The sequence below is a fragment of the Magnolia sinica genome, chromosome 2, assembly GCF_029962835.1.
Source record: "Magnolia sinica isolate HGM2019 chromosome 2, MsV1, whole genome shotgun sequence".
Classification (NCBI taxonomy): domain Eukaryota; kingdom Viridiplantae; phylum Streptophyta; class Magnoliopsida; order Magnoliales; family Magnoliaceae; genus Magnolia; species Magnolia sinica.
Genome location: NC_080574.1, coordinates 136,190,115 through 136,244,211, shown reverse-complemented (window position 1 = coordinate 136,244,211; position 54,097 = coordinate 136,190,115). Strand labels below are relative to the sequence as shown.

Genomic DNA, 54,097 nt, shown 5'->3' with positions numbered 1-54,097 from the left:
ACCAGCCCCGTGGCTGGTGGTCGGTGACCTGTGGCCCCTACCATAATGTATGTGATTCATCCATTCAGTTCATCCATTTTTTCATATCATTTAAGGGCTTATTACAGAAAATGATAGGAATATAAATTTCAGGTGGACCACACCACAATAAGGTATGGATGAATGCAGGGGTGATTTGATGGTTATCAGATGATTGGATGATGAATTTTAGGCATAGCATCAACCCTTAAGTTTTCTTAATGTTGGCATGGTTGTCTTCATCACATAAATATTGATGTTTTCGGGCTTGATGACCAAATTTGATTAGTGGGCCATGAACATCACTTATCGAATGAATTGGCCCTGAGATGAATGTTCAAAAGCCAGCAATTTCGAATTTAACTGAAGTCTTTCATTTTCAATGTAGGCCAAATACACAGAAGAAAACCTAGCAAGGGTTTCACCATTTCAACAAGGTTCAAAAGGATCAGACAAAGAAGAGAGCTTACGCCAAGCACACATATTTACTTCACATTTAACTTTCTCATTTATGTCAGCATTGTGTAGACCAGGTCTACCATAAATATCTATTGCTTAGCGGATTCCGCTATAATATATTAAGAGTAAATTAAATATTTGTAGCCTTAACTTATAAATTCATGATTAACTAAGTTTCGATTTAGCTGGTCATATATCAATTCGATCATATTCTGTTGACCACTTGCTTAGATCGTCTATTTCGATATACAAATTAGGTATTTATTTATTTTTTGTCTATTTTTTAGTTAATTAATATATTATTAATTATAACATGTCATACATTCAGATGTTAATAAAAATTAGGATTGTTTAGCTTTCTTTTATTTGCTTGCATGTTATTATTTGTTGGGAAAATATTAAGCTGAAAGTATTTGTAAAAGAAAGTGTCCTTAAGTTTATAAACTCATGTATATTGTCAAAAGGCAAAACTAATCAATTTGAAAGAATTAACCACTACCCTTTTATGAATCACCTGAACGCTCGGTGTAACCGGTGGTTAAGAGGACAATTGGATCCTATGTCCAATATCTAATCTATCCATCATAACATGGGAAAACGCTAGCAGTTCAATCAAAGTTTGAATCGAGTAGACTCTAGCACGCTCATGTATCATTCTCATACACAAATACCATGTAGAGGCCATCATTCACACATGTGGGCTTGTTTAATTGAATTGGTAGCAACAAATACAACAGTTGTTTTTATGGTGGATTAATAACAGCAATGATTTATTCCTTCTTCTTTGTTTAGGTAATACTTGTTCTTTTCTCATATTTTGAATCATAAATCTATTGGGTTTTTTCGGCCTATGGATTTCTCATCATTTTGGATTTTTATTTTTATTTTTCTCATTTACTGCTAGATAAAAAACGACCGTCTTTTCAACCGTTTTCAATGGTTTCCATATATACATTACAAAATGAGGGAATTTTCCATATGCTTTGAGAGTGGAGTGGTTCTATACATCACGCAAGAGGTCATTGTTGGCCATGTGTTCCTTCACTAACCATGCTTGAATGTCTTGCTTGCCTAATTAGAAATGCCAATGCACTTGTTGTTGGGAAGCGCGGAAGGTGAGTCATCAAGATCTGACGGTCTACACGAAGTTTGGAACCCTCACAAAGCAGAAGAACGGTGCTTCAACGGCCCGCCTATCTACTACTGGAGCAGATGGAACTATTCACACCTCTGATCCTACGGTATAAGTGGCCCTGGATCGCGATCTATGAATTAGATCGTCCCAAGGACAAGTCAGAATGGACAGACTCTCATGCACACTATTTCTCTCTCCGTATACTCTCGGTATTTCGTATATGATCCATTAACGAGAGAAGCTCAGCCTTTTTTATAGGAAATGAAAAGAGTTTGGATGAGACCATATCATCCGGTCTTATCCCTATCTCCTATCATAAATCAAATTCAAAATTAAATTTGAAATATAACAAAAAAGGAGAAAGGCCGGAAGATGCCTAAACTTATGGGACCCACCCACTAGTGATTGCTCACCAGTGGGCCCCACCGGCCTACGTCCAACATCTCCCACTCAATCACATTGTGGGATAGGCACAAAAGATTTGTCCATCTAACTTGCCTAATAACAATAAAAAACCAAACATCGCGATCAAAAGAATCAGAGGCGTGGGACCAGCTGGATCACCATAATCTTCTCACAGGTGCTTAAGTACTAAGTGACCACCTGACTAGTACTCAATAACCCAAGCTTTGCAATGCCTGTCCTAGTCCGCATGACCACACCGGATAGAGTTAACTCCCGATCTAGAGTACTCGGCCAACATACGCACTTATCCAACTTATCGAGTTATTATGAAAACTTGATTTTTCACAAACTAAAAACAATTCAAAGCAATACTTATATATATATGTGTGTGTGTGTGTGTGTGTGCTTTTTAAGAAAAATATTGTTTGCAAAAGTCTAATAAAAACAACTCGATACTGCTGGCGGATAAGTCTTCAAGTGCGTATTTATAGTTCTAGAAACTTGGTGTAGCTGTTACGGGATCTTCCCCGCGCATATGTGTAATTTGGAATTAATCAAGCTGCTTTCCTAGCGTAACTGAGTCTGACCAATCAAGGACCTTTCGTCATAGTACACTAAAGTAGCAATACTCAATCTCATCCTCATATACACAAGAAGAGGGTAGCTAAGGATACAAAGAGTCACCTACGGAACTGGCTACTCGCACGTTACAATGATTAAATCGAATCAAAGCAATCTGTAGGTAATAGGTCCCAGCACGCGGCTACAATCCACGTCGTAAAATAGACAATACTAGGTGAATGTCGGGTCTACAATACGCAGGTCATTCCACATGAGGTACGACTCATCTCATAACCTCATAACCTGGCTTTAATTTCCGGTCATAACATTGATCGCATGTAATAGAATGGTGCGATTATGTTATTCGACAGTATCAGTCTCATCTACAATCTTTATAAGATTGTAGGCAGATACGACTCACTCATATCCCCATCATCTATTATTCACAATAAAGGGAAGTTCATACCTCAATATATAAACATAGCCCCAAATGTACCTCTCTTGTTCATTCAAGGTTGGTCAACCCGTGCGAGTGGGTGACCGGCCTGCCGACTAAAATAGAAATCCCACGTGATTTCAAGGTAAATGCTGATGATCTTCATATCTAGTTTATATTAGTGTTCAATACTAGATAAAAGGAATATATTATTCATGAAAGATCGAATGTCTTACAAAACAAGTACATCATTCAAACTTTCCTCAATCCCATTTGTTTGACGTGAACCTGAAATAGATCTCTAGTTATAGGTTTCGTCATGGGATCAGTCATCATCTCCTTAGTAGGAATGTAGCTGAGGGCGACCTTTTTATCTCTCACTTGATCACGGACATAATGATACTTGATTTCAATGTGCTTAGATTTCTGGTGGTGTTTAGGGTCCTTTGCCAAGTCAATGGCAGAAGTATTGTCTATCTTCAGCGATATAGGCTGACGAACACTCGGTACAACACCCAGACTTAATAGAAATCTACAAACCCATACACACACCTGAACTGCAGTACAACATGCAATGTACTCGAACTCCATATATGAAAAAGCTATGGATGTCTGTTTCTTACTCGACTATGAGATAGCTCCTCCTCCGAGTAAGAATACATACCTTGAAGTAGACTTTCCCTCGTCGGCGTCATTACCCCAAGCACATCTGAATATCCTTTGAGCTCGAGGCTTGTGCCTTCATAACACAACATTAGATCTTTTGTTCCTCTGAGATAGCGGAATATACATTTGACGACTTGCCAATGAGACTGTCCCGGGTTACTCTGATAACGGCTGACTATGCCAATTGCATAGCTAATATCCGGTCTGGTGCAAAGCATAGCATACATTAAGCTCCCTACTGCACTTGCATAAGGTACTGAGGACATAGCCAATTTCTCGGCTTCAGTCTGGGGACACGATTTCCTGTCTAGCTTGGTAGCTTTATCCATAGGGGTTTCAACAGCTTTTGAATTTTTCATCCTGAACCGTTATAAGATCTTTTGTATATAGGTTGCTTGAGACAAGCCTAAAAATTTCTTAGGGCGATCCCTGATAATTTTTACCCCAAGAATAAAGTTGGCTTCACCGAAGTCTTTCATCTCAAAGTTCGAGAATAGTCAATCTTTAGTTGATATCAACAATTGCCTGTCATTACCAGCTAACAGGATATCGTCTACATATACAGATAGTATCAGAAAAGATCTTCCAGACCGTTTCATGTATACACAATGATCTTCTTCACTCATGGTGAATCCAAAAGTGGTGATGGCCAAGTGGAATCTCATGTACCACTGTCTTGAAGATTGCTTCAGCCCATACATAGATTTTAACAACTTGCAGACTTTCTTTGGATGCTTTTTGTCCACATAACCCATGGGTTGTTGTATGTATATCTCTTCATCCAAGTCACCATTTAAGAATGCGATTTTTACATCCACCTGATATAACTCTAAGTTTAAACTCGCGACAATGGACAAGATCATGCGGATTGAGGAGAACTTTGCAACAGGTGAAAAGGTCTTCTCATAATCAATGCTTTCTTATTGTGTAAAACTTTAGTAACTAATAGTGCTTTATACTTGTCCACTATACCATCTACCTTTATTTTGATCTTAAGTACCCATTTATTACATATCGCTTTGCAATTGGAAGGTAGATCAACAAGTTCCCAGACTTTATTCTTCTCCATGGAAGCGATCTCTTCGTCCATAGCATTTACCTAATCGGCCGAGTTAGAAGATAATAATGCATCCTGATATGAATCAAGTTCATCATCATCAACTGCAAAGCAAGAGAATGTTTGCCCCTCAATATCGAAGTATCTTCGAAGAATCAATCCTCTTTCGCTTCGACGTAACTCAGGAGCCTGCTGAGATGTCCTCCCACTGTCCTGGTGAACTATAGGAGCATCTTCATTTTGAGGAGCAGAACTCCCACTCTCCTGAGATACATCGGGTATTTCAAAAAATTCTATTGGAACCTTTTGCTTCATTCGGATTGGGTATCTATCTTCAACGAAGGTCACGTCTCGGAATTCTATCTCAATCCATCGTCCATGGTCCTCATAAACTAGAACGTATCCCTTTGAATACATAGGGTACCTAATGAACACGCATTCAATAGTTTTACTATCAAGTTTACCTCTATGTTGAGTAGGTAGCAAAACATATCCCAAAGATCCCCAAGGGCGTAGGTTGGCCAAATAAGGAGTCCTCTCAGACCACATCTCATATGGAGTCTTAGGAATGGATTTGGATGAGATTCTGTTAAGGACGTAGACAGCTGTTAACAGTGCGTCTCCCCATAATATGGTAGAGAGATTGGCTTGTGCCATCATCGATCTAACCATGTCCAATAGTGTCCTATTCCTTCTCTCTGCAATATTGTTTTGTTGTGAAGTGTAAGTCTTTGTGTACTGCCGAACAATTCCAACGTTTTCATAATATGATTTAAACATTTCAGATGTATACTCGTCACCTCTATCAGATCGAAGAATTTTAATCTTTTTCTCAAGCTGATTTTTCACCTCAGCTTTATATTTAAGAAAACAATCAAAAGCCTCAGATTTGTGTGAGATGAGATACACATATCCATAGCGCGAGTAATCGTCAATGAAAGTGACAAAGTATTGATATCTGTTTCTGGCATGTACATTGAAGGGTCCACAGATATCTGAATGGATTATCTTTAGTGTGCCCTTGGACCTAGCTGCTTTGGAAAATGGTTTCTTCGATGTCTTTCCGGATACACAATGTTCACAAAATGATAAATCAACTTTGGATAAGGAGTCTAACAGACTAGAATGTACTAGTCTTGTCATACGATCCTTTCCGATGTGACCTAACCTCGCGTGCCATTTTTGAGATTCAGATACTACATTTTTATTCGACATAGCAGATAAAGTAAGAGGGGCATTATCGCAATCTACGTCTATAATAAATAAATCTGAAATTAAATTTTTTCATGCAAAGATGAGGTTATCCAGTCTCAAAGAAACTCTAGTCCCGGAAAATCGAATATCAAAACCATCAAATAATAACCTAGAAACAGAAATTAAATTCCGACGCATCCCCGGTGCAAAAAGAGTATCACGAAGGATTATTGTTTGCCCTATGCGCGTACAGAGATGGAGAACGCCAATCCCTAGTACGTCTTCAACAACGTTATTGCCCCATGTACAACTTGTAACTTCCTTTGGCTACAGGCTGGAATTCCTCGAGTCCTCGACGACTCTGTGTCACGTGTTTTGTTGCGCCTGAATCCAAAATCCACTTGTTAGATATAGTATCAACGGAAATGATTTCAGAACAAATGCCTACATACAAAGTATCTTGTGACTAAGAAATTACCATCTTTTTGTGGGCACACTGCTGGGCATAATGGCCAGAATTTTCACAGATAAAGCAGATTATATTGGTCTTTTTCTGCTTCTTCTTTCCATTCCCCTTCTTGAGATTTGGAGCAGGTGTTGTGGTCTTCTGTTCTTGATTATTCTTCTTCGCCTTCCTGTGAGCTTTGGACCGTTTATTGTTAGCTTTTCGCTTATGGGTCTCTGCTCCAAAGGCCTTGGCCGAACCTGGCTGAATTGTATTTATTTCAACCTCACGTACCAACTGGCCACAAAAGTCTCTGAACGTAGTGATAGAATCAGTATGGTTCAGAATTCTTTTGATTTGAGCCCAAGATTCAGGCAAAGAACGGTGTATGGCTATAATCTTCTGATTTTCAGTCAATTTACACCCAACATTCCCAAGGGCACCTATCATTTGCTCCATCTTACGAATATGATCTTTGATGGAGCAGCCGACATGCATCCTGTACTCCTGGAATTCTAATTTCATTGCCCTGACTCTTACATCTGACTTCTACGCATAGGCATCTGTTAGTGCTTCCCAGATTCCCTTGGCGGTTTCATGCACTTCATACGTAGGTATGAGTTCTTTGTGCATAGTGCTAAGAAGGACATTACAGGCTGAACGATTTTATTTTCGCCACTTATTATAGCGAGTCATCGCAACCCTATGTTCTCGTAAATTTCCGTTTTCAGCCAAGATGGGTTCCTCTTGAACTACATCAAGTGTTTGAGATATGTCGTCCTCGTCCAGAAGGCATCGCACCGCGCGGGACCAGTCTTTGTAGTTGTTGCCGTTGAAATGTTGTCCTTTTAGCTGTTCAGCGATTAGCACTTTGGTGGCCATCTCTACATTGCATGAGTATCACTACTTAGCTAAGATTTAAGGTATTGACACTAATCATCAGTATTTATACGTGTTATATAAATTTTCAAGGTATAAAAGCAGTTAACACATCTTAATGAGATCTGAAAGTCCACATACCCGAATAGGCGGTGTAAAACAATCAAGTTCTCTAATTAAGATGGGTTTAATACTTTTATAAGAATAAATTTGTATAACGTGCAATCTTCCATTACATGGTTACATACATCATTTGGTGGAGGAGAATAAATTCCCACTCAGGTTATGCACAACCTTTATATTTTAGGGAGCATCTAAGCACTAAGTTTTATAATTTCCAATGAAAATGTAGGGGGCTAAGATCTAAACATATCAAACCTAATTATATCACACATATTATCATCAGAAAAAAAATAAATAAAGTGCTTAAATATGAAGAGAGTTCAATCTTCACTAGTGATCATGTACATTAGAAATGGATCTGATCATCACCGTTAATGATCATTATTGATGATGGATCCTTTCATCAACATTGATCATCATGGTTGATGATCATTTCGATCACTGATGATCTCTTAATCAATAGTAAAGAAAAAGTTATAAAGGAAACATCATTTATATGCCACATTACACAAGAGGGGCATCATACGAATTCATGGGACCATCATATCGTAAGCATACATGCATTCATTACACACAACACTACACTTGTGCATCATTATGTATTTGTAATATGTGCATTATTAGTACTAGATGAGCAGCCCTTATTCCATGTACATGTGCCACATTACTACAGGCAACATGAAAATCAGATTGCGTACTTAGTAAACTCCTTTGAGCCAATCTCAAAAATATGTGGTTTATCCATGCCGTGCATCCATGTGGCCCACTTGATAATTATATTTGTCATAAATTAAAGCTCACCAGATGGATGGACGGTTTGGATACAACACATACCTCGTGATAAGATCTATATGTGTTACTGACTGTCTAGTTCTCCATATGGATAGACGGTTTAGATACAACACATATCTTGTCATCTGAGCAACACATGAACATTTTATAGCACATGGATACAACACATGGATACAATACATGATTTGCACATGGATACAACACATGAATATTCAATGTGGAAAATATTCAATTTGGGTGGCTGACGTACAAGAATACAACACATGAATATTCATGGGTTGTTGACGTCCATGAATACAACTATGGAAATTCATGGGTTGTTGACGTATATGAATACAACTATGGCAAGATGTACACTAGCCAATTCGTGCACAGATGCTATATATATAGTTGAAGTTATCTATCAAAATAACATGTGTACACATGTGTACACGTGCACATCGGCCAACATATGTACACACGTGTACATGTGCACATCAGCCAAGTATACGTGTACACATGTAAATCAACCAACATATGGAGAAGTTAATCTAAACATGTGTACACGTGTACATTAGCCAACATTCGTGCATATACGCTTGTGTGCATGTACATGAGTCATCACGTGTGTACATGTACATGAGCCATCACGTGTACAATAGTAGCCAATAATTCATGAGTCATCACACATGTACATATACATGACCATCACGTGTAAAACAACAACCAACAATTCATGAGTCATCACACGTGTACATATATATGAGCCATCACGTGTACAACAGTAGCCAACAATACATGAGTCATCACAAGTGTACATGTACATGAGCCATCACGTGTACAACAACCAACAATTCAAGTATGGTGAGATACGTCACCAGTAGCTATGTTTTAGTGGTTGACTTTAATTTAACAACTATTTAGTTGGTATGATGCACACATATGGGGTATATGCTACATACTTTCATGGTTTGGTAATCCACATCGCTGGTAGATTGAGTTGCACCATGGATGGGCTATACCCTTCAAACTTTCCTTCATGGGACAATCTTAACCATTCCATCTGTGGTCTACTAATGGACGATCGATTATAGAAAAACACAACAACAGTCCACATTCAACATTAAAGATGGATATATTTCTGCTGTAATGTATATTCATGGGGTACATCACATGGATTCTTTATTGTACGGTAATCATATATGGACCCACTTATCAGAATAAGAATACGTGTACTTAGCCATTCCGTTTTTCAAATACATCAACTAGTAGTGTATTTCAATACAACAACATTAGCCACTAATAGCTATGTTGTATTTCAATACAACAACATCAGTCAAACCGATCTCTACGTATCCTTAAGATATGACATAATGTAGACTAGCCATTATGACCCCCCAAGTGTACAAAAGTTATGGTATAATATATATTTGTGATGTACACGCATGTGTTATATTACTTAGATCAATCCTTAAATCAATAAAATGGTATACACGAACCAATACCAATTGAAAGCCTTGGATTCCAATCCAAAAAGAAATGATAGGCCACTTACCTTTTTAGATGAAAATAATCGGAGATTCGCCGTTAAATATGCTCTGATACCACTGTTGGGAAGCGCGGAAGGTAAGCCCTCAAGATCTAATGGTGTACACGAAGTTTGGAACCCTCACAAAGCAGAAGAACGGTGCTTCAACGGCCCGCCTATCTACTACTGGAGCAGATGGTACTATTCACACCTCTAATCCTACGGTATAAGTAGCCCCGGATCGCGATCTATGAATTAGATCGTCCCAAGGACAAGCTAGAATGGATAGACTCTCGTGCACAATATTTCTCTCTCCGTATACTCTCGGTATTTCGTATATGATCCATTAACGAGAGAAGCTCATCCTTTTTTATAGGAAAGGAAGAGAGTTTGGATGAGACCATATCATCCAGTCTTATCCCTATCTTCTATCATAAATTAAATTCAAAATTGAATTTGAAATATAACAGAAAAGGAGAAAGGCTGGAAGATGCCTAAACTTACGGGACCCACCCGCTAGCGATTGCTCACCAGTGGGCCCCACCGGCCTACGTCCAACACTTGTATATGAATAATCAGGCTAATCTGATTATTAGGTGGGCCAAGTGTGAACTGAATCTGGACCAAATTTCCCTTCACTTGTTGCGTGTTTTATAGGGTGCATCAGAGGATGATATTGGCTAGATTTTCAGTACGTGGCATTTGCATTCTATTAGTTTTCAGTGGCTTTGAACTTCCATGTATGCTTCATTTCCATTGCATGAAACTAGCATATTTACAAAGCAAACTTGAATGAGTTTAACTTTCATAGCCATTTAGTCACAATCTAAATTACAGTAAGTTCCTGTTTGATCACCTACCTTATGTCCCATTTTTATGTTTTTATTATTTATCTTACAGCTTAGTATTTTATCTTTCTTGTCATTCTTCTCATTTTTCTTCACTTGTCTAGGTAATGGCTCCGCAAGCTTGGTGGTTAAGAGTTTTGAAAAAAAAAAAAAAACAAATGTCTCTTTCTTATAAATCAGTTAACCAAATGACAAATCTATTACCTTAGTTCAAATGCTGACTAAATGATATATTGGTCAATATAGTTAGTTGTTTTCGTAACATATTTCATCCAAGTGGGCCCCATCCAGCTTGGAGATAAGTATTGTGGTGGTTACCGGGAATCTGGCTACTTGTTTATGTAGCAGTTGTGTATTTGTACAATTGTCACGCCCCGAACTCGGAAACCAGACTCACAGAATTCCTGATCGCCGAATCCGGCGCCGACAGCCTCCATAGAACCTCATTCTCGGACCCCGGCACCCATTCATCAGGTTCCGATCTTGGGATACTATAAGGAGGATTTATAATCATCAGTCTGAGTCATAATGAGCATAACCAAAAGCATAACCCACAAACAATAACCACAAGAACACCACCACAAAATCCACTATGATCAAAAGCTTTTGAGTACAATGCGACTGAAAGGGAAAATACAATGTAACAAAAGAAACAAAACTCCAGAAGCTCGGCTGCACGCTCCAACTACAGCGAGACTATGGCTGCGACTGCGTCCTGGCATCACCTGCACGCATCAATCGTGCATAAGCTTATAAAAAGCTTAGAGGGTGGTGTAAGTGTGTGTGTGCAATGTAAGTATGCTCAGAACGCAAGGTTAGAGGAATGCGGAAACATGGTGATGAGTACATGAATGTAATCAGCCGTACCAAGGCTATGCGGTGCAAGATATGAATGCTATCGGCCATAACACAGCCATGCGATGTGAGATGCAACTCAAGCATGCCAAACCTCATCATATATCAGTACAGTTCTCATTCTGGATAATCACCGGGGTTCAATACACTCCAAATGGCACTGTCGCTCTCCTAGCCGCACAGTCCAAGTGAGCGTAAGAAACCTCACTATCCGCCTGGCCAATAGTCTGCCAATACCTATCCGGCACGTCGATAGCGGACCCATTCACGAGCTGGTCAAACTCAGCCTAGTATTGCCCCCTACCCTCGGGCGAGTAAGGCCACACCCCTTTCCAACCGACCACGACACAGTGGGAGACGCGGCCTCCTGGTATTCGGCCCTCGTGCGCTCATATATCCACTCGGTCTCGACATTGGAGTCATCCTCTGGTACCATCGGGTTTAGGGATTTTCACCCAGGGACGTCTATGGCGCCCGTATGCTAGAACCAAATATTTTCGATATCCAACCCAGCCATCCACGATGTGTCTATGGAGGCTATGACCCTGATATCGCTAGGGCATACAGTAACTACAATAACACAAATGCAAGTACATGAGTCACACTATCAGTCATGCAACAGTCCTGTATATACCATGCACTTATATGAGGCAACTCCGCCTATCAGGGAGCCCATAAACAGTCTGTCCAAAGGCATATGCTATGATCGGTCACTCCTCACATCAGGCATACATATGGTGCGAATGATCATGAATCATGGATCTATACTAATCATGTTATGTGGTGATGGGCTCTGATCAAAATGAAGATGGGCCTGGACGGCCTATATACTATAGGTATGGGCCTATTAATGGGCCTTAGGGAGAATCGCAATGCGGACATTTAACCAACATTATCCTCACAATGTGGACATCAAACCAACATTGCTCCCAAAGGATGGCCTTCCATGAATCACACATTTCAATGGGCCTTTTGTACATCTTATTGGGCCTCGACCCATGGGCCTCTAATACATCAAATGGCCTCATACATGGGTCTTACATATATCAAGGTGGGCTCTCAATGACGGGCCACAAATGCATCAACATGGGCTTAGTCACATAGGCTTGCATACATCACAATGGGCCTCATAATATGGGCCTTATACAAATCAAGGTGGGCCTCAACAAGGACCACCAATTCATGAAGACGGGCCTCCACAATGGGCCTTAAATTATCTCCAAAATAGTTGGACAGTTGGATGAAACACATGCATCATGATGGAGCCCACACTAATGGAGGGTGTGGTTTACAATACATATATATGTGGGGCCCACCATAATGCTTATTTTCCACCCAGCCTAGGGCCCAATATAATATTTATTTTCCCCCCAACTTAGGGTCCAACATAATGTTTATTTTCCACCCAACTGTTCATAAAGCCACGTGGACCCAGGTAGGGCCCACTGTGATGTTTATTTGCCATCCAAACAGTTCACGTGGACCATGGGCCACGGTAGCGTTTATTGCCATCCAATCTATTCATAAAATCACGTGGACTAGGGGAGGGCCCACTGCCATCTAACCGTTCGTAAGGTCACATGGACCAGGGCAGGGCCCACTGTGATGTTCATTCGTCATCCAATCTATTGCAAGGCAGGGTCCACGGTATTGTTTATTTGCCATTCAAACGTTGAGGAGCCCCCAAATCTAGGGCCCATCGTGATGTGGTCCACGATCCAGCCCACCCATTTTGTGTGTCCCACTGGACTAACGGTCCAGACCAAATTTCAGTGACATCCAAAACTCTGGTAGGCCCCACCAAGTGATTTTACATGTTTTGGCATGTCTTCACATGATTTTAAATGGTATGGCCCACCTGAGTTCCGTATAAGGCTGATTTTTGGAGTGGACGTGTGGACTGAGGGGACCCATCAAATGCACGGTGTTGATGGTTGAAAGCAGCCCGTCCGCCCGTCCGCCACCCGCAGGCAGCGCCTGCGCTGACAGCAGTAGGTGTTGCTGTCTCCTTTTTTTTTTTACGGTAATTTTTAGTAGATGGGGCCTACATAAGCAAGATCCACTCCAGCCACTCGATTCCTCCGTCCAAGACCAACCAAAGGAGTCCAATATACAGCCCACTTTTGGCGAATGAAGGGTCAGGGTGGATTTTAATGGTAACGCCGCTACTTCCTATGGTGTAGCCCGCCAGAAAAATTGAATCAGCTCCATTTCTTGGTTCAACGCCTAAAATGGGCCGAAGAGTGGAATGGACGGCGTGGATCAGACTCATGAATCAAGGTGGGGCCTGCAGGAGCAGCCCACCCTGAGAGTCATAAGTTTAAGTTTTTTTTTTTTTTTTTGGTTAGCTTGTCAGTACACACCCATTGCCAGTGCACACACTTCACTTGCCAACGTCCAGCGTCCCTTGGACGCTGGACGACATACCTAAACACATTGCTATGGTGGGTCCCACGTAGATGTGGCCCACCATCATATATGCATATAATATATATTATATTATATATATAATACATATTATATTATATATATAATATAAAATATAACATATATATTTAAAAAAATGCATTGGGCCATCCAAACAATGGATGGTGTGGATCATCACCTGCAATAGAGTGGGCCACACCGCCTGATGTAGATGGACGGGGTAGATAAAACATATATTGGTGGGATCCACACCATCACAACGAAAGAGAGAGAGAGAAAAATACGGTGAGATAGAGAGGAGGGACCCCGCCACTATGGGCCCTCCATTGATACAACACATACATCAAAATGGGTCCCACAACAAGTTGGCCCTAAAGATCAAGATTTAACGGTGGATCACCCACCTTTAAGCCTCCTCCTTGCTCCCTTGGCCTCAAATGCTCCTTAGCTTGCCTTTTGATGGAGGTTGATGGACTTTTGATGGTGGGGATGAGAGATGAGAGGGTGGACCACACTTGGGAGGGAGAGAAGGGTTGGACGTGTGGGGGTTGAGTTGCTTGGGAGAGATTTGTTTTTTTTTGGAGAAATGAGAGAGAGAGAGAAGATATGGATGGGTGAGGTGTGATGGGTGATGGGTTGGGTTGAAATTTTGTAAAGGTGGTATGGTTGTTGTTGAAAATGGGAAAAAGAGGAGTGGTGAGGTGGAAAGAGGGTAAACTTTTTAAAAAAGAGGGAATGGGTTGAAGTACTCGAGGTATGGTTGCATTTATGGTTGATTGATGGGATTAATTGTGTAGAGATTCCTTCGAAATTCGCAACGCGCGGTGTTTCTTCGGAATAAACGCAGATCGGCATCTTCTTGCCTGGGTATCGGTTTAGTACGCAAGTCACGGCGTTGGAACCGCGGCGACGACGCGGTCGCCAAGACATAGGTTTCGGATCGAGCCGACGTCGGTGTGCAGGACCTGACTTATGATCGTGCGCAAACGCCGGATACGGTGCGAAGGTTGCCGAAATTTGACTGGAAGGACTGCGGAAGCCAACGGAACAGTACGGATTAGGACACGGGTCTTACAACAATCATCTCTCATGGTTGGATATTTGCACGTTGAAGTCTCTGTATCAGTAAGACTTCAACTATATGAAAAAGCAGTGATTCAAAAAAAAAAAAACCAACAAAGAAAAGTTTGGGTTCCATCAGGCCACATGATTTGCAGTGTAAATTCTCAAATAGGAGAATGTTATTCCTTTGTACACTTTCCTTTACCAGTAAAGTTGTACACCTACTTATGACTATACGAGATGCATTCAATAAGATCTAACGATATCTCCACCATTTTTGGTTGTTGACAGATCGACGAATCACGAATATATCATGATCTAACAGCTTTAATGATCCATAATATTTTTAAGCCCAAAAGTTAAAGAATCTAAACCTGCCCTATAGCATAGCACATAAATAAATCATCTATAAACTTGCCCTCAACATAACACAAAAATAGATTACTCATCATAACACCAATGCCAACCTTCCGGACATCGAAGAAAAGGGTAATATGAATCGATCATCCAGTAAATGACAAAAATGACTTGTTAATCTCTCTAAGAATATTTGAGATGTTGTACAACTAAGAAATCTTAAATTATTGATTATAATTAGTCTTGATTGATTATAATCTTCCAATTTAGATTATTTCCATTATGTAAGTTCCTAGCGTGAGTTAATGGAAAATACACAAGAAAAAAGCCAACTTCCTTCTTTCCTTCAAATTAGGTAAAGCAAGGCTTAATGTGGGGCAGTTTGATTAGGCCATTTGTTGTTGTTAGAAATGGACCACAAAATGACTTTTACTTGCTAGACCAATCAAACCTTGCCATGTTTATTGAATTCGGTTAGGCCTACTTTGTTCGCTAATGCTCGGTCCCATGATCACATTCATTGGTACACCAATGGGGAATGATTGCATACCTTTTAGTTGCATGAGGCCCACTTTGATGTGTGGATACCATCCAACCCCTCCAATTAGATACGTTGCCATGTAAAGCTTTGATAAAAAAGTCCAGCCTGATCCATTACTCGGTGGGCAACAATGAAGGTAACAGCAGGAACATGGGATGGTGGCGCATACCATGGACACTTCCAAGATGGAATTTGGGGTTCAAAATATTGTATACATGCCATTCAATTGTTGCATTTTGTTTCAAAATAAGAAAATCAAAAAATTGAGAATTTCAATTATTTCGGATTTCCTCATAAATTGAAAATTATGATGCTTTCGTGTAGTGGGTTTAGTCCCACTTCGAATTTGTCCAGCAAAGTTTTCTTGTATATTAGATATATTTTTTGCCTCAGGGCTCAAGTCTCATTCAAGAGGCACATAAAATTAGCCTGTGATTATGCTAATAACTCTAATCTACGCCATTGACTACAAGCATATGTCAAGCGAAGCTCGAGGCCAAGTTTGTGTGCATGACGGGTCGGGCCAAGGCTCTAGGTGCGGGTGTGGGTGTACTTGTACAAGTGTGTGTATGGTTTAAATCCGACGGACCAAACCCCTTTGAAAAGATATGCCTTCTATGTTTTACGAATTTTTGGTTGCTAAGTTCATTGTTAAGTTAACTCAGCATTTTTCTAATCAAACTGTAAGTGATTTGAGCTCGCATATAATGAATGCACTAATGAGACCAGGTCATAATCATTATATTATAAAGGTCAATTACTTTCGAAACTTGTTACACTTAGGACATTGTTTTAGGAGAGTAAATTTGATTTCAAGTCGAATGACTCAAATCACGATTTTGATTCCATGTAACATCGTGATTGGCCTTATAAAGCCTAAACTGGTGCGCTGGATGCTTAGATGGGCCCACCGTGATGTTTGTAAGAAATTCAACCAAAATTATTTCGTGAGATCATTCTGTGGAGGTCTTAAGTTTTCAATCCAACTGATTTATGGTCCATGTCCTGCAATGATTCGGTAAAATGGATGCACCGGTGTATTTCTCACAAACATCATGCGGCTCCACCTAGCTTCCAGCGCAGGAACCTTGTGCGAAAGGCTTTCGCTGGTGTACCACACCCCACATATATAGGTAATGTATTCATGACAGCAGGAAGCGGATTGCGTACTGAGTAACTCAGTATGGTAAGCGTACTGAGTAAACTCTGTGGGCCCCAGTGTCATTCATACATTATATCCACTCCGTCCATCTCTTTTAATACATAATTTTAGGGCAGTATGCTAAAAATGGAGTATATCCAAACCTCAAATGGACCACACCACCGGATACAGTGTGAATTGAACATCTGCCGTTGAAATATTCTTGGGGACAACAGAAGTTTTAGATCAAGCTGATATTTGTTTTTTCCCTTCATCCAAGTCTTTCTGATATTATTAACAGGTTGGATGACAAATAAACATCACTGGGGGCCTTAGAAAGTTTTCAACGGTTGAAATCAATACTTCTACTTTTTCCAGTGGTATGGTTCACTTGTGGTTTTTTATATGCATCAAATTTGGTTTGAACCCATAAAATGATCTAGAAAAACGAATGGACGGCGTGGATAAACCACATGCATTCGCGGTGGGCCCATCTGAGTTTACTCAGTACGATAAGAGCGTACTGAGTAACTCAGTACGCAATCCGATTTCATGACAGGAAGCGGATTGCGTACTGAGTAACTCAGTATGGTAAGCGTACTGAGTAAACTCTGTGGGCCCCAGTGTACTGAGTAACTGGGGATTATCGTGACAGGAAGCGGATTGCGTACTGAGTAACTCAGTACGCAATCCGATTTCATGACAGCAAGTTCCGTGGGTATTATCGTGAGGTGTGTTTTATATCCAAACCGTCCATCCATTTGGCAAGATCATCCTAAGCCTTGAGCCAAAAAGTAAGACAGATCTAAAGATCAAGTGAACCACATTACAAAAAGCAGCGGGAGATTGAATGTATACCATCGAAACCTTTTTAGGGGTTATGGAAGTTTTGGATCAATATGAAATTTGTTTTTTCTCTTCATCCATGTCTCTGTGACCTTATGAACAGATTGAATGGAAAATAAATATTATGGTGGGCCCTACTATTTTTTTAACGGTGAAAATCATTATCCCACTGCTATTTGTGGCGGCGCAGTTGACGTTTGGATATGATTGTGCAGTTGACGTTTGGATATGATTCAATTTTTTGTATAATGCTCTAAAATAATATCGTAAAAATGGATGAACGGTCTGGATATAATAAATACATCACTGTGGGGCCATGTAACTTTGATCTCCTTTGAACCGTTCGTACAGGCGAGGAAAGTGTTAGCGCTCGTCTTCGCACGACGCGTGTAGCTGATGCGTGGTACACCGGCCAAACCGTTTCCTTTGGTCTTGCACTCGTACACCTGCACGGCAGGACTGAAGTTAGTCGGGTAGATCTCCAGATCGTTCGCTGTCCTCTTATCAGAAGCGGATTTGGCTGGTGTGAGGGTTAGCTGGTGTACCTCACACTAAGCTATATTGCTGCTGCTGTAGGTACGTGTCGTGAGAAGACGAGCACGGACGCACCTTAAGCTTCAAGTTGTACGAATTGTTCAAAGAAATCAAAGTTTCACGCCTCACAGTAATGTATTTATTACATCTTGATAGTGTATTTTTAGAGATGAATTTAGAGCATTATCCAATAAATGAATCATACTTAAAGATTACATAGGCTGCACCGCAAATAGCAATGGGATAATGATTTTTGCTGTTGAAAACTTTGTAAGGTCCACCATAACATTTATTTTTCATCCAATCTGCTCATTTTGACCAAAATGGAAAGGAGTTTTTTTTTTTCTTATTTATCTAAAACTTTTGCAACTCAAAAAAGTTCTGATGGTATACGTTTAATTCCATGCTACCTTTTTTTTTAAAATTTTATTGTAGTCCACTTGATGATTAAATTTATCTTATTTTTCATCTCAAGCCTTAAGATGAGCTCGCCAAATGATTGGACAATTTGAATATAATATATATCTTTTAATTAGACGTAAGAAACTTGCTTACACCAATACAGCAGCTTTGGGAAGCGGATTGGCTGTTATACCTCACACCTGTATAGCTGTTCTATTGATGCCAGAAATTTTGTGGGTCTCATCATGAAGTATGTGTTATATCTAAACCATTTATTCATTTTACAAGCTTGGCTTAAGGCCTGAGATAAAAAATAATATAGATCTAACTATCAAGTGAACCACACTGCAAAAAGCAACGGAGGATTGAACGTTTACCATTGAAACCTTTTTCAAGATCACAAAAGTTTTAGATCAATATGAAATTTGTTTTTCTTCTATTTTTGTAATCTTATGAATAAATTGAATGGAAAATAAACATTATAGTGGGCCCTACGGATTATTTAACGAGAAAACTTATTATCCCCATTTATTTATGCTGCGGTCCTAGTGATCTTTAGATATAATTCATATTTTGAATAATGCTATAAAATATATGAACAATAGTGTAGATATAGTAAATGCATTACTTATACGGCCACGTAACTTTGAACTCCTTTGAACGGTATGCCCGAGTAACTTTGATCTCCTTTGAACTGTTCGTACAACTCGAAGCTCGAGGAGCGTCGGTGCTCGTCGTCGCACGACACGTACCTACAGCAGCCATAGCTGATGTGTGGTACACCAGCCAATCCGCTACCCCACATATGCAGGTAAATTCCTGACTTGGGGCCCAATGTGATGGGCTTTTTTACATCCACGCTGTCCATCCGTTTTTACAGTTCATTTGAAGATATAATCTTAAAAACAAAACCGATTCAACTCTCAAGTGGGCCACACCACAGGAAACAGTGGTAATAGACCGTTAAAAACTTTTTGGAAAGCTACAAAAGTTTTGGATCAAGCTGATAATTTTGTGGGCTTTGTCACATTATAAACAGGTTGGATGCCGGATAAACATTCCGGTCACCCTGAGAGGTTTTTAACGGTAGGTATTAAATCACTACTGTTTCCTGTGGTGTGGTCCACTTAAGATTTGGTTCTTGTTCATTTTTTGGATCATATCCTAAAATAACTTTCAAAGAAGAAGGACGGCATGGATGGCACATACATTAAGGTAGGTCCCACATTCAGGGATCCAGCCACTTCGCACGCGTGCAAATTCGGCACATGTGGGGATCCTGCCACTCATCATATCACAGCTACGGGCAAAATCCCTTAACCCAAAAAATCAATCTTCACACCTATTCCCCTCCCCATTTTCTAACTGCCCATGAACTGACAGTGGGTGTACTCCAGTGCGGCCCACTGATTTTCTGTACTACGTGACAGGCTTTCAAACACACGATGAATGGTCCAGATCTCCTCTCAATCTCTCCTCGCGCGAATCTGAGTAAAGCTCCCGAACAAAAATCCATCCATCCCTCCACCTTTCCCCCTCTCTCTGGAAATTTCTTCTTTTTCTAGGGTTTTCTCCTCTCTCTCTCAGCTGCGCTTCTGTACATCGCGCCGGACGCCACCTCCTCCGAAGAATCAACGCAACAAAGGCGCCCTTCCCCGCTGCTCCTGCTGCCGCTGCCGCTGCCGAGATCTCCAAACGCAATGTCGCGACACCAGAACTCTCACGTCCATCGCGTCTGACCGGAGCGGATCCCCGGACATCTAATAACAAATACAGATGTATTCGTTTACATATCAATCTCTGATAGATAATAATCATAATAATGAAAAATTCTAGGGTTTCTTTCTTTCTTTGATTTTCTGCTTGAATGTCTTGTAGCAGCAAATCCATTGTAATTGAATGAATTCCTTCTATGATTCGAATGATCGACGCTCGCGTCATCTCTCTACGGTTCTTCGATCTCTTCTATCATGTTACTGTATTTTCTTTATTTTTCCTTCTTTAAATTTGTTCTTTTGAAATTCATCGTTCTTGAATTAGGAGCGAGCGGGAACAGAATTTTAGGTTTTATGTGAAAAAATTCTGCAAGATCATAACTTATACATCGAGAAACCAGAAAGTTTGAATTTTGTTGTTTGCTCGGTAAGGGGTTGTTAATGGGTAGCCCTGGGTTGATTAATCGAAGTAATGGGCAGCACCACCTTGGTGTCACGGAGCCAATTTCATTAGGCGGGCCATCGGAGTTTGACGTGATCAAGACCCAAGAGCTCGAAAAGGTTCGATCATTAGAAAATCCAATATTATTTTTTCTAAATTGGGTTTTCATCTTTGAGGAAATCTATCATGTATGCCTCACATGGAAATTGACATGTGGCACGATAGTTGGTGATCCTGACTGTTCATCTGGTGAGGCTTTCAGTGGATGGACTACTGTAGGAAATTCTTTGCAATTGGATGATGTTGAGAACTTGAGTGGTGACCTGCAACTGGATGCTAGAAATGTATATTGGAAAATGCGAGTGTGAGTGAAAAAATTCCATCAACTGGATGCGTGTATGATCTGCCCAATCCATGCAATTTTTTGTCAGAGGCCCGTCCACGGTGGAATCCTGCTGATGAATGGTTCAGATTGCTGGACAATATGGAGATGTGACCTTTTCTCCATGCTACCGTCACAGTGGATAGGATGAAGGAAGGGCTGTCTTCTTTTGTTTCTTTGTTTTGAAAATCACTGTTACTTTGTGGTTAATCACTTTTACTTTGTGGTTAATCATAAGCAAATTGTTTATGTAAACAGTTTCTTGCGGATGCGGGATTGTATGAAAGTCAGGAGGAAGCCGTTGCTAGGGAAGAAGTGCTTGGGAGATTAGACCAGGTCATGATTGGATAAGTTAGCTTTAATTTCATCTCTCTTCCCCCCCTCCCTCTTCTATGGTTAAGTATTGATGTCCTTGAAAAGTTCTGCAGATTGTGAAGACCTGGGTGAAGAAGGTTGGCCGGGCGAAGGGATTCAATGAGCAGCTTGTCCAAGAAGCAAATGCTAAGATATTCACATTTGGTTCTTATCGGTTGGGGGTATGGATATAGTACTCCGTTGTTTATATGTTTTTATGTAGTATGAGAAATGCTCCAGTTATCTCAAAGCACTATAAGATATGTAGTATGGATATAGTACTCTTTTGAATCCATCCACTTGGAAAGTCCAGTCAATGGATCTGAACTGTCTATTAAGTTCAGAACGCATTTAATGGACTACCATGCAAACTCACACTGTTTGGATGATCTAATCCATCCTTGATTTGGCTTTATTTTCTTTAACCATCCCTTTTCCAAGCTATGGATGGGGGATGGCTGCGATTGCCTAAAGAAAGTGATTCTTCATAATCATAAGCAATCCATGATAGGCCTTAACCAATAGATGGTTCAAATCTGTTATTGGACCTATTTTGTGTAAACAATCTTGAATATCCATATTAAAGGCCATTGATCAATGGTTAATATTTGTTGGACTGGCATGATTTGCCGTGGTTACCCATAAATGTGTGTGGGACATAATGAACGGTCGGGTTCAATGAATTGGAGTGTCCAAGTGCCCCAATGCAACTAGGAGCAATATAACTTATAGTGCTTTGAGAGCATTGGAGCATCTCTCATGAAGTATTGTCTTCTGATATTTCTTTTTATCTTTTGTGTAATGGTATTTTTATTCCTTTAGAGGTTTAAGTGATTACCTTATATTTCTAGTTTGGTGGCAGTCTTCTTTGGTTGTATTGATCACAGTCAGAAACTGTTTTGAGTAGTAGAAAAATTGTGAGAAAGCAGGACTTGATTGATAGGATGATCAAATTATGCAATTGTTTGATTATCTTCAAACCCAAGATGGACTGAGCTTTTTAAAATCTTGTCGGTTTTTTTTTTTATTCATATCGTTCAAGTTTCAAGCTAATTTGGACTTCAGGCTTGGGCTGTCATTTTGTCTCAGCTGTGTTGCTACCGGCAACCTGGCAATGCCCAAGTTTTCTCAGTTGTGTTGCTAGAGGGAGGCAAGCGGTCCACACAGTGAGTGATTGACAGTATAATTAGGTTATCAATGAATCTGATTATTGATAATTTCAATTGAGCATGAATACATTCTCAGTTCTCACTTAAAATGAAAGAAAACTACCGAGGAGGGCATTTCCTAGAGGCTCAAGCTATTGCATTATGGGCAATGGTTAAACTATCTTCTGACACCTTTACAGATTGCACTATTGGTTTTGTCCATGAATGATAAGGCTTTAACAGCTGCGTTGCATTATGGGCAATGGTTAAACTATCTTCTGACACCTTTACAGATTGCACTATTGGTTTTGTCCATGAATGATAAGGCTTTAACAGCTGCGTATCTTCCCAAAACAGCCCCATATTGGTGCTGAACAATACGATACGCTGAAACTAATATTCAGTCCTTGGTTACGAGTCACCTTCCACATTTAAAGGCTACCCAGTTGGCTCCTGAAATCTCCACATTGGTTGCAGTAGCCAAAAGCTTGGCTCTATTCAAGGATCCTGACCCCACTGGACTGAAGAAGGTGAGTATGATGCTACCATATCATCATTAAGAACTCCCCAAACCTAGAGGGATTGGGTTTACCTACTGACCTTCCATCAATATTAAGCGTCCTCCACCCTTCTGGCGGCATGGACTGAGCCATAGCCTTTCACTCTTGAAGAATGTCTCCCCAGTGATGAAGGACACTTTGATTTTGGCCAGGAGATGGCATTTTTGGAGTATGATTGTTGAAATCTTCTATTTTCCGTTATTTTCATATTCGCCACTTACTCAGTGGGTGGGGCTGGCATTAGATGCCTGGATTTGGTCAATGAGGCTTTCCTGGGTAAATGGATTTGGAGATTTGCTCTTGAAAACTCTAATCTTTGGCGAACTGTTATTGTAGCTAAGTATGGGCTAGACGCAGGTGGTTGGAAAACTAAATTTTCTTCTCTTTATAGGGCTTCCTTCCTATGGAAAGGAATTGCCAAATTATTCCCGAAAGTTTTCTCAGAGCTTACTTCTTCTTTAGGGAAGGGAGATATGATTAGATTATGGGAAGAGTGTGGCCTATCCCCTCTTAACCTCTCCTTCCCTTCCCTAGCTGCCTTGAGCTTTGTTAAAGAGATTTCAGTGGAGAGATTTGTTTCCAGGCTTGCTGAGAATGGTATATGGGCTCCCCTTCTCTGTAGAAATCTTTCTGATGAGGAATTCATTGCATTTACATCCCTCCTGTCTCGGTTGTCCTGCTGTAGAGGATTCTCTCTCTTGGAATCGATCGTCCTCTGGCAAATTCACAGTGAAGGCCTACTTTCAACTGGTCTCTGCTGAATCAGGGGGAGTGGATAGCCATAAGGGGATAGTGTGGTCCTATGCCGCCTCTCTTATGGTGGCAGCATTCGCCTGGCTTCTTGGCAGAAATCAAAGGTGTATGGTTTTGCCTAAGATGTGTAGCTGTTGTATCCATGACGAAGAATCAGTCAATCATCTGTTCATCCATTGCTGCTATTCAGCGGAGATCTGGCACAAGGCGATGCAAAAGGCTGGTCTGTCCTGGGTTTATGCTGGAAGATATCGAAGGCTTCTTTCGGTTGTGGCATGCTGAAGAAGGAGGCAACCTGTGAAGGAAGAAATGGCACATCTTGTTCCTTGCTACCCTCTGGTCAATCTGGCTTGAGAGGAAGAACTGTTGCTTCTGTGACCTGAGTATCTAGTCGGCTGGGGTTTTCCTCAGAGTCTTGAGCCTCCTTAGGGACTGGCCCCCTTAGTTTTAGGCTTTTTTGGGGGTAGCCAGCTGTGGAGCTAGAGTGCTGTATAGTTTTTTTTTGGTGTTTCTTTTTCCTTTCTTCTCTTAATAAAAGTTCATCTTTCAAAAAGAAAAAAGAAAAAAGAAAAAAGAAAAAAAGAAAAGAAAAAGAAAACTATGGTTGTCTATGCCCTTTGGGGGAGAGATATGTTGGGTCCCAAAATTAGCATATAGAGACCTTTGTTTGGAAGACAGCTCTCTATATGAAATTCAGCAGCAAGGTTTGGATGTGTTTATGGTTGAAATCATGAGTCTTATAGAGCTCTTTACAATGGGTACATTTTTGTAGGTCCCTGCATGCACGCCTGACGTGTAGTTTGCAGGATGGATACTTACACACACCTGCAGCTTTTTTTTTTTTTCCTTCGAAAGATACATTTGTGTCTTTTTGTAATATCTTTTGGACGTAATTATCTGTTAATACTTATTTATGATTGCCACCCTATTTATCATGTGGAATGAGTCAATACAAATTCGATTGGGTTATGTATTGATTTTTACAGCATTTACTATGTAACTTTTCCATTTATTATCTAGGTACATGGCCCTGGTGCAGATATTGACACGCTGTGTGTGGGGCCTAGACATGCCACAAGAGAGGTAAGATAATCTTGTTCCTCACTGCTATGGCCATTGACATTGGTATGATTTACTTGACAAGTTCACTTGTTGGGCTGAACTAAAATTTTCAAAATGCAGGAAGATTTTTTCATTGAACTTCATCAGATGTTGGCTGAGATGCCTGAAGTAACAGAGTTGCACCCGGTGCCTGATGCTCATGTGCCTGTGATGAAGTTCAAATTCAGTGGGGTGTCCATAGATCTTTTGTATGCAAAGCTCTCACTTTGGGTAATTCCTGAAGTAAGTAATGATTCTCTTTTGTGGGCTTCTATATTGAATGAATCTCATGTAGAGAGGCTGAGGGCCCTTTATTGCAAATCAGTAGTGTAGTTTCTCATCCATGCCTCATCTGGAGCCAATACACAACATCTTGATGTACATGTCCAGTATTTAAATTTTTTACATGGACAGCTTTGTCTTAAGTGAGCTTTTCATGCATTGAAGCAAGTTGTCCAAGAACATGTTGATTATTATCCTCAAGGACAAGAAAGCAAAAGGGCAGTGTCTTATGGTTGCAATGAAGATGATTAACTGTATAACTAGAGCATAATAAAAACATTTTGTCCTGAAGAGGTTTGCTAGGCCCATGTGTACAGCCCCACTCATGTACACGCCAGCACGTGTGTGCAAGATCTGAACATTCCTCGATATGTGGCACAATGTCCAGATCGTTTGGCCCAAAAATCAGGCTGGATTACTCCTATTGTCTGCCACAGTATAGAACACAAATGCACAGCTAGAAAAAAAATCATCTATACCTTCTATTTGTTTCATATACTCTGGCCTAGCTGAGAGTCAACACCCCTAGATTTTGTACCAGATGATTGAAGTGGCCCATCTCATGGAAAACTCAGATCTTGTACAAATATGCCATATCGGCCATGCATTGGTATGTGTATGAGCAGAGCTGTTCACACATGTGGGCTTAGCAAACAACCTATCCTGAATTGGCTGATTGGACCTTTTGGAGTGCATGACTGAATATCAGGGCCGGTTGCTTTTCGTTGTGTTGGCTGAATTCTTAAGGGATGGTCATTCTCTTTAAAGATGATCAATTTAAAGACCGCAAAGCACAGGATGAGGGAACAAAATCTGAGTGAGCTGAATTTGATATGGAGTACCCTCCAGCAAATGCTACAGGGAGATATTCTCTGAAACATAAGTTGTATACCACATTAGAATTCAGAGACGGCATGAGAAAATAGAATTTGCATAAAATGATTCAAACGTTGAGCCCTGTTAAATCCAAGGGCAACTAATCAAATAACAAGCCTTTCTTGTTATATGATAATATGGAAGAATGTTACTGAAAATTCAAAATAACCTGAAGGAGTTACGGTGGTGTAATATGCATGCTTTGGCATGCCACATCTGGACTTTTGCAGATCAACACATGAAGCCCATGGAAGTAGAGATTTTTTTTTTTTGGAAGTAGAGAATATAAATCCCTTTCTGAATTAGGAATCGTTTATGCTTATTCCATAACTACGATCTCCCATCGACTATTATGCTTTCATTATTAAACATCGTTTTTGCATTGATTAGTGGATATTGTTAATACTTTTCAAATTGCATGCAAAGAGTATCTATTGGTGTTGCAGGATTTGGATATTTCACAAGACTCGATACTTCAGAACGCTGATGAACAAACTGTCCGTAGTCTCAATGGCTGCAGAGTTACAGATCAAATTTTGCGGTTGGTCCCAAATATTCAGGTTGTGACATTCCCTTCTTAACATTCCTGCACACGCATTTTTGTGCCTTTAAGCTTGCAGGTCCTGATTGTTTTTGTTTGCATCTGACCCAGAATTTCCGCACAACCTTGAGATGCATGAGGTTTTGGGCAAAACGGCGTGGCGTTTATTCAAATGTAAGAATCTCTCTAAATATGAAGTTTAGGTTGCACACTGGAGTCCTTAAAGTTGATTTGGCTGTGCCACTGGGGTTGCTTCTCTTTGAACTCACCAAGCATTTGGGTGAGTGAAGGAAATGAAACTGAACTGCACTAAATATCAATTTCAGGTTTTCTGGCCAAAACAACAATTCTGCTTGTTTCAACTTTCAGTCAACACAAGTTGAATATCAATTTGCGGAAATTGATCCTTGCTGCCACTGATTTCCTAGGGATTTCTATTCACACACACACACACACACACACACACTCTCTCTCTCTCTCTCTCTCTCTCTCTCCCTTCTCTACTTATTTGGTACATTCTCTGTCATGATCAGGTTTCAGGCTTTCTTGGTGGTATAAACTGGGCATTGCTTGTTGCTCGTATATGTCAGCTATACCCAAATGCATTGCCTAGTATGTTGGTATCTCGTTTTTTTCGGGTTTTCACCCAATGGCGCTGGCCAAATCCGGTGATGCTATGTCCTATTGAAGAGGGTTCCTTGGGACTTCCTATTTGGGATCCAAGAAGAAATTTTCGTGACAGACTCCATCAAATGCCCATAATCACACCTGCGTATCCTTGTATGAACTCTAGCTACAACGTCTCATCAAGTACTTTGCGTGTAATGACTGAAGAGTTCCAGCGTGGAAATGAAATATGTGAGGTGCGTTTGTATAGCTTCCAAGTGGTTTCACTGTGGACGTACTGTCTGGTTTTTTCATTATTCTCATTTCCCACTTTACATTACTCTCTCTTGATGAAAACAGCTACTGGTCCTTCTCAACTAAAGAAAAATCTTTTTATTTTAACCTTTTTCTTTTTACACACTCTTTTCTTTTTTCTGCTTCTGATATTAGAATAGTACTAACATTTTCCTTTTCCCTTTACCTTCTTTTGTTTATGTATACCTCTTAATTTCTCCCGTAGGCAATGGAGATAAACAAGGCTGATTGGAATACCCTTTTCGAGCCCTACCCTTTCTTCGATGCATACAAGAACTATCTGGAGATTGACATCACTGCAGAAAACGATGATGACCTGAGGAAATGGAAAGGCTGGGTTGAATCTCGGCTCCGCCAACTGACATTGAAGGTGAAAGGATTTCTACTCATTTAAGAATTATATGATCCTGGATCAATGGATATATAGCATTCTTGAGTACTTAGTTTGTGTAAGCTGTGCCAATGATTTGTGACCTCGCTGTTGATTAGATGGGCCCACAAGGGGCGGCAATGGGTGGGCTAGGGCTAGGGCTAGGGCTAGGGCTGGGCTGGGGTTGGCCCTGTCCGGCTGTTCTGGCCCTAATCCTCTATGCCCTGGCCCTGTAAGGAAAAGTGACATGATCTAACATTGGGCGCTATCCCCTCCATCCATGATGAGTCCCATCATATTAGATGGGAGCTTTGCAAAGTGCACATGCATGTGCAATAAAGCGAATGTTACATGCCACGCATATATTGCCAGCATGGCACATAGGTGCAAGATCCAATCCAGCCATCAGGTTGGTACTGCCTTATACATGTTTTCCTAATTGTAAATCTGGTCCCCTCAGCATGGGCCCCAATATTGAAGGCAGCATTGTTGTCAAACTGCTACGATTAACAATTTGAGTTGAATCTTAAACAAAATGATATGAATCCCACCTTGAATCCCTTTTTATATGAATCCCACGATTCTATGATTTCAATCCTATGATCTACAATTCAAATCCCGATTACTGATTCAAATTGTACTTGTTCTCTTCTATTTTAAGCTTCACCTGCCTTTCATTTTATGATTTTTTAAATTGGTGGGAGCTTTGAGAATTGTTTATTAAAAAATGATTAAAAAAAGAATCGTTTAGTAATGGTAAATTATTTTATTTTTTACTTTATAAGAGATTAAATGATATATACTTTTCAACGTTAAATTAGAGAGCCGTTATTTGTGTGTGTGTGTGTGTGTGTGTGTGTGTGTGTGTGTGTGTGTGTGTGATATCTTTCTTCGTAATTGGTCGAAACACCAACTTGATGGATTTATTTGGATTGTTTTTCTGGATGGTTACAATCATGATGACTTGTGTGTGTGTGATATCTTTCTTCGTAATTGGTTGAAACACCAACTTGATGGATTTATTTGGATTGTTTTTTCTGGATGGTTACAATCATGACGACTCATATGTATTGTGGAATGATGGGACTCATATGTATTGTGGAATGATGGATAGAAATCAAGATATTTTTTCGTTGGTCTACAAAATCAAATGCTGATTTTCAACGTGATTCTACATTCAAGAAAGGTAACAAGAACATAAATTGTTAAAGGATCCTTGTAATGTTTTTTAAGGGAAATTTCTTGAAAAATAAAAAAATAAGAAGGAAAAATAAGAATCCTTTAACACTATCATGACATAGTATTACTTGGTGCATATTGATGGCAAAAGGATGATTGATTAGTTTTAATTTTTTAATTTTTTAAATTTATTTATATTTTCATATATTTTCAAATTTTTAAAGAAAATCACAAAAAAATATTATGATTTACAATACGATTTTTGATTTGATACAATTCTACCCCATATTACCATTTATGATGCGATAATGATTTTTACAACATATGGAAGCAGGTGGATGGGTTGGAAAACATCAGCCAAGTTGTTTTGAGCCATGCATTTGTTTTGCAAACTGTAGCCACCTAACCAATGGATCAACCTAATTCTTGGTCCAGCTCATTAATGAGCGGTCCCATTCTAATAAATGGATTGGATCTGGGACCTAGCATGCTGACACAGGTGAGTAGGTAGAGAATGCCTATGGCTGTCAGACAACTTTCTCTAAGGAAATCGGCAAAATAGCCCTGCAGCTTTGGGCGTGGCGATGAGCTTTATTGCACGCATGTGTGGGTTTAGCAAGGCTCTATAAACTATTTTGATCATAGAAACATGACCCTGGATCCGAGAGCGCTTTTACACCACGTACGTTGAATGGGACTGCTTGTGATTGTCAAATTGTCCATTCTTTTGTAGGACAGTGACCCACTTGATTGGACCAGGGCAACAGACCGGTCTGTGCAAATCATCAGTGGCTTTGGCCCAGAAGGCCGGCCTAGATTTCAAAGTTTATGGGCCCAAGCCTTGGCCGTACAGGGCCGGGCCACTGGGCCCATTCCAACCACTAGGCCCTGATGGACCTTGCTTCAACCATCTCATTGTTGGGACAATCCTATCCCTTAGGCTGGCTCTGCAAATAGGCAGTTAAGATCTTGAAATCTCAGATATTTTGGGGCATGGTCCATCTGCAGTGGGGCCCATTAATTTTATGGTCTGGTTCACTGAACTATGGGGCCTGCTTGTAGAAACTGAGAACCCAAGGGTACTTTTTCATTTTTTAAATGTGATTTTCATCATATGCCACCCATTTTTTGGCCTAGTTAGACAATCACCCCCAAAATTTTTCTTTAGATGTAACCACCCACGTATTGAGGGGTTGCTTAATTTTACCACTTCTCGTCAAATTTAAGTAATGGCTGTTAGCCCATTTCTGAAAATGATGAAAATGCTCCTAGGAAGTGGTAACTGTGGACATTGATATGAATCATTCAAAGTACATGAGAGTGATCCAGACTGTCCCAAAATGGTGGGCAGCGATCTAGACTGTTAAACATTAGGTGGTTAACAATTCGGACCATTCAAAAGTAGGTGGATGGCTATTTTTGACTGTTTCTAAAGTTCATGGACAGCGATCCGGATTGTTCCAAGATGGAGGAAAGCGATCTAGACTGTTCAAGAGTAGGAGGATAGTGATGACTGTGCCAAGATGGTGGACAGTGATTCCTTCCAGCAATATATGCAAAGATATGACTGGTTTTAGGGTATTTTTGTCAATTTTCAGAAATAGCTGATGGACATGACTTGGATTTGATGGAAAGTGGTAAAATAAAGAGATCCCTCGAAACATGTGTGCTATATCTAACGATTTTTTTTTTTTTTGGGTGGTTCTATCTAAATTATGCATACAAAAAAGGGGTGCATTTCATAAAAATCCCTTTTCAAACGGATGAACAGATAAATACCCCAGGATACTATGGATATCCTTGGGTGGCAATGAGATATTTCTCCTCTTCATTCTACAATTGGTTTGTTTGGTTGATTTCATTAGCTCTATTTCTGATTCATGTGTCTTGAATCTGACCCAGATAGAGAAGTACACATTCAACATGCTTCAGTGTCACCCGCACCCAGGTGATTTCTCAGACAAATCAAGGCCATTCCACTGCTGTTTTTTCATGGGTCTGCAGCGAAAGCAAGGTGTACCTGTAAATGAAGGGGAACAATTCGATATAAGGTTAACGGTTGAAGAGTTTAAACAATCCGTTGGTGCTTACACACTGTGGAAACCTGGGATGGAGATCCAGGTGTCCCATATAAAACGTAGGAACATTCCCAATTTTGTTTTCCCTGGTGGGGTCCGGCCATCTCGCCCCACTAAGGTTTCACACTTGAATGGCAGATTAGCTTTAAAACCAAAGGTCTCTAACGTGGTTCAAGCACATAAATCATGTGTAGCAGCGGGCAGCGATAAAGATGCAGATGTAGCAGATGAAGCAAGAAAGAGAGAGCCCATTGGGATTAATGTGGATAGTAGCTTCACGAGTGAGAAGAGTATTCTCGCAATTGCTTCTGGCAGTGTTGGAGCTGATGGATCTGAAAGATATGGCCCACCTATTAGCCCTTCTGGTGCAACCAGTTCATGCTCTAAAGAAGCAGAGGGCAGCATTAAGAATATTGATGGGTCAGATGAAACAAGGAAGAGAAAATGGGTTGAAGATAATCCAGAAAGCAACCCGGTGAATGAAAAGTGTTGTGCTGCAGCTGCTTGTGGTGAGGGGGATCGAAGCTGTAACCCTATTCCCATTAGATCCTCTGGCATTGCAATTTCATGCTCTAAAGAAGCGGAAGAGATTGCTATCGAGAAACTAACTTCTACTCAGACAATCGACCACACCGCTTTCCCTGAGGAACTTGACGAGCTTGAAGAATATGGATCAGCTTATCAGGTTAGAGATTCTGGTGGGGACTCAAATGGGGGCTCCACTGCATCCTCGACAGCGAATGCAGTTGAAGGGAAGGTTGTAGGCTTGCAGGCCAGTCATTTCCAAAATGGAGCAGGATTAGAGGAACTCGAGGTCTGGGCTTCTAAACCTTGTGATCTTCATATGGATAATCTCTCTTTACCAAGCACCAATTTTATTTTATTTTATTTATTTATTTTTATTTGTTGTCTTTTACTGATCATATTATCTTTAATTGCTTTATGCTATTACAAGGACTTACATTGATCCAAGAATATGTAAGGATCCTTGGGATGGATAATGCTCCAAAGATCTCCCAGAGGCCCCTTTTCATTGGATGTTGACCATTGCCATGTTTTTTCCTTCACCATCCATTCTCAGGCCCCAATCGAAGGGTTAGAATTGTCTCATCATGGAGAATTTTGGGGCATTGTCCAAAAACTGGGATCCATCGAACCGTGGTCCCATTTGTATGGACTTGGGCCTGTGGTTTGGATGGGGGCTTCAGACTGGAAGAAAGATGGACTGGATTATGATTATAGCCTTACCTCCTAAAAGAAAGAATATGATTATAGCCTTTATTCTCCTTCCATCAGTTAGTATTTTATGCTCAAACCATTGGCACTGTACATATTGAAAAGGAACTAACAGTCTGTTTCTCTTTTGAACAAAGCCTCCTGAGCTGCCTGTTCCATTACCTAATGGCCCACCTGCTTCCGTCTCTCAGCGAAAGCCCCTTATCAGGTAAATCATGACTCATTTGGTATTGGGGTATAGTTCATATTAGGTATTATACATTGCTTGTTCTGAGAGATCCATCAGTACTCGTACTGGCTTTCAGTTTGTAAAAGTGGGCCTTGTTCTGAGATTCAAACCGTTGATGTTATGGGCCTCACTGGTATTAATCCAATGCAGGAAAAATCTCCAAGATGTTAAAAACTTAAAATCCTAAACCTTTCAAATGGGTGGCCAACCATGGCGTGCCATAACGACCGTTACGTAAAGGTAATGGTGGCAACCGTTATGCGTTATGGGGTTGTAACGGCCGTAACAGAAAAAAACGACCCGTAATGGGGCTGGTAAAGTTTTTTTTTTCCCCCCCTTTCAAGAAAAGAAAAAGAAGAAGAAGAAGACTGTAATGGCCTTTATGACCTGTATCGTAATGGTAATGGTGGTGGCTGTTACGGCCATTGTTACCATTACAGAATACCTTGTGGCCAACAGATAAACTGTTGAGAAAGAAAATATAGCAAGGATTCTCATGCAACCAGTAGAAGGTATAATTACTGTCAGAAAGAAATACAGCAAGAGTTCCCTATTGGACAAACTGAAAGCCTGATAAGTACTATCCCTCATTTTTCTTATGTATTATGCAGAGCCTTGCTAAAGACATCCATGTGAAGATGATTGCAATGCATGCCATGCGAGTATGAGGTTTAAAGTATCGCCCGAAACTGGTACATATCGCCTGATATGTACCTGTATTGCCCCATGAACGATATGGGTATATTGGCCCAAAACAGCTTGGTACGGGTCGATGCGTGACAATATCAATATCGCTTGTGAATGATGCATTATCTAGCACTTCCATTTTAAACCTTGTGCTAGTATCGTATACATGCGTGAGATCCTGGGGCCACTCCATAGCACTCCGTGGCATAAAATCAGGCCAACCTTTTCATCGGGTGGGTTGCACCTGCTGTACAATAAATGGCTTACACATGCATGGTGAAACGGACGGTTGAAATACAATTTGACTGATATTCCAATCTCATGAGCATTTGAGAGGGTGTGATCTTGGTGGGGCTCCCAGAAAGATGTCCTTCCATGTGTCATGCCACATTCAGCATGTGAAATTCTCTTCACAAGAATAGCCTTTTGGGTTATATCTCTCTTCGATGTATATACTCTTTTGTTTGGCAATTACTTCTTTTCAGGTTGAGTCTAACTTCCATGGCGAAAACAACCGGGACAAGCACATAAAGATAATTGTCGAAGCATGGGCAAAGGCAGAAACCTGCTTATTTTCGTTTATCCTATATAATGTAACCTTTGTTATCTTTGCTTGCTTCTTCCTCTAATTTCCCCTAAATTGCCCATGAAAGATGGATTCTTTGTAATACTAAAGAGAATGAGGAGATGATCTGTGGATACCTTTTGAGTTGTGTTTTTCCCCCTTTTGCAATTGCTACACCCAAACACCTTTTATTGTAATAAGGAATTTTTTTATTTATTTATTTTTTCAATTTTTTTTTATAAATAAATTAGAAGTTAGCTCATAAGTCTCTCTTTTGATACATCTTATAATCAACGGTGGCAAGAGCTTGATTTTGGGCTTTGAGCATATGCAAAACACTATTTATTTTGGGCCTATCTTGCTGATGCATTTTATTTATTTATTTTTGTGATATTGTGAGAGGCAGTTTCCATTTCTCTTTGAAGGTTAGCTAATTCCATGCGTGTTGAGCCGTACACATCCCACGTGGGTACGTGTGCAAATATGAAACACACGAGTAATATCTCAGCTTTCACTTCTTAAGGTTGGAAACAATGCACAGCCTTCTGCCAAAATAAAAATGAATTTTTTTTAGAAAATTCATGCGTGGGCCATACAAGGTTGAGTTTTAAAATACCTCACAATTGCTAATTATCTGAAAAAGGCATGCTTACGAAATAAAGAGCTTGGCACAGCACGCGTGCAGCACACGTGCCGGCAAGGCACATTCGTGCAACATCTAATCCATCCATCAGGTTAAGTAAGTCTGACCTTTTTCGAAAAAGAAAATCTGGTTCAATCATTGTGCAGGCCCTAACATTGGAATCAAGTGGGCCTTGGAAACAAACTTCATCCAAGGTTTTCACAGCCGTACATTTGTTTTTCAAATTTTAGCCCATCAGACAGGTGGGTCTACCTGATTCTTGGGCTGGGGCATCAATATGGTTGGGCCTTCTCAGACCCATGGTCCCATCATCGAAGGTTTGAGGTCTTTGAATCGGCTCCACAGATCCATAGTGGCCCCAGTGATGGTTCAACCAACAATGCACCACGAGAACCCAAATTATTCAATCTGTCCACTGTAAAATCCAAAAAGGGTGTATGGATGGGGAGCGGTAGGCCTTACTATGGATAGAACAATGGTGTCAATGGGCTTCGGACCATCCATCTCATGGACCCCACTATGAATTTTTGACACGGCTTTATTTGTATATATCCACCGAGTATATGCAGTTAGGAATATTAAACGGTCAGGATGTTCAAGTTTTTAGCATGTCTTGGTTTCCGCCATCCATCCATAGTGAGGCCTATGATAAAAACGGTTTGGATCATCAATCCATGAGCTCCAAAAACACACAATAAAACTGGTGAGCTGACAAATTTCTAAGCCTTACGCAATTCTATCATATAAAGTGGAAGAAGGATTGCTTAGGGACTAAATTCCGTGGGCACCATCGTGGATGTATCTGTCTTATCCAATCCGTCCATCCGCTTTTCCATTTCATTTTAGTGAATGAGACCAAAATTGAAGGATATCCAAGCTCAAGTGGACCACACCACATGAAACAGTGGGGATAATGACATCCACTGTTGAAACCTTTCCCAAGGCCTACAATGATTTTTATTGTCATCCAACATATTCATAGGGTCACACAGACATGGATGAAAGGAAAGCACAAATATCAACTTGATCGAAAATTTCTGTGGCCCCCAAGAAGTTTTCAACGGTAGGCATTCAATTCACACTATTTCCTGTGGTAAATTCCTGCTGATGCACGGCTAGGATCATCCCTCATATAGCATAACAGAATGTCTGGTTGCGTGTAGTTGTGTAATTAAGTTATTAAAGCCTCATATAACTTTGATACTCCGGCAAAGTGTGAAGGATGATACACTTGCATTTAGAATTACTTAGAAATTGCACACGTGGCATATAAGTAGTCAAATTAAATCATCCAAATTATGGAGCCTATTGTAGATATATCGTGAATCCAAAATTAACCTATTGCAGACTGGTGGAAATTTAATGGACGGTTAAGATGAGAAGAACCAATGGTTCTATTTTCATAAACAAGCATCCACAAAGTAGAGGCTATGGTTGTCCAATCAAGAGTTTGACTTGGCTACATAGGGTATAGTTTTTATGCGGCCGAGTATCATCTAATTCATTTTTAAAATTTAATTTCTAAGCTTTGCTAAGCCCAGGCGTATGGGCAATAAAGGTTTTGTACATGTCACACATGTGCAAGCATGGCACCATATGTCCAAGGTCCAATCCATCTATCGAAACGACACCACTACATCGACCCAAGGGGATTGCGTACCGAGTAACTCTGTGGGGCCCACTGTCGATTATGTGTCTTATCGACAGCCGTCCAGCCATTTTTTTCAAATAATTTTAGGACACCCAAAACTCAACTATATCCAAAGCTCAAGTAAACCACATCATAGGAAACAGTGGAGATAATGGTGAAGTTCACCGTTGAAACCTTCCAGTGAGATGTATTTGTCATCCAACCTCTTTATAAAGTCACACAGACATAAATGAAGAGAAAACATAAAATATCCGCTTGATCCAAAACTTTTGTAACCCTCGAGAAGTCTCTAACGATTGACATTTAATTCCCTCTATTTCCTATGGTATGGTCCACTTGAGATTTCGAAATAGTTCAATTCTAAGCTCATGCCTTTCGCATTTAATTTCCTCTGTTTCCTATGGTGTGGTCCACTTGTACTTTTAATATGGTTCGATTCTAAGCTAATGCCTTAAAATGACTTGGTAAAATGTTTGGTCAGCATAGATAAGATACATACATCATGGTGGGCCACACAAAGTTTACTCAGTATGCAATCCACTAACTACATGGATGCCCTAACTCAAGAATTAGGTTAGCTTAACCTGATGGATGGATTAGATGTTGATGTAAATGCTTGGTAATTTAGATTGGATAAGTTCTCTTTATTGGTTGTTCCTGTTTGCTTTATGTTGAAGTGATGCTTTACATTGAAATGAAACCACAGGCTCAATGCTCCCGATCGATCTCTCGTGTTTTCATTTGATAGATTTGAAAGAGTGTTGAAATTCATAGCTTGATGTTGAAATACATGACCCAAAAGTGAAGATAGCTTGTCAAGTACATAGATTTAGAATCTTGTGTTGAAAAAAAGTGCTCAAATGATTAGGGCATGTTTGGAACGATTCATTGCATTACATTGTATGGTATTAACACAATAATTACTCCTTTATATATATCATGGTATTTTGTATTGGGCGCCGGAACAATTTCAAATCAAATCTAACAAGCAATGAAGAATGAAAAATCCAAGCAAACACTTCATGAAGGAGATTTTACGTGAAAAATACTTGCGGGAAAAAACCATGGCACAAAGCATTGATCAATCCACTATAATTAAAAGAAAGTTATAAGAGATGGAATAACTTACAATAGAAATTCTATCTTTATTCTCATAACCCTTAAGCAATCATGCTAACCCTAATCGTAATTAGGAGGGTATTTATACACTCCATACACAATTAGAAACAAAACGTCCGCACTTACTCAGACTTTTGCACTTCGTCGGTTGGATTGAACCGAACGAACTCATGCATATCCGGTCAAATCAAAAATGTGTAAAAGTGGACAGCCCGCAACTAGACAATTCACCACTAATTCAGTCGAACTGATAGGACCTAGTCCAACCGAATTAGGTCTTCTCAGCACTAGGATTTAAGGCACTCGATCAACATTTTGACTATCAAATCTACGGTTTAGGATTGAATTTTTCATGTGGAAAAACTATATCATGTGAAACTAGTGTTTGTTGGATTCTGGAATAGTAATCAACAACCAGATTTCACATGTGATGCTTGTCACTTATGTTCATATGCAACTCGAGTGTCATGCATAAAGGGCACATGTGGATGGACGGCATGGATACATATCCACATCAACATGAGCCCCATATGTAGTGGATTTTGAAAGCCATCATAAATCATGCCGTATCTCTTGCTGGACTGGAAGGTCAAATGCCCATAGTAATTCAATCCCGTCCACCGATTCCAAACACAGGATGGATTTTATTTCTCACAAAATGCAATTCAATATGTTGAAATTCTGCCTACCAAACAGGCCCAATGTTTTCATTTCCTCATCTTGCCATTAGCCCATCTCATGATACTCATTAACCTTTACACATGATACTATACTTACTAGTTTGGCCCATCGAAATTGTTGGTCTCAAAGTGGATGGATCATTGTCCAAAGAGAAAAAAAAGGTTAATCAACCATACCAATGGCATTGTTGATGTTTGATTTTGGCTTCAATATTCTATTTCTATGTACATAGTTGAAATTGAGAAATTCAGCTTAGTTGGTTAGGTTTCATATTATCTTCTTTTTTATTTTTTCAAAATGGGTCTTTTGTTGGTTTGCTTGGGCAGTTCAGTGGCTGTTCTTTATTGCCTTTTGACAACAATCTTTTAAGTATGATTTATTTCTGAATTGGGGCCGCCCATCATAGTCCTTGAGTTGCACATTGACAGATGTATATATGGTATGCCAATGCAATATAAGAGGTTTGAGTTTTCCAAACCAAGCTCAACCTAACCTCAGGTGAACCCAACTCGACCTAACCTAAAGTTTGGGTTGGGCTAGTCAGGTTCAGGTTAGCATATGCCAAGGGATTATACAGTTTCAAACTAGATGAATATTTTAAGGGTCTTTTGGATGCTTGTAAATGGTTTAAGTGGTAAATGATTTATAGGTGTAACGTTTACAGCCTGTCCTGTTTAACTATAAGCTGTAAATGATTTTTTGTGTTTTAATAGCCTGTAAATTGTTCAAGTCCTGCAAATGTTGAGCCAATATTTTCTTTTACAAGAAAGCTTGTAAATGAAATTACAACTTTTTCGTTGTAAATCAAATGAGGCAGAAAGTTGTAAATGATTTACAGCCTGTGAATCATTTACGGATATTTTCAGCATCCAAACACGGACTTTAAATCATTTACCTGTAAATTGTTTACGGTTAACTCCATTTACAGACATCTAAATGACCCCTTATAGCATTGGCTCTTGCTTGAGCATTTGAAGATGGCTAAAGCACTGTTTGGATAGACACAGATTCTTAACTAAAATAGGACAATTGGTTTGGTTTGTCTAAGACCCTGTGTGGACACTTGCATTTGCTCTTGTTACTTTTCTTTTTCTTTTATGCCATAAATGCACCATCAGTCAATCTTGCTTGTTTTCCAGGGTGGATTTCTTTATCAAATTAACGTATTTTGCGAACATGGACGGGTGAGAAACATCCCAAATTCACTTCTTCTTCTTTTTTTTTCGGACAGATCATGCTTAGAAAAACTCCATTTCAAACTCTATTTTTGACAAAGAAACTTATATGATTGACTAAGCCTTTAAAACTCCATATATTTATGGAAGATGGGCAAAGATTTGTTTTTTTTTGTTTTTTTGAAACTGAATTAAACACTTAAAAGATAAATAGGAAAAAGAAAAAGAAAAAAAAAGATCATTTTATTCCAAAAAAAAAAAAACTTTTTAAGAAAATTTAGAAATAGATTAGTGGTCACCACCCATTGATCGAACCAAGTCGAAGGTGAAACTTTTTAGTAGACTGTTAAAGTCCCATGATATACATTGATATGCTATCCTCCAATGGCTTGAGCTTTTAAGAAAGTGATTGTTTGAACCATGCAATCACATATATACTTGCAGCTGGTGAATATTTTAATTGAACCTTATTTATATATGGATAAATTCTAACATTATTTTAGGTCTTTTTTTTTTTTAAAAAAAAATTAAAATTTTAAATATATTTTTTTTTAACACACCCTCACACACACACACACACACCACATGGGTACCTGAATCCATGACCTCACTACCCACAAGGTCTATTACCGAGCCATAAGCAGGGACTTATGACCTCGGTATTAAAACCTTATTTTAAGTCTAATATATACTAAACCTTGACTTTTCATCTCTGAATTTTTGGTGTTTCCAAACCCTTGACTGAAATCTATTATTGTCTTTTTAGTGATTCAAATGGAATTGAACATAATTAAACATGAACATTTCCTTTACATGGCAGGTGGATTACCTTTGGTGCAACTCACATAAAACATGAGATTTTACATAAAAAAACTCTCGTGGAAAAAAAAAACCATGACACAAAGCGACAACGTATCCATTATGATACACAATATCACAAGAGATGGGAGATCTCACCAATTCAAGAAACCCCAATTACCTTTTACAAAATTTTAGTTTTTCTTCCCCTTTGCTCCAAAACAGCTCTAAGACTTTTCCCATACCTTAAGCTCTGATTACAAATCCTTAAAAATGGTTAAAAATAAATTAGAAAACAAAACTCATAATTTTACAAAATTATATAAATTGGTCGATGAGAGCTTCGATTATATTGAGTGCCATCGACGACTCATCAATGGGATGAAGTCACCTTCAATTAAATTGATTTAGAACAAAAAACTATCCAATGAGCAAATGCTAAAAAATGAAAATTTCTCAAATAAATTTAGTGAGCTGTCAATGACACCGACAAACTTGGTTACAAACAAATTTAATACATCTAATAACACTAAGCGCACAACATGCTGATGGGGATGCAGTTGCAAGCTTTAGCACGATGGGTGCTATGTGTAATCCTAGGCTGTCAGTGCACTAGTCCCATGCCAAGAAAATTCACATGGAGCCAACCTCTAGGCCGGCCCATTACAATCATTATTCAATCTAGACTTCTATGATACGGTTGCACATTTCGTCTGTATCATAGTAAAGTTGGGAAAGATCACACCATGATATTCCATAATGATAATGATTGTTGTAATGGCTAACGTGGTAAGGTGCTATTGCAACTGCAAGTGTCGGCTTTAAAGTACTTGATTGACACCCGCGCTTGCATTCCTTTTCAGTTGGAGCGCCCTCCGTTTTTTACATGCAGGATTTAGAACCTGAGTTTGCTACAGTGCACCCTATTAGATCAGTCCATATTAGGGACAGCGCACAACGGCCTGAAAAAAACCTCTTATGTACATATGGCCCTAACGAGAGTCCGTCAACCTCGTAACAGCCCCTATAGTGTTTTTTTTTTTTTTCAAACTGATTTGTCTTGTTATAGCCCATTACAAGGCTGCTACTTTCTTGCACCGTGCAATCGGTCCTAAAACCAATGTATTCACTTTAAATGACCCAAGTTATGATCTGTCCCTTCGTCCGGGTGGGACCCACCTGATGAATGGATTTGATGACGTATACACAACAAGGTGGACCTCACATCCCATCTGGAAGTTTCTACAGTGTGCGTCCCCCTCCCGGTAGTCCCCCACATTGTTAGCTTTGATGTGGCCCATCTGAGTTCATGGATCTGGCTGGATTTTGATATATAGCTATTCATCTAATTGACAGGTTAGATGGTAGTCACACATCAAGGTGGGCCCCACATACTCGCATGTGATCATTCCCCACTAGGCATTTGGGGTACAGTCTGTGGGACCTACCATGCATCGTACCCAGTACGCTAATGTGATACTGATATCATACTTTAATGTGTGACCCAAATCTTGTGGCCCACTCCCAACAACCACATTCACCCACACTCTCTCTAAAGGAGGACCACATGAATGTACCTAATTATCCGAGATTGAACTGATTATTATAAATAAATATTCAAAATCAACGGCTTAAAAGTTCCTTCAAAGGGTGGCCCACCGGGAAAAGCTTCCAATAGATGATGGTGATCCATTGATAGGAACGTAATGACAGAGGACGCGGTTTGGCTAGTGACCCAAACACCAACCAGCTAGCTGATGTTAAAGCTATGTGGGGCCCACCAGAATGTATCTGTTTTATCTACGCCGTCCATCCATGTTTACAGCTCATTTTATGGAATGAGCCAAAAAATGAGGTAGACCCAAATCTCGACTGTACCACACTAAAGGAAACAGTAGGTATTGAATGTTTACGGTTGAAAATCTTTTTGGGGCCTACAGAAGTTTTGGATCAGGCTGATATTTTTGTTTTCCCTTTATCCAGGTTCGTGTGACTTTACCAACCGGTTGGATGGAAAATAAACAATACAGTGGGCACTAGGAAATTTTTAATGATGGACATTCAGTCAACACTGTTTTCCTGTGGTGTGGTCCACCTGATGCTTGGATCTGCCTCATTTTTGGGATTAAGCACTAAAATGATCTGGAAAAAAGATGGACGGGATGGATAAAAACATACATCATGATGGCCCCCACAAACCGTGCCCAATGACAGACTTAGAAGGTTCTTGTTGCATACATATAGTCAGAAGAGAACTCATCACCTGCAGGCAATAGTACCGCAACTTGTGGTACCTTGCCATGTTTCCCACCAACATGCCACGTGTGGAGGACGTGATCTCCATGGTCTTTTCTTACCCTTTTCATGGTATTGATGCTCTATGCAAGTTGCAGGTTGGCGGGAAAGATGGATGGTACTATAAAATTCTCTACATGATGATGACATAAGAAGATGGTACGATGTACCATACATGAGCAATGCTCCACTACATCTGTGTGCATGTGAACTTATAACGCACCTCATCCAATGATTGATATGGACCGTCCATTGGGTAAGTGAAGGGTCATGTATGCCTAGATATAATTATTTACACAATCAATGACGTAATAGTATTATCAATATGGAGCATCATCATGTCAAAGTATTTTTTAGTGTGTTGAACATGGACCATCCATTTCCTTGCCATTGACTGAATGATGGTTAGGATTATTCAATCCAAAGTGATTTTTGAAAGGTATGGCCAATGAAAGGTGTGTACAACATGATGGAGGGTCTTTATCACAAATAGGAGATTTCTTGGGAATAATATATATGGACCATCCATTTATTATCATTTGATTGAGTGATTAAGATTATTATGTGACGGATGATTTTCTAATGTATGAAAAATCAACAGTAGACCCATGTCATGGATGGTCTAAAAATCAATATAGATCATCCATCTTCTTAGCACATAATTGGATGGTTGAGATCATGTGTTGAAAGTTACTTTTAAGATGGATAACCATTAATTGTATGGTTTATAATCCTATTTGATTTCACGGGACTTGTTTTATGTTTCTAAAATGTAAATTTAATTAGCCCAACAATAATAAATTTAAAAGGATTTTGCAAACATTCCCATCTTTGTAATTGTAGGCGTGTTAGTAATGTCCCAGTACCTTCTAAACACCACAAGGGGTGGCCTGTTGTCAACCTGAATCATTCACTCATACAATTAGATTAAGCCATGAAAATGAATAATTAAAATTGTCTTAAAAAAATAAAATAAGCCTAATCGCTATCTAGAAACATCTAGTAGATATGGATCTCACTTTATTTTTCTTAATATACTTAAACAATACTTTTAATATGAAGATCTTAACAGTACAATTTATAGCTTGTAAACAATGTATGGTTTTAATAAGTTGGCCCCTTTCAAAGAACTAGGATCATTCGAATCCGTGTGATTCTTGCACCATAGCTTACTCCTAGTTATATAAATGAATGAATGGTCACAACATGCATTTTAAAATGTTTGGAGACAGAACCATTTTTTTTATTTTTTTATTTTTAAATCATGAATTTGAAAAGCTAAACCCAAATAACCAATTGGCTAATTAATGAAATTACAATTCCATGAAACTACCAATTAACGAACTTTCAATTTCATAAGTTAGCTAATTTTATGCATCCAAACGGGCCTTAAGCTTGAGTAAGAAAGCGAGACACACAGTGATGCTGACGTGGTATAAAAATTAGGCTGACACGCTTATTGAATAGGCCATACCAGTACATTGAGTCACAGCATCGGCTATCAACTGATTCTTGACATTGTGTCCCATTCAATGGGTGGATTGGTCTGATTTTCAAATTTGGTAATTAGCATGATGTGTCCCACATTTTGGACGGATCTGATATACATGTTGATGTAAAAGAAATGGCTTTATATGAAAGTTCAAACGCAACCACTGATGGCTGATCAGTGCTAAGACAGCAGAGGGCAAAAAAGGACTAAAAAGGGTGGTCGGTGGATACCGGAGATCTCAACGACATCTACCCCCGCATAAGAGAGCCCTTGCTAGGTGCACACCCAGGAGTGCACCTAGGAAGTGGGTCCCACGTGCCAAGGTGGTAGAACGAAGCCGATCATCAGGTGGGACTCTCGGTTTTGACTATCTGGTGATGTAATGATCGGACCGTTCATCTTGTGGGCCGCACGTGTGCAGAAGAATTGACCGACGGTCCGTGTTTATCACGCTTTTGTGGCCCATTAAAAGAGGAGAGTAGCTTAGTTTTTGGTAAAGAGAATCTGATCAATGGGGTCCACCAGCCGAACGGTTTGGATTCTGTACTTTCGCACGTGCAGTGTAAAGTGCACTTGAAAAGTGTACTTGCGCGAGTGCACCTGGTATTCACACGGAGAGCTGATTTAAGCCGCAGATTACGCAAAGTCTCCTTTTAATGAGAACCGATGATCTACAGGCAATGGTGCCATAACTCGTGGTAACGTGCCATCTTTCCTGCCAATATGAAAAATCAGCACCGTTAAAAATATTTTCCTCACCATGAAGATTATCATTGCCGAAAATCAGGATGATTCGATCTCTTGGTGGGCCATACATGTGTATTGATTTATTCTGTCCGTTGTTTCAAAGTAATGGCCTATCGGATGGTAGGATCGGCCTCCTATTTATTTGAAGTGATCTTCATGGTGGGTCCCACCGTTTCCATGGTACTGATGTCCCACACAGGTGTGACGTTGGTGAGAAAGATGTCACGCTACCACAAGTTTCGGTACTTTGCCAGCAGGTGAAATTTCTGGTGTATCAGCGGCTATCATGATGGACCATGGCCCACAAAATTGGACACTTCCAACCGCCCATGAATGATGGGCCATGGCTCAGTAATGATGGGCACTACCCAAAAAGCAATCTATATCTCGCAAAGATACGCACGTGTCTGTCTGGAAACTCGTGTATAGCAAGGTTAGAACTGTTCGATTGCAGTGATTTTAGAGATATTCGCCATCAAGGTGTTGCCCACAATTTGAGACTCTGATTCGGTAGTGACCTATCGAGTACTAACGTAGGTGCTGGAAAAGCTCTGTGGACCCCACCATGATGTATGTGTTTTATCCACCACGTCCATCCATTCTGCCAGCTTATTTTAGAATATGATCCCAAAAATGAGGAAGATACAAATCTCTGGTGGACCACACTACAGGAAACAGTGGTGATTGAACGCCCACCGTTAAAAATTTCCTAGGGCCCACTATCTATATCCACGATTTGAATGGATATGGATAGCCGTACGTGATCATGAATATGAGGAAATGAATCATTGGTATTTTTAAAATAATGGTGAATTATTGCAGTAGTTTAGCTCTCTTTCAGTACATTGTTATAGAAGGAGACGTGTATCTGTACAGATAACGGGAATACTTTTTAAATACCCAGAATGCCCTTTAATTTCGTTTGAAGAATGAGTGGGCCCCAATCGTTCGACTAGAAAACACTTTACAAAGAGCCAATCAAATCTGGGCCCCACTTTGCTTTACCGTTGGATTGATAGTGATACGAGTCGTTAATATATTGTTTTAATTTTAATTTTTTACTATCATCTCTGGTGAGGCCGGTTGTTAGTACTACACGTGTAAGGCATCCATCTCCCCACCACCGCACGTGATCCAACACCACACCGTGTGGATCCCACCGTTCCCTTGCCAAAAAATCAAGTCCATCCTTTGGTCAGTTTGGTTATTTCATAAGCCGTCCATTCGTCATGTGTTGAGTGAGCCTTTTCGGTCAAGTATCTTTAAACTATGAGATCGACCTGATGGACGGCTTGGATCTCACACACATATGCCATGCTTGCACATTTGATAGCGTAGAAATGAGCTGCCATGTGCACGAATTAGCGATACTTTTTTAAAGGTTGAGAATAGGCAAACATCGTCTAAGTGAAGAAATTAATGAAATGGAATGATTGGAGCCGGAAACAAAACATGATTGTGTATGAATATTTGTGGTGCAAGTTCATATGTGGGGCCCAAATAAGCTAACTTATAATTACACCGACCGTTGGATAGATAGGGTCCACTGTGGATTGCGTGTGGGTTAAAAGTTACCCTGATTTGAGATCAAGACCATTCAGATCGAGGGGCTTGCAAGATGAACAGAAAGAGTTAAAATTTTCTACGGTCCATTTTACTGGTCTTATTGGATGGTTTTCATCATATGATGGTGGATGCCACATATCCAATGGTACACCGTCATCATATGCACGTTCAAGTGGGCCCCACATAGGATTTTCGCACTGGGATAAGGTTATCGTAACTGTTAAACCGGCCCAGAAACCGCGGAGAACATTTGTTGGTGGAGCCCACAGTTTTTACCGGGTTCTTTTGCCTCAGTCGGGATGCAGGAAGGAGATCATACGCCGCTCCACAGAGGCCGACACGCTGAGGTGGCCCTATGATTTGAACGGTCCATATTTTCGGAACCGTCTTCAGTAAGCCATGATGTCACATTGCGCTTCACTGATGATCATGACCTTCTATTTCTATAGTTAAATGTTTAAAATTAATCATTTTAAGGTTCTAATTTCATCTACACTAACAGAGATTTTATCCGTGCTCGATTTCCAATTTGGAGCAACCATGGTCACCTATTTAGCTCATTCGCAGAAGTAATTAAATATAAGGGCAAAAAAGTGCAGTGATTACACTAAATAATGTAAATGAAAAATAATTAAAAGATATATTGAATTTTATTGGGTTAGTATTAGATTATTTGATTTATGATATTCCTTTGTTATTCATAATTTTAACCACATTGCATCATTCGGATGCTTCTCACATTTTGACGATTATTTTAGTATTTTAAATTCTGCGCATGCTTTTCACATTTAGATAATTGTTACGGCGGTTTTAACCCTAAATAACTTTTTAGAGACTTTCTTGTCGCTTATTCTAATAAACGCTCTGAACTCCTTTTGTTTTTTTAGCTCGATTGTATTCTACTCAATTGCTTAGCTAAGCTCTTGAATGACTATCCGTTGCTTAATCAAGCTCTTAGATAATTGTCGGCCACTAAGTCAACTTTTTCAATAACTATGTTTACTCGGTCGTTACTCGACCTCTTAAATAAATATTGATTGCTTGACTGACCTTTTGAACGATTACAATCTCCTGATCCACCGTTTAATTTACTTTCGAATTTTTATCAACTGCTCACCTTTTCATTTTTATAGCCGGTGTCTTTTTCGATTGAGTTTCTACGAGAACAACGTAGAATACCGTGAGTTTCCAAAGATGCGTATGTATCATAGAATATACAGGACGGACAGCTCAGATCATCGGGCCATCTCAGCATATGGCCCCAATGAGGATAAACATGCTGCGATTCTGAGTCGCGACAGAAGCAAAAACGCAATCCGGACCACCTGCAACTTTACGTTACACCAACCTACTTGACGCTGAATATATCTCATCGTCATGCGCCAAAAACAAATGCATCTCACGTACTTACGTGTCACATTCATAGAGAATCCAGACCATTAAATAGATGAAAATATTTATTAGATACAATATTTTACTGTATATCTCATATTTTGAGATTACATGCCAGTTGAATGTCGACTATTGTGATAATTTCTTAACCGTCTAATTTTTTTAATGTGTATGGTCTACCTGAAAGATATAAAAAGTTCAGTTTTTGGGTTTATAATATACAATGTGAGTTCCATACATTGGATGTACCAGATATCTATTATATTTTACTAGTACGTACGTGTGTTGCATGCGTCTTTCGCGCTTGAAAATACATGCGCTAGAGTTAGAATTCCTTTCCAGCAATTAGAGTTCCCGGTTCAGCCTTCTGCGTGCGTATGTCACTACTCTCGACTCATCCATCGTAACATCCGCAACTTTGCTTTATTGAACACACCTCATCGTCAAGCGCCAAAGACAAATGCGTCTTACATGCTGACGTGTGGCATTTAGGAAAGATCCAGACCGTTCAATATGTGTAAAAAGCATCAAATATTTATAATCCATAATATTATGCTGCATAAATCATGTTATGATTTTAAGTACGATTTGAATGTGATATTTTTCAAACCGCCTATTTTTTGTAACTGATATATCCAACAAATGGTTTTTTGGGATTACAAGTATAGGATGTGAATTACATCAATTGGACGTTCCAGATATCTCATACATATTAAATATATGCACTTTTGATGCGTTCGTGTTTCGCGCTTGAAGTACAAGCGCTATAATTAGTATCCTCTGGAGCAATAAGAGTTCCCTGTTCAGTCTTCTACGTTCGTAACGGAAATAGATACCAACCGTCTATTATAGTGGCCCACCTTATGGATCGAGCATAAGGATAAGCCAAAATCTAACTGCTGATAAGGAGATCCCAACCGTTAAAACTATTGAATATCAAATTGATGTTATACAATTAATCCAACTACGGTGATTTAGTGAACACAAATGGACGTTCCAGATCGACGCAATTGTGTGCCAACGTGCAGGCAACTTTAACGGCCACCATTCCTTAACACGTATCAAACTCACATCATACCGTAGAATCCCATCTTGCGTCCCATAAAACCATGGCCCCCACAACGACAAATCCACCTCCCTCCTTCCGAAGAAGGCTCCAACAGAAAGCCCTAGAAAGCCCACCCAACGAACGGATAAACTATACTCGATCGAGAATACTTTTTCACGTGGGATGGATCCAAACCGTTCATCAGCCCGATCACACGGTCTAGATTCCACGTATAAAAAGCTGGGCTGATAAGATCCGTAAAAGGGACAAGCATGTTAAATATGGACCCTCGATCGGTTTCTTCCACCCGTCCTAATTTCCGGGAGAATGCATCCAAGCGGTGGAGCCGACCTGAAGAGCGGCTTGGATTTATCTGGGCCATGCCACGTGTCCAAGTCTACCACGTTGCCACCCCCACTCTAACACAAGTAACCTTGTCCTGTTACATTTTCCATCGTCCACGGCATACCCCACCCCTCAAATAAAAACAACGGCTCACATGACTCGAACCTCTCTCTCTCTCTCTCTCTCTCTAAAACCCCTTTAAAATCCCCACAAATGCTCTCTTTTCTCGTCCCATTTCAAAAGAGAAGAAAAAGAAAAGAAAAGAAAAATCCCAGATGGGTCTACCCGGCGATCTGAGCAACGTGCCTTCTGACTCGATCCCCATAATTCTCGTAGCTCTCGCCGCTCACTGCGTATGTTATCTCAAATCCCTCATCTTTTGCCTCTTCCAATCGATTGGCTTCTCCAGACTCCGCGGCTCGAGAGGGGATGTGGTCGTTGGCGGGGACAGGCTATTTGGCGCCGTGGGCTCAGGATTAGCCGGTCTGATCGTGCTGACGGAGCAGCTTAAAGTCACCCGCGTGTACACGTTTAGGAAAGGGGGAAGTGATGAGGGGGACGGTGATGCTGGGCCGTCTGATTGTGTGGTGTGCTTGTGTGGGCTGAGGGATGGGGACCAGGTGCGCAGGTTAGCATGCTGCCATGTTTTTCACAAGGTTTGCTTGGAAGGGTGGTTCGATCACCAGAACTTAAACTGCCCGCTCTGTCGTGCGCCGCTGGTGTCAGAGGAAGAGAGAGTGGTGGAGACGGAGCAGCGCGTGGGAGCGTAGCTTGTCACGTGGTTCTCACCGACTTGATGATGTCCATGCCATGCATGATGCATGATGATGATGAGATGGCATGTGATGTGGTTTTAGCTGTAACTTTGAAGCCATTATCTAAGCTCACTCTTTTTTTTTTTTGATCGATACGTCCTTTCCTTTTGCTTTCTGTAAATCAAAAGGTACGGAATGGGTGTATCTATCAAAAAAATGTGGGTGTGAAATGTCGATATCCTGGTGCTTTTTTTTTTTTTTTAAGGGTCTTTTTTGTTTCTACTGTTGTAAATCTCAGCTTTCTTTTGTGCAGAGAGAGAGAGAGAGAGAGAGAGAGATTTCACATGCAACGTTTCGATGGGCATGAATGCATGCATGATGGTGATGGTGGCGTATGATCTTTGGTTTTTACGACGTGTCGTTGTCGGCGTTTTCGCTTTTATTTATTTTTTCGTTTTTTTTTTCTCAATTTCGTGTGGGTTGGAAGAACTTGGTCCACACGTATACGATTATGTGAGCAGATGGTGGTGTGAAATGTGATATGAGTATCAGAAGTCCTTAGCTTGGTGGGGCCCACCGTAATGTATGTGCTTTGCATTCATGCCGTTTATCCGTTTTGAAATCTCATTTTATGGAACGATTCCAAAGATAAAGCAGATCAAAATCTCAGGTGGACCACACCACAGGAAACAGTGTTGATTGACCATTAAAAAAATTCTTGTGTGCCACAACGGTTTGGATCAAGCTGATATTTACATGGTCCCTTCATCCAGGTCTTTTTCACCTTATCAACTGTTTGGATGCAAAATAAACATTCCGGTGGTCCCCAGGAAGTTTTTAATGGTGGGTATTCAATCACCAATGTTTCCTATAGTGTGGTCCATCTGAGATTTGGATCTGGTTCATTTTCGGGATCATTCACTATAATGATCTTTCTAAACGGATGGACAGCGTGGATGTAATGTAAATACATCAAGACGGGCCCCACAGTCAGGTAGATGCCCACGGTGTATTTAGGCCGCTCATCAGGCAGATCCCACCGCGTAGATCCGGGCATCACGTTGGGGTCCTTTTTCGGTGGACCGCACATATACGAAATAAATGTCGAGCCAAAGAAATCAATCAAGGCTCAGTAACATGTATTGACTGTACACGTATTCGTGTAGATGGACGGACCGGATTGATTTCGGGCCAGGGCATGCTCATGGTTTGATTGCATCTGATGAGGACGCGGGTTGCGTTCTACCCCCGCCCGTCTCTAGCCCTGAACGGGCAGTTCTGTGGGCGGGCCCACCGTGATGTATCTGTACATCTAAACCGTCCGTCCCTTTTCTTGTATTATTTTAAGGCATGAAAACAAAAATGAGGGAGATCCAACGTCCCTTTTCTCATATTATTTTAAGGCATAAAAACAAAAATGAAGTAAATCCAACGATTACATCACAGGTGACTCTTGCATTTAATGTAACTGACATTTAATGCCTTGTGCATTTTAATGCAACCACGCTTATTATTTGGTCTGGTCCACTTGAGCGTTGGATAAGCCTTATTTCTGTGTTCATGCCAGCCTTAAAATAATATGTGAAAAGGGACTGACGGTTTGGATGGACAGATACATCACGGTGGACAGATACATCACGGTGGACCCACCCACAAAACTACCTGTTCGAAGCTAGGGAGGGGCGGGGGTAGTACGCAATCCGGTCCATACCAGAGAGTTTACTCAGATCGCTAAGGGCGTGTATGGACAGGCCCATCCCAGGGATTAGATTGTAATAGGGTGGATTGCATTCAATGATGGCTGTGTCAGTGGATTGCAGGCAATCCCATGGGATTGTTAAATCCAGGGAATCTACCACCAAGTATGTTTGGCCCGCCTGGTCAATCCCGGGATTACGCCCAGCCAATACCTTCCAATTTGTTCATCCAAATATGTCCCAGGCAAAAATCATGGGATTAGGTGGGATTAGGAGGGATTGGGTGGATTTCAAGGTAATGATGGTGAAGTCAGTGGATTGCTGGCAATCCCATGGGATTGCTCCAATCCAGGTAAAATTTCAACGTGCTTGTTTGGCACGCCCGGCCAATCCCGGGATTACTCCTTCCAATCCCTTCTAAGCCCGTATAATCCAGCCGGCCAAACAGGCCCTAAGGGTACTGAGTTACTTAAGTAGGCAATCCGCTTTTCGAGCAAAATCGGATTGCTTACCGAGATACTCAGTAGGCTTTTATCGTACTGTGTAAACTCAGTTGGAATCACTGTAAATGTATGTAGTTTATCTACACCGTACATCCATTTTTCTGGATAATTTTAGACGTTGATCCCAAAATTGAAGTAAATCCAAAACTAAAGTGAACCATGTCACTGAATAGAGTGTGAAATAATGATTTCCACCGTGGAAACCTTCAATTTTTCATCAAAGCTGCTCATATAATCACAAAGACATAGAAGAAGAGAAAACACAGACATCAGCTTGATCCAAAACTTCCGTGGCCTCCAAGAATTTTTCAATAGTAGAGGTTCAATAAAACTGTTTCACAGGGTGTGGCCCACTTGAGCTTTGGTATACTTATTTTTTGGTCTCAAATCTAAATTTATCCGTTAACATGGATGATCGATGAACGGATCGGATAAAATAAATAAATAATTGTGGACCCCACAGAGTTTACTCAGTACGCAATTCGCTTCCGTCTGACACATGTTCCACGTGGACATGTGCCAGCGCATGAAGATCATGAGCGTACACGTGTGGGGGATTTGTAAAAGAGGGAGCTGATCATTTGCAGGCGGCGGCTCCGCAACTTGTGGTACGGTACCATCTGGCATAATGCCACTTGTGTAGGAAATCCGTAAAAAGGAAAAGATAGGCCCCACCATCAAGATCGCCCTTCTGTGAACTCAGCTGATCTGATCAGTAGGTGGGCCATCTGTGTTTGTTTATCGGACTGTCGGTCGTCAGTTGTATCTGACGGTGTGGGAAGTGGATTGCCTGTAACCCGGGGCACAGAGATATCTGTGCCCGGATCTCTTTGGGGGCCCACAGAGATGTCCATGACAAATCCACTCCGTCCATCTGTTTTTAAAGACTACAATAATAGTTATTAGAAAATCCAGTTAGATCCAAAACTTAGGTATACCACACCAACGAAAAAATGGTAACAGAAACGTCACCGTTGAAACCTTCCTGGAGCTGACCATGATCTATATGCCATCCAAACCGTTCACAGGGTTACTACCACTCAGATAAACTGTAGTAACAAATATCATCCTGATACAAAGCTTCTGCCATTCCATGCATTCAATCCCCACTGTTTCGTCTGGCATGGCTGACATGAGTTTTGTATCTGCTTAGATTTTTAGGATCCTGTCCTATTGTGGTCTTTCAAAACAGATGGACGGAGTAGATATATCACGCATAACTCTATGGCCCCACATAGTCCGGGGCACAGGAATACCTCTGCGCCCGAGGTCACAGGCAATCCGCTCCTTGGGTGTGGCCCACCTGATGATCGGAGAATCCTGATTTTATGTACGCTGCTGCCGTTTTAGTGGTACTGATGATGTACTACATTTGTGGGATTTTGGTGCTAAAGATGGTAAGGTACCACAAGTGGTGCAAGTTGGTTCGGGGCGGCTTAGGTGATAGTAAGACTGACGTGGCAAGATATGACTGGGCAATACCTGTGTGATGTACTCGACCGAACCGGGCGTCGCTTCGGTAGATCCCTGACTGTAGGGCCCACCCTGTTTTCTGTTTCATTTTCTTTTATTTATTTATTTATTTATTTGTTTTTTTGGGTTAGTTTGTTAGTACACACCCATTTAGTACATACCCATGTCAGTACACACACTCCATGTTAGGCACCCCCGCCCGCTGGGGATCGATACCAAGACCTAAGTGTTGAAATGAGGTATCTCCCCTCAGTCTGTCAGTTGAGATATGGATCTGGGTGTGTTTTCTGTTTCTTATATCCACTTTGGTCCGTACGTTTCAAAATGTAATTTTAGGACATGAGCCCAACAATGCAGCAGATCCATATCTCAAATGGACCACACCACAAAAGTGGTGATTGAACGTACACCATTAAAAACTTGTTAGGGTCCACTTCCAACATGTTGATAAGGTTACAAAGACCTGGATGAAAGGACCACATAAATACCAGCTTGATCCAAAACGTTTGTGTTTGTGGCTCCTGATAAGTTTTTGATGGTCAATCACCACTGTTTCATGTGGTGCAGTCCACACGAGATTTGGATCACTTGGACATGCTGCATTTTTT

General features: G+C 40.3%; 2 protein-coding genes across 2 annotated transcripts; both read left to right on the top strand.

Moving 5' to 3' along the window:
- The first annotated feature begins 20,161 nt into the window (after window positions 1–20,161).
- On the top strand, window positions 20,162–34,243 carry LOC131237807 (nuclear poly(A) polymerase 1-like). Its single transcript, XM_058235806.1, has 12 exons — window positions 20,162–20,966; window positions 21,488–21,565; window positions 21,658–21,765; window positions 25,065–25,127; window positions 25,227–25,388; window positions 26,750–26,863; window positions 26,956–27,018; window positions 27,378–27,707; window positions 27,971–28,135; window positions 31,217–32,206; window positions 32,766–32,836; window positions 34,030–34,243. The coding sequence occupies exons 1-12, from the start codon at window positions 20,847–20,849 to the stop codon at window positions 34,073–34,075; spliced, it is 2,310 nt and encodes a 769-aa protein (XP_058091789.1). The 5' UTR covers window positions 20,162–20,846; the 3' UTR covers window positions 34,076–34,243.
- Window positions 34,244–49,220: 14,977 nt separating this feature from the next.
- Window positions 49,221–50,052, top strand: LOC131237806 (E3 ubiquitin-protein ligase RHA2A-like). Its single transcript, XM_058235804.1, has one exon. It carries the CDS (start codon window positions 49,337–49,339, stop codon window positions 49,829–49,831), a length of 495 nt encoding a protein of 164 aa, XP_058091787.1. The 5' UTR covers window positions 49,221–49,336; the 3' UTR covers window positions 49,832–50,052.
- The last annotated feature ends 4,045 nt before the right edge of the window (window positions 50,053–54,097 follow it).

What these genes read in the sequence shown, in the direction of transcription:
- LOC131237807 (XM_058235806.1), top strand. Translation starts at nt 20,847, where the DNA reads ATGGGTAGCCCTGGGTTGATTAATCGAAGTAATGGGCAGCACCACCTT. An exon ending in GTGGAAATGAAATATGTGAG is followed by an intron (nt 27,708 to 27,970) that starts GTGCGTTTGTAT and finishes TTTCTCCCGTAG; the next exon opens with GCAATGGAGATAAACAAGGC. An exon ending in TCCGCCAACTGACATTGAAG is followed by an intron (nt 28,136 to 31,216) that starts GTGAAAGGATTT and finishes AATCTGACCCAG; the next exon opens with ATAGAGAAGTACACATTCAA.
- LOC131237806 (XM_058235804.1), top strand. Translation starts at nt 49,337, where the DNA reads ATGGGTCTACCCGGCGATCTGAGCAACGTGCCTTCTGACTCGATCCCC.